This window comes from Dipteris shenzhenensis, chromosome 10 (genome assembly GCF_047967505.1).
Source record: "Dipteris shenzhenensis isolate YYH24624 ecotype China chromosome 10, Dip_SZ_1.0, whole genome shotgun sequence".
In the NCBI taxonomy this organism is placed as follows: Eukaryota; Viridiplantae; Streptophyta; class Polypodiopsida; order Gleicheniales; family Dipteridaceae; genus Dipteris; species Dipteris shenzhenensis.
This window is the reverse complement of record NC_141605.1, coordinates 16,890,249-16,962,337: the sequence shown is the minus strand read 5'-3', so window position 1 is coordinate 16,962,337 and position 72,089 is coordinate 16,890,249. Positions and strand designations below refer to the sequence as shown.

The window sequence follows — 72,089 nt, the reverse complement described above, 5'->3', positions numbered from 1 at the left end:
TTAGACTTCATCTTGCAGAGTCAGTTTATTTCACAGTAGTAAATGAGCAGACTACGGAAGATTTGTGGAAGAAACTGTGTGCCACTTATGAGAAGGAAACTGCCTCTAATAAATTTTACCTCATGAAGAGGTTGTTTGAGCTGCAAATGAAGGAAGGGGTCTCCATTGCTTCTCACTTGAATGAATTCAATATTATTTTCAGCCAGCTTTAGGCTCAGAAGATGAATTTTGATGCAGAGACTAAGGCAATATTTCTCTTATGTTCATTGCCATCCTCATGGGATACCTTCCGTACAGCTGTCAGTAACTCTACACCTGGTGGAGTACTAAAATTTGATGATGTTGTGGGTAGCTTGTTGGCCGAGGAGATGAGATGGAAATCTATGGAAGGCAACAAGCAAGATGCAGCCTTAAATGTGCAAAGGGGCAGATCACAGTTCAGGGGGAAGTCTCGTAGCAAATCCAGGGCACGAAACATTGAGTATTATCACTATGGCAAGAAGGGCCATATGAAAAAGGATTGCTACAATCTGAAAAGAGAGCAAAAGGATAAGAAAAGAATGCAAATTGGGGTGCAAATCAGAAGGAAGAGAGTCCAAGGGAGGACAAAGGAAAAGTGAAGATCGAGGAGATCAATGCAGTCACACATGATAGTGACAATGACATTCTCTTCATGTCTAGTTTATCTGCAGAGTTGCTTACCACTTCAGATGATGCATATTCCTAGCATTGGATTTTGGATTCTGGTGCTTCATTCCATGTTACTCCCCATAGGGAATGGTTCTCCACTTATGACAGTGGAAAGACAGGTTGTGTGCATCTTGGAAATGACTATGCATGTGACATAGTGGGAGTAGGTGACATAAAGTTTTCTTTCGCAAATGGGTCTACATTTATTTTAAAAAATGTGAGACATGTGCCTAAGCTAACCAAGAGTCTGATTTCAACGGGTCAGCTAGATGATGCTGGTTTTCAAAACAACTTTGGTTTTGGGAGTTGGAAAATTCAAAAGGGCTCTATGCTTTTGGCCAAGGGTGCCAAGGGTGCCAAGTGTGGGACTTTGTATCCGTTACATGTATCAAGGGTATTTAATCATGTTGTTGCAATAACCGAGCAGCCAAGCACTTCTTTATGGCATTGCCGGTTGGGCCATATGAGCCAAAATGGCATGAAACTCTTATGCCATTTGGGTTATGTACCGCATTTGAGTTTCTCTGATTTTGAATTTTGTGAGCATTGTCTCTATGGGAAGCAGACTAAATCAGCCCATAAAAGAAGGGGAAAGAAAGAGTTTGAAAAGCTTGATTTGGTGCATACAAACGTATGTGGTCCCATGCCTACACGATCATTAGGCGGGGCTGAATACTATGTAGCATTCATTGATGATGCAACTAGGAAAGTGTGGGCTTATGCTATAGCTCAGAAGAGTGATGTGTTCCAGGTATTTCAGAAATGGCTGGCCTTGGTTAAGAATCAGTTAGGTAGAACGCTTAAATGCCTACGGACCAACAATGGTGGAGAGTATCTCTCTCATGACTTTCAGCATTTCTGTGATACACATGGGATTAAGAGGGAGCTCACATCCCCTCGTACTCTAGAGCAAAATCAAGTTGTAGAAAAGATGAACCATACCATTCAAGAAAGGTTGCAATGCATGCTTTCCAATGCAAGTCTTTCTGGTGGTTTTTAGGCTGAGGCAATGAAATTCTACAGTGCACGTGATCAATAGATCACCTAGTAAGAGTTTGGATGGTGGTATTCCTGAAGAGGCATGGAGTGGCAAGAAGCCCTCTTACTCTCATTTGCGTATATTTGGGTGTGAGGCATATGCACATGTGCCAAAAGAGCTTTGAAAGAAGCTAGATCCTAAGTCTAGGAAATGCATCTTTCTGGGTTATGGTGAAAGTGGAGAGATGGGCTATCGTCTCTGGGATCTAGACGCAAAGAAGATCATACGCAGCCATGATGTAGTCTTCAATGAGAAGAAGATGCATAAGGCACCCATGAGGGATGTGGAAATGAGGGGAATCACTTTCCAAGACGTGAATCCCCCTGCATATGTTGATAGACAGAAAGCTGTCCATGCACGAAATGTGCAAGAAATGGTACCACCAAGTACTCCCATAGGTATACAATCAAGGGTAGATGATGGATCATTTATTGGTGGAAATGATGAGCCAAATGTGGCTGATATGCAGGTGGGACAGCAAGCTGAAATCCCTTGAGAATATCATCTAGAGTGTCTAGACCGCCTGATAGGTTTGTTCCAAGGGTAGACTATGTGATGCTTACTGATTGTGGGGAGCCTTCTTGCTACAGAGAGGCTATGATGCGCGAGGATCAACACAAGTGAGAGTATGCTATGCAATCAGAGATGAGTTCACTTATGAAGAATAAGACTTGGGACTTGGTTTCTTTGCCACATGGAAAGAAAACATTGCTATGTAAATGGGTCTACAAAATGAAGGTCACAGGTGATGATGTGCCTAGGTACAAGGCCCGTTTGGTCACTAAAGGGTTCAAGCAAGAGAAGGGTGTGGACTTTGATGAGATATTCTCTCCGGTTGTGAAGATGATCATACTTAGATGCATGCTTGGACTAGTGGCAGCAGAAGATATGGAGCTTATGCAGATGGATGTCAAGAAAGCTTTCTTGCATGGGGATCTGCATGAAGAAATTTACATGGTGCAGCCGGAAGGCTTTGAAGAAAAGGGCAAAGAGAATTTAGTTTGCAAGCTGAAGAAGAGTCTCTATGGTCTTAAGCAAGCACCTAGAGAATGGTATCAGAAGTTTGATGCTTTCATTCGGTCCCAGGGTTTTAGAAGGAGTGAAATTGATCACTGCCTCTACACTAAAAGGTCTAAGGATAATAGCCTGATAATCTTGGAACTTATGTGGATGATATGCATTAAAGGCCAAGTTGCATGAGGCCTTTGATATGAAGGATTAGGGACTTGCAAGTCATATTCTTGGTATGCGCATCATGCATGATCGGAGTAGGAAACTCCTTTGGCTTTCACAAAAGGAGTATGTTACAAAAGTATTGCAGCATTTCAATATGGAGGGGGGGAAGGCAGTGAGTACTCCATTGCCTCCATATGTGAAACTAAGTCATACAGATAGTCCCAAATCAGATGAGGAGAGGGCCATGATGGCCAAGGTTCCTTATGCTTATGTATGCTATGATAGCTACTAGACGAGACATTGCATTTGCAGTGGGAGTTGTTAGCCGGTATATGGCTAATCCAGGAAAGAGGCATTGGGAGGCAATTAAAGTGCATCATGAGGTACATGAAGGATACCAAGGAGATGCACATCTGCTTTGGTAGAGGAGACATGCGTGTAGTTGGGTACATAGATTCAAACTATGCAGGGCATGTGGATAGTAGGAGATCCACTTCTGGTTATGTGTTCACCTTTGCAGGTGGTGCAGTGTCGTGGATGTCTCGTGCACAGAAATGCATTGCTTTGTCTACCACAGAGGCTGAGTATGTTGCAGCCACAAAGGGTTGCAAGGATGTTATATGGCTTGATCTGCTAGTGGGAGATTTGGGGATTCATACAGGTGTACCGACATTGCATAGTGATTCTATGAGTGCTATTCAGCTAGCACAGAATCTGGTCTTTCATGCAAAGACCAAACACATTGAGGTCAGGTACCATTTCATCAGGGAGGTACTTGAGGACAAGCGCATAGAGCTTGTCAAGGTTCATACAGATGATAACCCTGCAAATATGCTGACGAAGAGTCTACCTAGTCATCAGCGGTTTGAATATTGTCATGTATTGATGGGCATAGGATAGTATGCTCACTGGTTGTTCTCCCTTAAAGACACATTGTCCTTTAAGTGGGAGGTTGTGGGGGTTAAAGGTCACTGTGCCTTTACCCCAGTTATGTACAATACTCAAACACATATATAAATGAATGAAAAAGAAGATTAGGGTGTTTTGCACCCACCAAAACTTGTGTGGCTCTCTGTTTCTCTCTCTCCCTCTTCCGTTCTTGCTTCCGTTGAGAGCACTCTCAATATGTGTCTACCTCTAATGGTTAAGAAGCACCATTCGAATCTACTTATACTAAGCTCAAACTATTGTTTCTGTTATAAGGGGTAGGTAGAGTGTAACTAAGGCAAGTTGGATGAAAGTGAGGAGATGCATTCCTTTTTACTGTATTTATGCTCCTCCTACATGGCAATTACAAGTTGAAGTCTCCAAGAAGACCAAAAGAAAAGGGGTTTCAAAGGCTAGAACAAAGGCAAAAGTGAATTTGAAAACTTTTGCTATTGCTAAGGAAAAAGTTGTGCAAGCCATGGAATTGGATTTGTGATCCAAAGTTTCTCATGCTCAAAAAAGTTCAATGAAAGTTTTCAATGCTACTTAATGGAAAATGGAGAGTGCCTCAGCCAAAAAAAACAGAGGCCAGTGGATGGCATGCTGATGGAGAGGAAGCCATTTGCAATGGGTTAGTTTGTAGTGATTGAATCCATGGCTTGCAAAGGAGATTTAAGTGCATCCTGTGAGAATGGAGGGAAAGCATTGGATTCATGGCTTGCAAATCAGATTTGTGCATCTTGCAAGGAAGGAGGGGATGCAAGGAGGAGGTTGGAAGAGAGCAAGAGGAGAAGAAGAAGTTTAAGAGCAAAGGGAGCTATGGAGAGAGCTGGAGAAACTGTGGGACCCTAACTCACTTCTAGGTTATTTCTGCTATTCTTCATTAAGACATTTTGCAACATTTGCCTAGGTCTTTGTTGTCACCGTTTTGCTATATCTGGTCCTATTGCTTGTAGGTCATTGATAGGCTATTGCTTTGATGCTGTGCCCATACAAATTGGAAAGAGTTTATGGTAGCTATGGAGCGGAGGAATTGGAAGGGAGTATAAAATGTGGAAGCGTGATAGTGGTGAGGGGAGAGTTGGAACAAAGAGTGTGAGCTAAGTGCCAGAAACAAAGATTTTAGAGCTACTTTAGGTTTATTTCACTCCTCCTCCATATCATTGGCACCCACTTTGCTCTTTGCATCCCACCCAAATATGAAACTTTTCCCATCAAATGGTTTAATGTGCCCAAAAGATATCTCTTTTGTCAATATTTAGACTTCAAAATTGCCATGTGAATATTCCCAAGGGAGAAAGATGGAAAAGGGTAGAGGAGTGAACTACAACTAAAGTGCTCAAAAGGAACCTCCTCAAAATCACCTCCTAAGATGGAGAAAGAGCCAGTCAACTTGTAGTTGACTTGTAATGAGAACTTTAGGAAGAAATAAGGTAAGAGGGGGCCAAAAATTAACTGTCACATTTTGTGGAATCAATGATTTGGAGAAAGTCAGTGCGACATAGAGAATTTGTCACATTCATTTGTAATGTCAAATTGATCCAAGCAGGAGAGAAATAACGCTTGCAAGGATAATTGTTGCAAACAAAGTTAATAGCCAAATCTTGCAGCCATAAACATGCTTTCAGTTGAACTAACAATGGAATCAACAAAGAAAGGTGCAAGGTCCTTGAAAAGCAACAAGAAGCTATGAACCTTCTTTTGAGTGCCAAAGCTATTGATACATGCCCCAAAAAAATATGCGTAGCAATTGACGACTATGGAGCAACAATAATGTTCAATGAGAGTGTGTGTGACTCCTCACATTCCAGAATGACAACTAGCTCCAACTAGCAACTTCTTGATGATGAAAGCCTTTCTACAAAGAATCGGCTAAGAAACCGATGGTTTTGGTCACAAGAAAACAAAAAATAGAGTCATGTTATCGCACAACAAGCAAAGAATCCTAAAAAGAATGATCACAGACAACCAAAACTATCGCAAGATTGGTCATAGTGAAGCCACGAAGGTAAAGAACGTGACAACAAGTCTTGCTCTCTAGGACACTAGGATCTGGGAGCACTAAATGAACCAAGAGATGCAGCCATGCAGCCTTCACAACATCCCTTTAAGAAACAGAGATGCCTAGAAGAGTGAAATGCTTCCTTATGACAAAGCAACAATAGAAAATGCAACCTTCACAATAAAAACCTTCTTCAACTGCTATGAGAAACACATTTTTCAATATCAACAGCCTTCACAAAGCCTCTTGAAGACATGTGGAGTAGAGAACCAGGAGAGGAGCTACCATGGATCTGATACAATGTTACCAAACATGGACTGGAATGCTCAACGGAGAGGAAAGATGGTGGAAGCTCAAGAAGCTCTCAAGAAGAAACATGGGAGAAAGACAAGAGACAAGAGCTTATTCAACTCCACAGTTTGGACTTAATTCCACACAACACATTTCACTTGTGTGTGTTTGTATACAAAGATTAGGATTAGGGTCCTCATCCCCAATCCACAAGCCTACATCTCATTGGCTTGCTAAAACCCATGCACTCTCTTACTTCCACTAGGAACGAATTTCCAACACAAATACCTCGTACAAAAATGCATGTTATGAAGGGGGATGTTTAAGTAATGCAATGTATAATAGGGATGCATATTGTTGCTGAAGTACAAAATAAAGAAACAACTTGCTCATTGATGTATAGGATATGCAAATACTTGAATCCATAGGCTCCTTTGGTAATGCACGAGACTGTGTGACTAAAATTATTAGGCTCAAGAATGTTGTGATAGTCTCTAGAGGATATGATGGAGACTGAGGACAACGGCAATGGAGACAAAGGTGGAGCTTTTGCAAGGTGACGTCCAGTCTGGTCACCCTCACTCCTCAACTCCCATCAATCCTCTAGACATCCCTTTCCATTTGCATGCATCGCCTGACTTCTTGACTGAACTCCCACGAGCTTTTGTGGATTGTGTGCCTTTTTGACTAACAGAGGAAATAGATTTTGTTGACCAAACTCCGCTTTCCTGCCTTGTTGCCAAGCCTTTTGGAGGAACATTTTTCCCCCCACCAAGATATGGAGCTCTTACCAGCACCCACGGAGTTCGAGGAGGAAGAGGAGCTGTGCACCCCTCTTATGCGCATGCAGCTTAGAAGCCATGGGGGGGCTTCTCTAGTTTTCCCCAGGATTGCATTTTGCTCCTAGTACTTCTGGTGTAGATGGGCTTGTGGCTGCATGAGAGTTACTCAAACCCTCCGCAGCTTCTTCTCCCCAGCACAAATATGAGAGTGGAAGAACTAGTGAAGACCGAGAGCCCTTGGAAGGACAGCTACTCTACATGCAGCCGAGCAGTGCATGGAAGCAAGGAGAGACTTTGTTGAACCCGCTTCAACTAGTGGAGGAGGAAAAAAACTTGGAGATAAAGTTGGAGCCCTTGAAGGACATGCAGACTCAAATAGAACCAAACCTCCCATAGTCAGCGGAGATATGCCAAGAAAAGATGAACGAGCAAATCACTTCTATTTTGAGCAGACTTTGCAAGAGCCGGCACTCTCCATGCCCATCAAGGAGAAAGCTGAATGTGTCATGCCACCGACAATCTCGTAACACGAACATGCTACAATAGCTTGATGGAGAGGGTCAAGTAACTGGAACATGTAAAACAGTAATGGCCTTCCTGGACAACGCATTGCTGCATGATTTTGTGCTATGGTTGTGCACACATGCTCAAGTCAGTTTTTTGCCTGGAATCAGACCCACTTTAGCCTTTATTAAGTCCTAGATTAGAACAAACTGGGTTAGAAATGTATGAATGTCCTAAATGTGAGGCTCTTAAAGAAGGGCTTCTTTGTCTCTCTTTTTAAGAAGCTTGAGATGATTGCTAGAGCTATGCAACATGGTATGTGGACCATTAGAAATCAACCTCTATATATAGAGTGGTTTACTAAGGAATTCTCTCCTGATGCCCCTAGATCTACTAGAATCCTTGTGTGGGTGGAACTCTCTAACCTACCCTTGTATCTATGCAATCAACTTCCCTTTCTTTGTTGAGGCTTGGGAGAAGTGTTGGGAGTAGAACAGGAAAATTTCAGTAATCCCAGATGTAGCCCTCATATTTGCATTAAGATGGATATGAGGAGATGCCCAAGACTCTTACCATTCTTAATAGAAATGGTAGCATATATAGGGAGCAACCTTTAACATATAAGATCCTTCCCCATTCTTGTTTTTTGTGTGGTCTTTCCACTCATGTGGTCAAAAATTATCCCTTGAAGAGGTGCAAGGCCAAAGAGACTGAACCCCCTATGGTCAAGCAAGCTGCCCCTACTGAAAGGTGGGTTCCTAAAGCTCAAATCCCTCCAGTGAGTAAATCAACATGAAGATGAGGTTGTCATAAAAAATAGTGGGAAAGACAAGGGTTCTAGTGTTCCAAAATCAGCAAAAAGAAAAATCCTTTTGAACCTCTCAGAGATAAAGAAGACACCATAGAAAATAGCAACAAAATCAGTCAAGAGGACAATATGGTGATAGAAGCTCAGTGGTCAAAATAATTTGAAGAGAATGTCAACAAAGAGAATGCCATGGAAGAAGATCAAGTGAAGGGTACTCTTGTCAGCTCAGTTAATGAAGATGACTCTAGCCAAGGTAAGGCCTTCACTCTGTGGTCCAACACAAGAGGAGGCAATCCAAAGCTACCACAGTCCAATATAGCCCCAACCCTAGGGCTAAAAAGGGGCAAAAAAAGAATGCCAGATAAATTTTTTATCTTCTTGACTCTTGATGTTATAGGGCTAATGGACCCTGGTAGGAGTGAGGAATTAGCTTTCTAGTTGAGAGCTAACTCTTTATCACCTCTCTTTCTAGCATTACAAGATGTCAAGGCTTGTAGGGATACCCTAGAAATTAGACTGAACTCTATAGATAAAAGAAGAGTATGGTTTAATACTTCACATGAGGAGGGTAAAGGTGGTATAGCCATTGGAGTCTTATCTCACTACAAGGATGGTATCACACAAGTCATTTTAGATGACCACAACAAATGGGTAATGTCCCATTAAGGAAATTAATTTCTCAATCATTTCCCTAATTCAGCCAGTAGAAAGAAAAGGATTATGGGAATCTTTACGATGTGCAGATGGTGACTTTTCCAAGTGCACTTCTGCCTCAGAAGCTTGGGCTTTGGCTATCCATGATACTCAAATCATTCTAAAAATAGCTAAAAAGATCAGGGCTCAGAGAATGGATATAATATAGAATAATGTCAAAGTCCTAGAATAGAAAGCCAGAATTGGAGATGTAGATGCCCAAAAAGACTTGGTTAGTGCTAAAAAGGATCTCAGGAGGTAGGAGCAGATCGGATTAAATGACTCCAAGATTTACTTTAGAGATTGGTGGGCAGGGAGGATAGACAGACCCACTAAGGAAACCTTTAAACTAATTAGAAGAAAGAGAGTACAGGAGGAGATCCGTCTTTTTAAAGGAGCATATGGCTCTTGTTTTGCAACTATAGAAGAGAATATAGAGTTCATTCAACAACATTTTCAGAATTTACTGGCTACTATAGTTACTCCAAATGAGGACACCTAGAGAGCTAGACAATGATGCCAAATTATAAGGGAGAAAGCTATCAAACACTTTGATATACCTATCTGGAGAGGCCTTTTACATTAGAGGAGTTGAAGGAAGCAATTTCAGTTATGGCAGATGGTAAGACACCTGGTGAGAATGGGCTGTCTATTGAGTTTTATAAGACTTTTTGGGAACTAGTTGGCCCTTATCTTTTACTACTGTGGCAAGAAAGTTTGGGGAAAGGGGCTCTCCCCCTTCATATCAATGGGGACATTATTAAACTTATCCCAAAAGAGGGCCCCAAGGATGAGCTTAAAAACTGGAGACCTTTAACAACTAAACTGCATTTACAAGATTTTTGCAAAACCTCTTGCTCTTAGATTACAAAGTAAGATGAAAGAACGGATTCTCTCTAAACAAAAGGGGTTCATTAAAGGACATCACCTTCTTGAAGCCATAATTAACATCTAGGAAGGGTGTGAGTATGCTAAAGAAACTAGGCAGGATATATGCTTTCTTAAGATTGACTTTGATAAGGCATATGATATAGAATGGGATTTCTTAATCCAATCTTTACAAGACATGGGTCTGGCTCCTTCCTTTGTTTCAAATGTCAAGCTCCTCCTCACCAATGCTTCAGCTAAGGTTAATGTCAATGGGAAGATGAGTGATCCTATCTTTTTGAGAAGATCAATCAGACAAGGATGCTCCTTTCCTACCTGCTATAGTAGCAGATGCTCTTGGCTAGCTCCTTAGAAGCCAAATCCAAGAGGTAAGTCTCTAAGGGATTGAGCTTATGAATGGTAAACAGCTTGTCTGTCAATAGTTTGCAAATGACACTACATTTACCCCTAGAAATACTGAGCAGGATGTCAATTGTGTGATGGATTGCCTTGATGTTTTCTGTAAAGCTTCAAGATCTTCAATTAACCATTCCAAAATAGGGTATGATACTCTCAGTGGAGGTAAGGAACAAGGGGTTATTCAGCAGAGCTGGGATGTATTAAAACTCAAAAGGGCACAATCTTTAGACTTTTGGGCATTCCAATGGGATTTGATGTCACAATGAAGCAAAGGTGGGATTGGGTCTTTGAAAGATTTCAAAAAAAGTTGGATAAGTGGAGAAGTTTCTAGGCAAACTTGGATGGAAGGAGATTGGTACTCAACCATTGTCTTTACCCCATAGCTATATTTTATCTTTCTTGTTGAGGACTTGATAGATTCGTTAGATTGTGTAGATCAATTTTGTGGGGGGGAAATAACAAAATCTCTAAGGTAAGATGGAGTTAATGTATTAAGCCCAAGAAAGAAGGGGGCAAGGTGTGATAGATATTTTAGCTGCTGCCAAAACAGTTTCAGCTACTTGAATAATCAAAGCTCTACTACATCCAAAAGATGATTGGGCTCAGCTCTTATTGAGAAATATGAGACTCATCAGACCCTGTAGGGCTCCCAAATGGAGAATTTCTTTGAAGTATAAACCTTATGCTTTGGGGTATGAAGGATTGGCGATTGTCATATTTTTCCCTTGCATATTTGAAACTTTGTAGGAAATCCATGCATATTAGATATGGACCTTGTCCCCCTACACCCTAGATTTTGGACGAGGGTAGTAACATAATACATATTAAGTTGGCACACTAGGAAGACAGGGACACAGTAGCATAAGACTTGAGTAGACAAAAAAAATGATTTAAAGATGTGATTATTTTGCATTGAGTGGCGATGGCTTTATTTTCTTTCAAAAGAAGGATGGTTGTTCCAAGCAACCTTTCCACATTATGATCTATTCAAGGTCATGATATCCTCCTAATATCCTCCAGGGCTGCTCCATGATTTGTCAAAGCTTTATTTAATGGATTGCTTTGATTCTTTATGTCAAGAGGATAAGGATTTGCCATTCTTTTGTATCAAGGCCTTGGACCACAACATTTACACTTTATCAACATCCTTTGCATGGTAGACACTACTGTCCACTCTTTCCCATTTTGTAAAACAAGGGTGTTGAATATTGCTTTGGAGAATCACTCCGAAGAATATCAATTGCCAATTTTTTTAAAGCAAATGCTTACATAGCTAGGATAGGTATGCATGAGAGAGAAGAATTGTTATAATCCTATTATTGAAGAAAGCCACAAGCACGAACTACATCAAAGGTTGGATCTCATCAAGCAACTCTATCTCAGAATCCCCTACAACATTGACAAATCCATAGCAAGCTAAGGCAAACAAGGTGGCTGAACAACCGCCTGGCTTCTACAATAAAAGACGCAAATCTTAACAGCCAAGATAACTAGCTATACAAGCACCAATAGCTCTAACATCTTTGCAAAGCCTCAATGGGCTAAATGGCTTGGCTCTATTTATGGCTATGGTGACATATCACAACAATGATCTAGAACTAAGGCAAGTAATGCCTATCCACTTCAGCCACCTCCAACAACAAAGCTCTGACCTTATAATGAGCTTGCAGTAACAAACAGCCTCAACACACTGCTCACCGCTCAGCAAACATAAGCGACCTCTCCAACCCATTAGCCAACTGAAGCTTCACCAACATACTTTAGTGGCCTGGCTCCCCGAACTCACTAAAGCAATAGCCTTATCCAATGAGGCTGCAACACAACTTCTACAATAGCTACAATGGCCATGGTGCCCAAGCCTCTAGAAGCATCGCACTTTCTCTGCCCATCTACAATGTAATGTCCCACAACTGTGACTCCATTTGAGCACACAAAGTTACACCATACTCTACACTCAACTGGCTGAGCACCAACACCAACCAACCGAAAACTCATGCTAAGGCAACTCCCTTCATCGATGATGTCTCCTACAAACAGCCAAATGGTAGCCCACAACAAAGCTCACAGAATCAACGATCTCCTACGATGAGCTTCCACAATTGGTAGCACTCCATACAAATGGACGGCTTCTATCACTAGCGCCAAGCACTGAGCACATGGGTTCATGATAGTGCTAGCTTCAACTCAGCCAGCTAGCTACTACGAGCTCCAAACATCACACCAAGGCTCACATCAACTACAGTGTTGAGCTCCAAAGCACAATGGATGTCTGACAACACATGATGGAATTTTCTTCCACCGATGGAATCTTAAAAGGTCCTAATAAAATCTTTGAGATTTTGGTGAATCCTATCCTCTCAAGTGTCATCATTCAACCAACATGTGGCACCACACAGTTTTGCCACATCAGCAACATCTCTTTAGTGCTACATAATCAAACCTCCACGTCACCAACCTTACCCTCAAGAGGCTAGGATAACAACTTTCCACATGTCACACCACATCATCGCACCACATGGCTTCTCATCCTAGTACTGCCATGTCATCAGGTGGTCCTATCCTACCATGTCATCTTAGCCATTTGTCATGTCACCTTGTCATGACACATCAGCATTGCTAGCTATCACAACCATGTCATTAGACCAGTCAGCACTGACGCCACAATTGCCACATCAACAAGCCCGTGTCAACATACATGTCATCAAGTGCCACATCATCTTTGACTAGTCAACTACCACATGGCACAACTACCACATGGCACAATCTCTACTAGGCATAGTCTCTCTAGGCAGAGTCACAACATGTGAACACAGTGGTCGCATCATAGTGCCACATCATCATCTTATCCTTTTTGCCCCTCCACCTAGATCAAGCCATATTTCTTGATCCAGGAAGAATTTGAGGGTGCTCCAAAATGGAAAAATGCTTGATTTTTCATGCTCTATATGCTCATCACATCACACACACATTTCGGTGCATGTGTCACACACATTTTAGCCTCTACATCAAATCCAATTCTTGTATGTACATAAGCCTCTACTTCGATGCATCTGACCAGCACCTAAAACAAACAAAGGAAAAGAAATTATTTGTTACTTTTTCATCGCTCGACGGTTGGCCTAGATCTAGATTAGATTAGACTAGATCATCCATAGAGGAGAGAACTATTTGAGATCACAGGTGGTGGGTCTCATAGGGTTGAGGCTCCCAATCAGGCAAGAGGAGGAGCTCCTTGACTATAATCGAAGCCATGTCCAAAAATTCCTGAATAGTTCCTACTCGGATTCAGTCTCTGCGCTCACATGCAGTTTCACATCATCACATGTCTTGAAACCCAACCTTCCATAGTTTCATGAGCAGACTTTAAAGTTTTCAAGAGGCATTGGTCAATTGATCAATGGGTGAATTGCTCATGATTTGATTTTACACTCATATGCCACCATTGTAAAGCCTATTGGCTATTTTCTGGCATTGTGATTGGACGGGGGTAAAACCTATTTATAAAAGAAATAGTCACACACAGAGAATCATAGATTTTTGGTTTGACATTTAATACAATAACTAAAGACATATAATGATGATATTTGAAGAGAGCTTCGCGTTGATATAAGTTTCGTTCAAATTGGACCATCGAGCGAAAAGTTATGAGCAAAATACTAACAGGGGGTCAAACTGTCATGAAAAACACCTACTCCTACTAGTGCCAACTTGGGAGAAAACTGCCTCCATGCTTAGACTTCATCAACGATCCAAGTCCCATAGAGGTCGCTTAGGAGGGAAGGAAGAGCCCCCTTTGTGGCTTGGGAAATACATAAACCATGTATGCGCAATGAGCAAAATACTGACAGGGGGTCAAACTGTCATGAAAAACATCTACTCCTTCTACTAGTGCCAACTTGGGAGAATACTACCTCCATGCTTAGACCATCAACTCCAAGTCCCATAGAGGTTGCGTAGGAGGGAAGGAAGAGCCCCTTTGTGGCTTGGGAAATAAATAAACCATGTATGCACAATGAGTGGCAAATAAACCATGTATGCACAATGAGCGGCCGAATAGACAACACTTCTGATCACTTTGGAAGAGAAAGCAATGGAAAAAGGGAAGAGACACTCAAGACAGAGAACCTGAAGTGACATTCATTACAATAGAGTGAGACTCCACCCTAATGCAACTTAAAATACTACAAACACAAGGGAGAAGAAGAGGTTTCATACATACAAGAGGAAGCGAAAGCTCCAAGACTACTCATAGAGAGAGAATAAACTAGAGAGAGATGGTTTCAAGAGTCTACATAAGAGAATATCTACAAGAGGGAGAGAAGGCTCATGCAAGAGGCTTGAGGAGACTAGAGCTACAGCAACATGAGGCCTAATGGTGGAAGAGATGATGAACAAGGGAGAGGAGGGCTCCTTTTATAGACATTTTATCACCCTCCTTCACCCATTTACAATTGCTGCCTGTAGATTCTTTTTCCCATCAATCACATAAGTCCATATGTCACCATCCATGTACTTTTTAGCTACTCTTGCCATGTGTCCCATCAAAAGATGCTCAAGACTCTTAAAATATTAAGAAAGTCAAGAGTCTCCCCACATGGAGCCCATAGGGACCCTCTCTTTTCCATATGTCCACATCCTTCTTATTCCACATGGGAATTCTAGAAGGATTCCTCTTGACTCCACACTCCTCCACATGCCTTCCACATGCTTGGCATGTGGCCTCTCTTATATTATTGGAACACATGGACATGATCCCATCTCTTTATATGACTCACTCTTCCTATTTTCAAAAAACCCCATAATATCCCATACACAAATAACTCTCACCCCATACCAAGGTATTTATCATTCATACACATGGTATTTATAATGGTCCATTCCACTCATCTTCTCAATTCCATACAATATCTTAGAAAACAGAGATAAGTGAGAGCCGCTAGGCTATCACTTGATACTTAAACTCTTATCAAACATAGAGAAAAACAATACCAATGCCAAATAAAAAATATCAAATTTTGGCATCACATCTTTCCCCCCCCCCAGCAGATCCTCTCTAGTAATGGCGAGGGTCTGCTAGCCCTCAAGGTGGTCGAGCATAGAAGAATTTAAGGTGATACTCATTGGTACGTCCGAGTATCACCATGCCATCAACATCCTCAAGCTGATAGGTTCAATTCGTGAACTTCTTTTTGACTCGATATGGTCCCTCCCATCAGCTGATAAAATTTTTGTCTAGCCGCTTGTCCAGATGGCTATCAAATCTCATGATGAAATCTCCTTCTGCAGTATCTTTATTTTTGCATAATTTGGTGTCAAAATGGGCCTTGCACCTTTTTTGAGAAGCTTATTGAATCTTTGAATATCGTTTCATTTGCTGCACACAAGGATGATATTCTAGAAAGCAACAATCTCATGTCTGTTAATATCTTTTCTCTCTAAGAAACAAGTACTACACAATCAACAATTTCTCTTTTGCAAAACTTCACTGTGCTATCTTCGTTTGGCAATCATGGACTTTGACTTCTATACAAATCGACACAACATCTAATGAGTAGTGTAATAGTAGCAAATGCTGGTGTTTAGTAATATGTGCCAACTTCGAGCATGTAATCTGCATTCATCCAAGGCTTCTAGCTGTACCAAGCATTGAGCATAGGCATCCTCCTGTCCTTCTTTTCTTGCACAGTAGTGCGAAGACTATGTATCTCCCATTCAATGGGCAAAATGGCTTCTATTCCATACACTAGTTGGAATGGTGTAAACCCAATAGCTAGCTTATGTGTGGTTCTGTAAGCCCATAAAACTTATGCCAAGTGCCTATCCCTATGCCTTTTCTTAGTGTCTACAAGCTTTCCCATTGAATTGCACAACAATCCATTTGTTTTCTCAGCCAAGCCATTACATTAGGGATAGTATGGTGTGGACATGCTATGATTTATCTTTAGCTTATGCACCACATCTTCAATTAGTTGATTTCTAAAAGAGGTTCCTCCATCAGTGAGAATTTCCAAAGGACAACCAAAGCGTGAACAAATTCGATCAAAGAGAAATTTTGCAACTGTGCTTACCTTGCTATTGATTGTGGCCTTGGCCTCTACCCATTGAGTCGCATAATCTGTGGCCACCGATAAATAATGCTTGCCTTGAGATGAGCGATGGAGTGGTCCCACAAATTCCAAACCCCACCTCTCAAATGGTCCATATGCTAGAATAGGCTTCAAGGGCCCAAGAATCAGCTGTTGCCTTCCAAACTTTTGGTATACTTTACAAATTCGACACCATTCATATACATCCTTATGGAGGCATGGCCAAAAGTAACCTGCATTAAGAATTCCCCTAGCTGTGCTCACTGAAGCAAAATGACCGAAGCATTCATGACACATTTCTAGGATTCTCCTAGTCTCCATGGGATGGACCACCCGACAGACCAATAGTATAGGGACAAGCCTTCCTTACCAATCTTTGCTTTTGTTGTGAAGTTAACCCTCGAGAAAACATGCCTTCTTCCACATATTGCTGAACATTTTGTAGTTCTGGCCATTTAGTGTCTACCAAAGAAACCACCCCCCGGTCTTGTACTTCAATGGCTTGAGTAGCTAACTCATCTACCCTTTGATTTTATTTTCTATTTATATGAACGACATAGTGCCATAGCCTTTTGATTAAGTTCCTTCAAATGAGGACTTCTTGTCTTGTAATGCCCTTGCATTTGCTTTATAATAAGCTGAGCATCTCCTCTTACTTCCAATTCTTTAACTTGACTTTGAAGACAACCCTCCAAACCAAGAATCAAAGCATCATACTCAGCTGCATTGTTAGTTTTGATACCTGGAAGCTCTGGTCCTCTTGCCCACACCTCTTGACCTTTAGAATTCATCAAGACTATCCCCCTGGCTCCTTGTTGGCATGAAGGACTAAAAGCCCCATCAAAATACAAGACAAAAGCTATTGGTGGTGTCTCCCTTTCATCATTAATGTCATCCTTATATTTCTTTTCTTCTCTTAGATCCTGCTGTCCTATGAGCAAATCTACCATAGTGGACCTAGTGGTATTTTCAGTGACAAAAGAGAAAGAGAACTCTTGAAGCTTTGACAACCATTTTGCGAATCTCCCCCCAGGATTAGGCTTGCAAACTAGATATGCTAATACAGACTGAGAGGTAAGGAAGAAAAATGGCCAAGGTAATAAATAGGAGCAAAACTTTTTGACTGTTGAAAACACCAAAGAGAGGGCTTGTAGCTCCATTTCTTCATACCTTGTTTCCACCTCTGTAAGCTATCGACTAGCATAATAGATGGGTTGCATTCTACCCACCTCTCCTTTTTATAGCAATACAACACCAACTGAATGCAAAGATACACTTGGATTTACATAAAAGTCTTAAGACCAATCAGGGGGCTTCAATATTGGGCCCTTACTCATGGCCTCCTTAAGTTTCTAAAAAGACTCTTGTTGCTCCACACCCCATTGGAAAGAAACTCCTTTTCTTGTCAACAAGTTCATGGGATGCACTATCTCTGTGAAATCATCATAAAAGCATTGATAATACTTGCTCTTTCCTAGAATTCTATGAACACCAGTGACACTCTTAGGACTTGGCAATGTCATGATTGCTTGAACCTTGTCAGGATCCATTTACAGGCCTTCTTTAGACACAATATGCCCCAACAAAACTACTTTTGTTTGAGCCAAATGACACTTGCTAGGATTAGACACCCTTTTGCTTCATAAATCCTAGCTAAGGCTATCTTTATCTTCTCCATGTGATCTATGTGCGGAGATCATCCAAAAACACCCTTATGAACTTTCCCAAGTAAGGCTCAAGCACTTGACTCATAAACCCAAAAGGCATCACTCTGTAAGCAAAAACTCCCCAAGGTGTGACAAATGATGTTTTGTTTTTATCTTCCTCCCAAACATGAATTTGAAAGTACCCAGAATACCCATTATAATAGAATACATCTCATGCCCTGGTACTTGGTCTAGTATTTCATCTTGGAATGGCAAAGGAAAACGATCCCTCTTAGTGCATGCATTCAAAGGACGAAAGTCCACACAAACCTACCACTTATTTCCTTTCTTTGGTATGACAACTACAGGAGATATCCATTCTGAATCATCAACATGAAAGATGAATCCCACCTCAAGTAGTTGTGTTACCTCTTTCTTTAGTGCCTCAGCTTGGATCACCCCCAATCGCCTTAAGCGTTGCACAACTGGCTTGATTTCTGGCTTCAACTCAATCTTGTGCTCCACAAGAGAGACTGGTCAAACCTGTGAATAGCTTATTTGCAAAGAGACATGGAAAATCATCCAACATATCCAAGTACTGGAGCTTCTCACTACCTGATAGAGAATCATCAAGAAGCTCTTCATTGCGTTGGTGTTGTTTAGTGTGCTCCACATCCTCCACATGAAGTGTCTCCACAGGATCTTGTTGTACCACCACCTTGTTTCCTCCTGACTCATCCTGATTAGCACCAAGACAAAGACCAAAGACCACTCCTTCCACCTCACCCTCTGAGCTGGACTCTCGGAGCTACATGCTATCTCTTCTTCTTCATCGGTTAAGTCAAAGCTCGAACTCTCTGATGTTGAAGACTCCTCCTGGACAACTTTCTTTTTGTGACTTCTGATGTCGTAGCGCACCCATTCTCTAGTATCCCACTTTTGAATAGCCTTCACCTTGCATAGCCAAGGCCTTCAATGGATAGGCACATGCATCTGGCTTGGTAGGGATCACGTGAAAAGTACTCGGCATAGAAATTCCACATACATCCACTTCTAGATTCTTCACAACTCCCAAGGTGTTTACCCTATTGTTGTCAGCCAATTTGATGCAATAACGAGAGGTAGTACTAGAGTATTTTAAATCAACATCTATCATGGTCTTCTCACTCATGACATTAATCGATGCACCTCCATTAATGTAAACATTGGAAATCACTTGACCATCAATGATCACATCAACCACAGATACATCATCATGAACCTCTATATCTACCTTTTGAATAATAGGAATGGTACTTTTCTTCTTTTTTATCTCTAACACTCTTGTGCTTGCTAGCTTTCCCCATTCCTTCCATAGTTTTAGAGACAAAGCAAGTAATTGACCAAAGGTGATATGAGCTTCCTTTTTTTTAAGGTTGGACAACAAGTCATAGCTTCCATGCCCTTGTTTAGCCATCATTACCTCTCTTTCCTCATCCCTTGAAGAAGCTTCTAACAAGGATACTTGTTTTTCTTCTTTCTTTACCACGCCCTTGTTTAGCCATCATTACCTCTCTTTCCTCATCCCCTGAAGAAGCTTCTAACAAGGATACTTGTTTTTCTTCTTTCTTTCTCAATCTAGGACACTCGGGGTGATAGTGACCTTTTTCATTACATTCATAGCAAATGACCCCACTCTTACCTCGAGGCTTATCCTCACTCTTTGGTGCTCTAGGTTGTAGTGCATTAACCAAAATGCAATTTCAAATCAGCAAACTCTGCCATCAATTGGGAGATATTATGATCTAACTCAGAGGACTTTGGTACCTGAGGAGTGCCCATTACCTCCACCTTAGAAGTTAAAGCTGTTGAAGACACAAAAGAGGATTCGATCTTTAGAGAAGATTCTTTCTTGGTCACAATGCGAAGTGCCTCCACATATGTTGTTGGATCTTTACTCATTACTTTTGAGCAAAGACGAGGCTCCAAAGCCATAATAAATTTGCTCATCTTTAAGTGCTCCATCCCTACGAGACTTTGAGGGGCCAATGATGTAGATGCCATAGGTCGCAAAGCTGCCCTTTCATACTTTGTCCATAAAGTTTCATATCGGATTGCCAATGCAAAGACCATCTCACCCTCTCCTTGATAGAACTGGTCCAACTGCAACATCAAAGCACTTGGCGACTCCACTGCCCTAAATCTCTGCTTCATTACAACCACCACTTAGTCCCAATCCTCCTTGGTAGAGTCTGGCAAGGCCTCATGCCAACTCAAGGCTACACCTTCAAGAAAATCGGGCAAAGTCTCCGCCCAATCCTTCATGGACCATCTAGAAAGTGGGCATCCTCAAACAAATCCCAAAGATAAGACTCCGGGTCTTCTCCTTGGGTCCCTTGAAACACTAGAATCTTCACCATGATAAAACATAGAAAGGAAACACCAAGATCCAAATAATATCCCAAACAAGATCCCACACAGCCCTAGTATACCAAGACCAACTTATTATGCATAACTACTTGTTGAAAACCCTCCACAATGTGATCCTCAACAAAATCTTCAAAAATAAGTGACCAACCAGCACCATGAAAACATTGTGTATACATGCATTCAAGAATCACCCTTGTCACAATTGGAAGTGCACATAATAGCTTCAAGATATTGTACTCTTCATCATTTGTATAGCAAAAGAAGTTGAAAGCATTGAAAATCACCACTCCACTGTTATAGTCAAAAACTACCCGAAGACTCAACTCTTCTTCACACCAAGCTGCCAGTGCATGAAACAATCCCCAATCTATCATTGCGCTTGCTGCCAGTGTTGTCGATTCACCAACATATTCAAGAGTGCAAACATAAAGGATATGATCATGATGACTATGTGAATAGCTTGAGCATCACCTTCACAATCTTCTAGTTCTCTTAAACGGGCTGCAATCTCTTCTAACAGAGTTCTTCCAGGCATCTTCTTTATCACATCCAAAAACACATGCCTATACTAGACATAACATGCATTCAAATAAACCCAAGACCGTTTAGTAAGGTGGGATGAATCCAATACCAAACGTACCTGGCGTCTCCACCAAAAAGATGTGACATGAAGTTAGGGGTAATAAACTTCATGCACCTCTTCACTTCCTACTACTTTCGAACTGAGTGATAGAGATTTTCATCATTGGGAAGGGGACAATAAAAAGAAGCTTTTATACCAAGAGACCACACCATACTATCCTCCCTTAGATGAGAATGAAGATGGTAACATCCCAAGTGATGTTGTACTCAAGCATAGGGAGAAGGAAAGGATTAGCAGAGGCTATAATCTCAGTAAGCTGGTCTGTGCCAAAGAGAAGAGTGATAAGTTGTTGAAAGAAGATCTTACAGCTCAACATGACATGAACTGATATATATATCAAGGAGTTTGAAGGGGTTGATTGGGTCGGATGGGTAGGTTCTGAGGAAACATTGCACCTCCTTCATACACCTTTACACTTAGCTCAAAACACTCTCCAAACTGTCATAAGACATAGAGACCCATAACTTTCAACGGAGACATGATATAAAATATTCAAACACATATTGAGATGTGCCTTGTGTGGGCGTTAAAGGTCACTGTGCCTTTACCCCAATTATGTACAATACTCAACACATATATAAATGAATGTAAAAGAAGATTAGGGTATTCTACACCCACCAAAAACTTGTGTAGCTCTCTGTTTCTCTCTCTCCCTCTTCTGTTCTGCTTTCATTAAGAGCACTCTCAACTGGTATCAGAGCCCAGGTGATCTAGCTGAGCATGCGTGAATGCCTGGAAGCTCAACAGCTCTTGTTGAGAGTTCACGCTCAACATCATGTGATCATGTGTGCATAGCACCATCACGTGATCATATGTGCATAGCACTAACCTTATAGAGTGCTATAAAGGAAAGGGTTAGATCCCCTAACCCTAACCCTAAATGGGTTTGTATATATTCTATTTTTTCAACTAAATCTAGTGTACAGTTAGTCATTTGTAGTGTGCTCTCTAGTTGTGTCCTCTCTCCTCATCTCCACTCTTCTCCTCTCCCCTCTTCATATTTTGTCATGGTATCAGAGCTCCCTTGCCTCCCGCTAAGGCATTGCAATTCTTGAGAGAGTGAGAGTGATTGAGAGATTGAGAGATCGAGTGTTCTCTTTTGTTGAGAGAACTTCTTCTTCTTTCACTTCCATTGAGTGATAGAGAAATTTTCGTCCATGAGAGATTTTTGTTAATCTCCTTCCATTTGATTCATTGTTTGTGAGAAAGAAAAAGTTTCATTTCATAGTGTTTGAGCGAGAGAGATTTAGATTGTGAGAAGTTTGAGTGATAGTTTCTAAGTTTGTGAGGATTCTCTATAAGGTCTCTTAGTGACAGGTTCGAGTTTTGAGTCCAAAAGCCTCTTCAAAGTGAATTCTCCAAGAGGCTCCTATCTACACGTTCTGCAGCTCCTACAAGCTAAAACTACGAGTTACAACTTTCTACAATGACTTGACATACTTGGCCCTGCTCGCCATCAACAGCCCTACTCCTGCTTTGATCGACTACTCCAACTAGCACTTCTAAGGCTCTAAGCCTACGGCTTCCAATGCTCGACAATGGTGCAACAATAACCTCTTGCAAGGCTCCTTTGAGCAAGACTCCTTCAACTCCTCAGTAGAATGCAAGAGCGGAAAGGAAGAATGGGACTTTAGCAGATAGTGCTAGAGCAATGCTTAGTGAAAAGCATCTTCCGAATCAGTATTGGGCAGAAGCAATAGCTACAACTAACTACTTGCTTAATTGGCTTCCTACCGAACCGATACAAGGTATGACTCCTTTGAAGCATTCACTGGACACAAGCCACACATTGGGCATCTCCACATATTTGGTTGCATAGCATATGCCCACATACATAATGATCATCGTAGGAAATTGGATGCGAAGTCACGCAAATGCATCATGGTTGGCTATAGTGAAGAAAGCAAAGCATACAAATTGTATGATCCCATCAACCACAAAGTCATTATCTCTAGAGATGTAATCTTTGATGAGGAATCAGAATGGAAAACCTCACCTATACAGGAGATAGAAGCATTGACTTCACAGTCATCTACAGAACAGGTTGATGAAGAAGAGCAAGAATTGCCAGCAACACCCCAAGTAGAGCCACAGTAGCTCAGATGGTCTACTAGGGAAAGCAGACCTCCAGCCAGATTGACATATGCTCAAAAAGGCAAAGCAATTCAGGTGGAAACCACCAACTATGCTCTTATGACTACCATCATGGCTATAGAAGAGCCAGTGTACTTCGAAGACGCAGTAGACAAGCCAGAATGGCAAATTTCTATGAATGAAGAAATGGATGCTTTGTATAAGAATAATACTTGGGAATTATGCGACCTTCCACCAGGAAAGAAGGCCATAGCAAACAAATGGGTATACAAAGTGAAGTACAATCTAGATGGAAGTATTCAGAGATACAAAGCCAGACTAGTTGCAAAAGGATTTGCACAACAATATGGTCAAGACTATGATGAGACTTATTCTCCAGTAGCAAAGATGGATTCCATACGGTTCTTGATATCTTTAGCAACACTCAGCAGATGGAATGTGTATCAGCTCGATGTCAAGAATGCATTTCTCAATGGTTACCTAGACGAGGAAGTCTACATGCAACAACCAGCACGTTATATTGAACCAGGAAAGAAGAATTAGGTTTGCCATCTCAAGAAAAGTCTCTATGGCTTAAAGCAAGCACCCAGAAGTTGGTACAACAGAATCGACAAGTATTTTGCTGATCTAGGATACATGAAGTCCAATGCAGATCATACTCTCTACTACAAAGTTCAAGGGGAAGACATTACTATTGCACTTTTGTACATAGATGATCTGATTGTGACAGGAAGCAAGGATAGCTTCATAAAAAAACTGAAATGAGACTTATCTGCAAAGTTCGACATGAAAGATCTTGGACTTATGCACTATTGTCTTGGAATTGAGTTCTAGAGAGATTCAGATAACACATTCATGAGTCAGCTCAAGTATGTTGGCAGTCTCCTGAAGAAGTTTCATATGGCAGATTGCAAGATTGCAGCCACTCCCATGGAACAAAGTTTGAAACTTACTAAAGATTCAAAAAAGCCTACAGTCAATGACAGATACTATAGGCATCTCATCGGATCTTTTATATATCTGACAATCACACGACCTAATATTTGTTATGCAGTAAGCTCACTAGCACAGTTTATGGCAAATCAAAAACAGTCTCACTGGAATGCAGCCAAAAGAGTCTTGAGATACATCAGAGGTACAAGACAGTTTGGGATAGAATATAGAGGAAGTCATCCATGGTTGCATCGATACTGTGACAGTGACTATGCCGGAGATCATGAGACTAGGAGATCGACAAAGGGATATGCATTTTTCCTTGGTTAAGGTGCTATATCATGGTTATCAAACAAACAGCCAACTGTTTCTTTGTCTTCGACTGAAGCAAAATATAGAGCACTCACTACAGGTGCATGTGAGGCTATATGGCTCAGAACACTATTGTTAGAAACAGATTACTTTGATGATTCAAAGCCAACAACAATATATTGTGATAATCAATTGGCTCAAGCATTGGCTAAGAATCCAGTATATCACTCCAGGACAAAGCACATTGATGTCAGAGAGCACTTCATCAAAGAAAGAGTGTTACTTGGTGACATCACACTGCAGCATTATGATAGCAAAGAGAATGTTGCAGACATCTTTACCAAACCACTCGGTAAAGAGTTATTCGAGAAACACCGATTAGCTCTTGGTTTGGCTCTTGGTTTGATGTAGAGGAAGGACATTCCCATTAAAGGCGTGTGATGGAATGTAATACTAAGTCCTTCGATTCCCCAGAATCATCATCTTGAGGGAAGGCCTACTTCATGATGTAGATCTTGAGGGAAGGTGTTGAGAGTTCACGCTCAATATCATGTGATCATGTGTGCATAGCACCATCATGTGATCATATGTGCATAGCACTAACCTTATAGAGTGCTATAAAGGAAAGGGTTAGATCCCCTAACCCTAACCCTAACCCTAAATGGGTTTGTATATATTCTATTTTTCAACTAAATCTCGTGTACAATTAGTCATTTGTGGCGTGTTCTCTAGCTGTGCCCTCTCTCCTCATCTCCACTCTTCTCCTCTCCCCTCTTCATATTTTGTTAGCTTTGTGGGAGGAAGGAGAAGCTCTTTGGGAAGCTTTGTGGGTAATTTTACTTGCATCTGAGTGTGTAGAGACCTTGAAGGAACCTTTGGAAAAGTCACTTTGGTTTTGCAAAGTGGTTTTGAGAGCCTGTATAAGTGTTTTCAAAGAAAAAGTCATTTTTAAAGCTTTTCCCTATTCCGTTCGATGACAGAGACTCCGTATCGACTTGTAGAGGCAACTATTGCTTGCTTTTGGTGTCCATTTCACTTTAGGAGCTTGGAAACACCTTCATTCTTGAATTTGGGATCATTTCATTGGATTTCTGACTCACTATGTCAGTTTCTACGTTTTTTTGCCCGGGTGTTGGAACTCAAGTTTGGAGCAACCATTTGCAGATCTGTCAGTTCCGGTGGACTCAGGAGGTTCTAAAACTTTTATGTTGCTCATCATTCGCACTCCGGTGGAGTTTAAGAACAGTTCTGTTTCCAAAAACGTTTTTCGGTCCGTGTGTTGGACCCAGTGATTGAGACCATGATTTCTAAAACCGTCTGTCCCATTGTGTTTCAGACACCTAAAAATCCCTACCTGTCAGTTCTTGCACGATTCGGTGGAGTATTTTCAGAGTTATAGATCTCTATGTATTGGATTTCATCTCTTTGTTATGCATTTTTCATTCTAAGGTTTTGAAACCTTAGATTTATGCCACATGGCAGTGGATAAGTGTTGACTCCCATTTCTCACTCATCGGTTGGGATTTTGGAGTTCTAGTAGAAGAGAGATATTTGTAGAGTTTCTTGCTGAGTCCGATTATGCAATGGTGCCCATGTTTTGAGGCATCTCAGGTTCTATTTTTAGTAGCAATCATTACCGTGAGACCATGATTTCTTGAGCATACCTTATGCAGATCACTCTGGTTGCAGTTTGAGTCGTGTGCGCTCATTCGTGCTATGCATTGGGTTGTAGTGGATGATTTATAGGCCATTTGGATGCATTCCAATCCTTATTGGATGCGTTGATAGGCCAAGATTGCCTTGTGGGATGCTATTTTTATGGACGCTTTGCACATGGATGCTATTTTATGTTGAGGGACAGCTTTGACACATTGCAGGTGATGCATTGATAGTGTTATGCTCTCTTGGATGAGATATTGGTAATGCATATGCCCATGGACGGTGTTTATGCTTGAGCCATTTGGCAGTTATTGGCATTTTGGATTGCCATTGCAGTTGGCATTTTCTTTTTGGGCCAGATTTGCTCATATGGAGGCATAGTACATGCACTTGAGTCAGATGCATCTTTTGATGCTTTGAGCTTTGAGTTTTGGTGATATTTCACTCTATTGTGGCATACACATTTGGGTGCACCTGGTATTTGGTGTGATTTCTCTTTTGCAGGTACTAGCATTTGGGATTTTGCTTCATTTGCATCATGGCATGCTCTTCCATGTCTGAAAAGGAGTTTTTCAGCATTGAAAAGTTTGATGGGACAAACTTTTCTTTGTGGAAAGAACAGATAAGGGATGTGCTTATTCAAAAGAAGCAAATTAAACCCTTGGTAGGTATTGAAGCTAAGCCTGCAGATATGTCTGAGGATGATTGGAATAAGTTGGATGCATTAGCAAAGTCTACTAATAGACTTCATCTTGCAGAGTTAGTTTATTTCACAGTAGTAAATGAGCAAACTACATAAGAAATGTGGAAGAAACTGTGTGCCACTTATGAGAAGGAACTGTGTCTAATAAAGTTTACCTCATGAAGAGGTTGTTTGAGCTGCAGATGAAGGAAGGGGTCTCCATTGCTTCTCACTTGAATGAAATCAATATTATTTTTAGCCAGTTTTAGGCTCAAAAGATGAATTTGGATGCTGAGACTAAGGCAATATTTTTCTTATGTTCATTGCCATCCTCATGGGATACCTTCCGTACACCTGTCAGGAACTCTACACCTAGTGGAGTACTGAAGTTTGATGATGTTGTGGGTAGTTTGTTGGCCGAGGAGATTAGATAGAAGTCTATGGATGGCAACAAGCAGGATGCAACCTTAAATGTGCAAAGGGGCAGATCACAGTTCAAGGGGAAGTCCCAACAAAGAGGGAAGTCTCGTAGCAAATCCAGGGCACAGAACATTGAGTGTTACCACTATGGCAAGAAGGGCCATATGAAAAAAGATTGCTACAAGCTGAAAAGAGAGCAAAAGGATAAGAAAAATAATGCAAATTCGGGTGCAAATAAGAAGGAAAAGAGTCCAAGGGAGGACAAAGGAAAAGTGAAGATTGAGGAGATCAATGCAGTCACACATGATAGTGACAATGACATTCTCTTCATGTGTAGTTTATCTGCAGAGTTGCTTACCACTTCAGATGATGCATATTCCCAGGATTGGATTTTGGATTCTAGTGCTTCATTCCATGTTACTCCCCATAGGGAATGGTTCTCCACTTATGACAGTGGAAAGACAGGTTGTGTGCATCTTGGAAATGACTATGCATGTGACATAGTGGGAGCAAGTGACATAAAGTTTTCTTTCGCAAATGGGTCTGCATTTATTTTGAAACATATGACATGTGCCTAAGTTGACCAAGAGTCTTATTTCAATGGGTCAGCTAGATGATGCTGGTTTTCACACCACTTTTGGCTTTCAGAGTTGGAAAATTCAGAAGGGCTCTATGCTTTTGGCCAGGGGTGCCAAGTGTGGGACTTTGTATCCCTTACATGTATCCCTTACATGTATCACGGGTGTTTGATCATGTTGTTGCAATAACCGAGCAGCCAAGCACTTCTTTATGGCATTGCCGGTTGGGCCATATGAGCCAAAATGGGATGAAACTCTTATGCCATCTGGGTTATGTACCGCATTTGAGTTTCTCTGATTTTGAATTTTGTGAGCACTGTCTCTATGGGAAACAGACTAAATCAGCCCATAAAAGAAGGGGAAAGAAAGAGTTTGAAAAGCTTGATTTGGTGCATTCAGATGTATGTGGTCCCATGCCTACACGATCATTAGGCGGGGCTGAATACTATGTGACATTCATTGATGATGCAACTAGGAAAGTGTGGGCTTATGCTATAGCTCGAAGGAGTGATGTGTTCCAGGTATTTTAGAAATGGCTGGCCTTGGTTGAGAATCTCAGCCAGGTAGAACGCTTAAATGCCTACGGACTGACAATGGTGGAGAGTATCTCTCTCATGACTTTCAGCATTTATGTGATACACGTGGGATTAAGAGGGAGCTCACATCCCCTTGTACTCCAGAGCAAAATCCACTTGCAGAAAAGATGAACCATACCATTCAAGAAAGGTTGCAACGCATGCTTTCCAATGCAAGTCTTTCTGGTGGTTTTTGGGCTAAGGCAATGAAGATTCAGTGCATGTGATCAATAGATCACCTAGTAAGAGTTTGGATGGTGGTATTCTTGAAGAGGCATGGAGTGGCAAGAAGCCCTCTTACTCTCATTTGCATATATTTGGGTGTGAGGCATATGCACATGTGCCAAAAGAGCTTTGAAAGAAGCTAGATCCTAAGTCTAGGAAATACATCTTTCTGGGTTATGGTGAAAGTGGAGAGATGGGCTATTGTCTCTGGGATCCCAAAGCAAAGAAGATCATATGCAGCCATGATGTAGTCTTCAATGAGAAGAAGATGCATAAGGCACCCATGAGGGATGTGGAAATGAGGAGAATCACTTTTGAGGATGTGAATCCACTTGCATATGTTGATAGACAGCAAGCTGTCCATGCACTAAATGTGCAAGAAATGGTACCACCAAGTACTCCCATAGGTATACAATCAAGGGTAGATGATAGATCATCTATTGGTGGAAATGATGAGCCAAATGTGGCTGATATGTAGGTGGGACAGCAAGCTAAAATGCCCCTAAGAAGATCATCTAGAGTGTCTAGACCGCCTGATAGGTTTGTTCCAAGGTAGACTATGTGATGCTTACTGATTACAGCGAGCCTTCTTGCTACAGAGAGGCTATGATGCGCGAGGATCAATGCAAGTGGGAGTATGCTATGCAATCAGAGATGAGTTCACTTATGAAGAATAAGACTTGAGACCTAGTTTGTTTGCCACATGGAAAGAAAGCATTGCCATGTAAATGGTTCTACAAGATGAAAGTCACAGGTGATGATTTGCTTAGGTACAAGGCCTGTTTAGTCGCTAAAGGGGTCAAGCAAGAGAAGGTGTGGACTTTGATGAGATATTCTCTCCAGTTGTGAAGATGACCACACTTAGATGCATGCTTGGACTAGTGGTAGCAGAAGGTATGGAGCTTATGCAGATGAATGTCAAGACAGCTTTCTTGGATGGGGATTTGCATGAGGAAATTTACATGGTGCACTCGGAAGGCTTTGAAGAAAAGGGCAAAGAGCATTTAGTTTGCAAGCTGAAGAAGAGTCTCTATGGTCTTAAGCAAGTGCCTAGAGAATGGTATCAAAAGTTTGATGCTTTCATTCGGTCCCAGGGTTTTAGAAGGAGTGAAATTGATCACTGCCTCTACACTAAAAGGGGTAAGGATAATTGCGTGATAATCCTGGCACTATATGTAGATGATATGATATTGACTAACAAGAATACTTATGAGGTAGATGCATTAAAGGCCAAGTTGCATGAGGCCTTTGATATGAAGGATTTGGGACTTGCAGGTCATATTCTTGGTATGCACATCACACGTGATCGGAGTAGGAAACTCCTTTGGCTTTCACAGGAGTATTGCAGTGTTTCAATATGGAGGGGGGGAAGGCAGTGAGTATTCCATTGCCTTCATATGTGAAACTGAGTCATATAGATAGTCCCAAATTAGATGATGAGAGGGCCATGATGGACAAGGTTCCTTATGCATCAGCGGTTGGGAGTCTTATGTATGGTATGATAGCTACTAGACCAGACATTGCATTTGCAGTGGGAGTTGTTAGCCAGTATATGACTAATCCAGGAAAGAGGCATTGGGGAGGTAGTTAAGTGCATCATGAGGTACATGAAGGGTACCAAGGAGATGTGCATCTGCTTTGGTAGAGGAGACATGTGTGTACTTGGGTACACAGATTCAGACTATGCAGGGCATGTGGATAGTAGGAGATCCACTTCTAGTTATGTGTTCACCTTTACAGGTGGTGCAGTGTCCTGGATGTCTCATGCACAGAAGTGCATTGCTTTGTCTACCACAGAGGCTGAGTATGTTGCAGCCACAGAGGGTTGCAAGGAGGCTATATGGCTTGATCGGCTAGTGGGAGATTTGGGGATTCATACAGGTGTACCGACATTGCATAGTGATTCCATGAGTGCTATTCAGCTAGCACGAAATCCGGTTTTTCATGCAAGGACCAAACATATTGGGCTCAGGTACCATTTCATCAGGGAGGTATTCGAGGACAAGCGCATAGAGCTTGTTAAGGTTCATACAAATGATAACCCTGCAGATATGCTGACGAAGAGTCTACCTAGTCAGCGGTTTGAGTATTGTCATGTATTGATGGGTATTGGATAGTATGCTCACTGGTTGTTTTCCCTTAAAGGCACATTTTCCTTTAAGTGGGAGGTTGTGGGGCTTAAAGCTCAGTGTGCCTTTACCCCGGTTATGTACAATACTCAAACACATATATAAATGAATGTAAAAGAAGATTAGGGTGTTCTGTACCAACTAAAAACTTGTGTGGCTTTCTGTTTCTCTCTCTCCCTCTTCTATCCCGCTTCCATTGAGAGCACTCTCACCTTGAAATGGGCTTCACTCTTATATAAGTTTCATAAGAGATAGAGAAGCAGTCGGAAAGATATGGGAAGTTTACTGGACGGGGGTAAAAATTGTATGAAAAAGAAACATTCACACACACAGTTAGAGATTTTTGGTTTGACATCTAATACAATAACTGAAGACATAGGATGATGCTCCTTGAAGAGAGCTTCGCATTGATATAGGTTTATCCAAATCAGACCATTGAGCAAAAATTTATGAGCAAAATATTGACAGGGGGTCAAATTGTCATGAAAAACACCTACTCCTTCTATTGGTGCCGACTTGGGAGAATACTACCTCCATGCTTAGACTTCATCAATGATCCAAGTCCCAGAGGTCACCTAAGAGGGAATTAAGAGCCCCCTTTATGGCTTGGGAAATAGATAAACCATGTATGCGCAATGAGCAGCCGAATAGACAACACTTCTGATCACTTTGGAAGAGAGAGCAATGGAAAAAGGGAAGAGACACTCAAGAGAGAGAACCTGAAGTGACATTCATTACCAATAGAGTGAGACTCCACTCTAATGAAACTCAAAATACTACAAACACAAGGGAGAAGAAGAGGTTTCATATGTACAAGAGGGAGCGGAAGCTCCAAGACTACTCATAGAGAGAGAATGAACTAGAGAGAGATGGACTCAAGAGTCTACATAAGAGAATATCTACAAGAGGAGAGAAGGCTCATGGAAGAGGCTTGAGGAGACCAGAGCTACAACAACATGAGGCCTAATGGTGGAAGAGATGACGAACAAGGGAGAGGACGGCTCCTTTTATAGACATTTTGTCACCCTCCTTCACCCATTTACAATTGCTGCCTGTAGATTCTTTTCCCCATCAATCACATAAGCCCATATGTCACCATCCATGTCCTTTTTGGCTACTCTTGCCATGTGTCCCATCAAAAGATGCTCAAGACTCTTAAAATATTGAGAAAGTCAAGAGTCTCCCCACATGGAGCCCATAGGGACCCTCTCTTTTCCATATGTCCACATCCTCCTTATTCCACATGGGAATTCTAGAAGGATTCCTCTTGACTCCACACTCCTCGACATGCCTTCCACATGCTTGGCATGTGGCCTCTCTTATATTATTGGAACACATGGACATGAGCCCACCTCTTTATATGACTCTCTTCCTATTTTCTAAAAACCCCATAATATCCCATACATAAATAACTCTCACCCCATACCAAGGTATTTATCATTCATAGACATGGTATTTACAATGATCCATTCCACTCATCCTCTCAATCCCATACAATATCTTAGAAAATAGAGAAGTGAGAGCCGCTAGGCTATCACTTGATACTCAAACTCATATCAAACATAGAGAAAAACAATACCAATGCCAAATAAAAAATATCAATTTTTGGCGTCACAACACTCTCACCGATACATGGGTAAGCCTCTTGCATAAAGCACTAAACCACCTCCAGCATGGAGTTATCCATATCACACCATTGATGATACATCAGTGATGACTCTGGATGAGATCCGTGAGTGGAAAGAGAATCTTCTTTAACCATTTATGGCCACAAGGTATGTTCCAGCCGACCCGAGTCTTATTGGTCTTGAGCAATCACACACGGATGCTTTAGATGTTAGCATGGATCAACCTGTAATTTTTGATCATGTACATTTCTTGGAAAGCACTCAACATGAGGCACACTTCTCAGTAAGCCCTCAGTGCAAGGCATATTCATGAGTAGTAAGCCCTCAGCATGAGGCAAATTCAATAGTAAGTCCTCAGTACGAGGCAGTCTCATCTACCTTAGCACAGCCTGACTCTAGTGATGTTCAACCATCACCTTCATGTATGGATCCAACTCCATATTTTTCCACAGATGTAGATCCCCAGTAGGAGTTCACCATTGATCATGCAGTCTTATAGTAGGTAAGACCTTAGTACGAGGCACTCACATATTATGCCGCATGTAGAGATTTATGCATCAGTGCATTCCGCTCCTCAGGTGATTATATTCCAGCATCTATCATTGATGCTTTCACCTCTGAGATGGAGCTTATCACATCTATGGAAATGATTCCTACCGGCAATTCAGATGAACACATCAGTCTTCAAGACATTCCAACATTCGCTCAGTCATGCTGCATTGCACAACACTTGGATCCAATTATCTACCACCTTATATTAGCAGATCATTCCTCAGCATGAGGATACCTATGCATCAGTATGGTCCTTCCCCAGTGCAATAGACATCATCAGGTTCAGCCATAGCACAACCTGAGGAGACTCAATGTTTTAGCATGCACTTATGGTTGTCGTATACACTCCATACTTGATGCATATTAGTGGTTGAATCCATGACTTCCTATCGGTCCCTTCTATAGCATTCAGAACCTTCTATGCCTCAGGGACATCTTATGCATTCTCAGTGATATTCCAGGCTTCTAGGCCTTTATATTGTTAGCTCCCACCTTGAGCCTATGACAGATGCTACATCCCATGCTAATGGATGTTTAGCCATGCACACATCGAATGAATTTCAGCTCAAGGGAGTTGAGCATACAAGTTGGACAAGTTCCTATACCTTGTCAGTTCTACGGGCTTCTTCTTCAGTAGAGCAGTGTATCATACCTGCACGTTCGGCCCCAACTTTTATGCAGCCCTTGGATTGCTCTGTCCACACTGACTATGTGGTATTCTTTGATCCCACATCATTCAACAGCATACCTTTGACATTACTACCAGTTCTTTTAGGTTAGTGACACCCTTGTATGTGATAACCTACTAGATTCTTTCTTCATTGCTACATCGACTAGTCTCACATCCGGTTGCCTCTTCTTTAGAGTAGCTACACAGTCCATGATGATTTATGATATGCTCAGCTTTGACATTTCAGCACGCAGCCATACGCATAGTCATTCATGCATTAATCTTTTGATTGACCAGTTTTTGATCTAGGTGGACTTTGCTTTCTGCATATTTCCTTCCTCTTATGCTTGGCATATTTCCTTCCTCTTACGCTTGGCCTATCTTATGGGTTTTATATCCAAAGGCAAAGGATGACCCACAACTTAAGAGGGGGAAATGCACATCTTGTACAGGACCACATAAGTTGTACTCATTGTACACACATACTACTCTGATTTCTTTTCAATTTTGGATGCTATCATATGCTATCATACCTAGTGCAATTTAAGAGGGGGTGTTGAGGATCATGTAAGTTGCACCATCTACATAGGGCATAGGGGCAAACCCTAACGCTAAGGGTCCACATGTATATCTTAATATTCATGTTCAATACACTTAGTGTACAGGTAGTTATATCATGTGCACTCCTCTCTCTCTCTCCCTCTCTCATTTTTGCTATCACGTGCTATATTGAATTTTTTCAAAGTGATTGTCCTAGGTGTGCACATTAATAATCAAAAAATAAATATCCTTCTCATTTAATTTTTTGAGGAATACATGTCCTATACTAATTGAAATGCAGCCATTTGATCTTTAAGAAATCAATAGAGCATGCACAATGCCACTTCTCCAGCGATGGATAATATTTTTTATCTAAGGGTGCATGAATTGCACCATCTCTTATCGATTCGGTCTTATGTAGATCTAATGTGATTAGGATGTACTTGCCACTACTCAAGAGTCACCACTATTCCCATTAAATTGCATTGGCCACATGGTTGGAAGTGTAGCCCACGGACCTTGCAGCTCACAATGGCCATTAGATCATATATGACCTAATGCATTAAACGCCCCTTTTATTATGTGGCTTGATTGGCATGGGACCAATTCTTTCCACCAATGAGGAGGAAGAATAAATCCTCCATATTCTTAATGCTTGAGCCTCCTCATTGGCCTAGAGCCTAAAACACATTTAATCCCGTGATAAACTTCATAACCCAAGAGGCCCTTTTTGAGTCCAAATCTCCACTAATGACTTAGTATTTATTTTTTAAATATTACATGACCTTCAAATGTTTTTTATTAGATGAATCACGAGGTAGGCATTCTAACAATAGTTTTGTAGCAATTGGCACCCCTCCAAGCATTCAAAAAAAAATTTCAAGGAGAAATTGACCGTCACTACCCATATCACCATGGAAAATTTCAAGGAGAACTTGACCATGTCACGACCCATAATCACCATAGCACATTTCATGGAGAGCTTGACCATGTCATGATAATCACCATAGCAAAATAAATATGATCAAATACATTATCCAACGAGAAAGTGCTAATGAATTCTCATCTAGGAAACAATGCTGAACCCAAGGAAATCAATGTGCAACTAAAAGAGTAATAGGGAGGATTCATGTGGAATAGCTCTAGTCCAGTAACTTTTTTTCAAGGTAGACAACTCCATAGAATGTGAACCAAACAATAATATAGAGCAAGATATCATTCAATTGTAGGTTGTAGATTGTAGCTTGTCAAATACTTCTAAGTCTATCATAGACGGAGGCACTCAGCACTATTTTAGAACTTGATGTGACTATTCCATGACTTCAAGCTAAGAGCAAATCAAATAATCAACAACTAGACACTAGTAGTGACTGAGGCTTTGAGGGACTACATTTCATAGTGTATGCAAGAGCAACTAAGCATCCATAGTAGTAAAGAGTTTTCAAGAGGAACTGAAAAATAGTATCAAAGAGAAAAAAGTATGCTATATCATCATTATCCGTGTACTCGTGCACCATATTAGATGCTCAGACCAGATGCTCAGCGGTCGGTGGAGTATATACTACTAGAGTGTGATAGTAGATGCTTGACTACCAATAGAGTGTATACTGCTAAGTGTGTAATACTAGAGAACACTAGAGAAGATATGAGTAGACATGCATCCGATAGAGATTCTATCAGAAGAACAAGAAGCTACCCTTATATTAAAAAGGAGGGCACAAGCTATAATAAGCACTAAATAGCCTAGACTTTGGAGAAAGGATGCTATAGATCATTTTTGGTAGAGAAGCTACTATATCCACCCAAGAGCAATGTCAGGTGAACATGTACCACTAGAAAAATAATAGTACTGTAAAAGAGAGATTCAAAGTGGACATTTCTTTGATACCATATTAGAAAAATGTTAATCATAATGCAAAATGATAAAATCTTGACATGGCTAGGAGTGAGACAGCAAGTCAATATACAAAAGCAATATAGTTTATTCCAATGAAGGTCCTCTTAAATAGGACAACAATTAAAAAATTCGGTTCTTGTAGGGTTTGACAAGTCCCTTTACCAAGGCTACTTTGAGTCCTTTGTATTCATGGGTTACAATGCCAATGTGTAAATTTTGATAAGCTTGTATGATGTGTCTATTAGAGCTACATATGTTGCCAAAAATCCTTAGGTTGCTAGTTCGAATCCAGCGGGTCGGAGCAACATATAACATATACCGTATATCATGGGACTTCCTATGTTGATTCCATCAGATCTCAATTGCTTTCCATAGAGGTTGTATTTTGATCATTATTACTGTCTCTTAACTTTAATCTCGAGCAAAGAAATGCATCTAGTATGGGCTCCTGTAAAAGAATTTAATGAGAAATCTAAAGGTGAAATAGAAGACTTAAAATATTTTATTACATACAAAGAGGAAATGCTTCATAGATTTCCTAATTGGAAGCCCTCTTGGAGGGAACACACTACTATTGTAATTAAGAAGATCTATCAATTGATAAAGGACCTTGAGAAAATGCGAGCAGATGATGCTAACAAAATCAAAAGATATGGGCGCACATATTTGTTGAGCCGCATTAGCTTTTCTTTTGCAAAGTCAACATATCTCTTTTGCCATAGAGCATACGATGCGTTGCTTAAGTTTTATAATCAGGCATGTAAGCTAAGAGATTCCCAAGGTTTGGGGGATGAGGTAGAAAGAGGTGCCTGGCTATAAAAATATTACTTGAGGATGAGCAATGGATGAAAGGTGATAGAAAGCCACCCACAAGTTGGGTGATGAGAAATACTTAAGCTTTTGGCTAAGCAGTCCCCTAAAGCTAGGCAACGGAGATAAAAATAGATCAGCCTATGAAACAAAAATCATGACTATCCAGTAGATAACAACCTCCAACACATGGCTCAACAACTCCTAGAACAAGGCAATTGTAGAGGGAGATGATGGCTAGTTGGAATAAGCAAAAGGCGCTTGAGAAATTTTGATGCTTCTAAGCAAACAGGGAAACAAATCTCTAAGTGGAATTCTCTGCTATATTTCAACTCATGCATCAAAAATTAGGACTCATATGCCTCAATCTATGTTCCATCTATACATCAACAGTCTAAAGCTCAAAATATCCACTCGTTCAAAACTACAGACACAGCAAAACATAGTCATGTTTGCACTTAAATATCTTGGAATATACCCGGTCTACAAACTTACATGGCCCGATTTGACAAAAAGCACACACATGATAAAAGGGAGCCAGTTTTGACATGAAGGTGTAGAGTTAAGAAGTTGTCTTATATATTTGTGCAACATCAGACTAGACATTCTATTTGGTGTTTCCCAGCCTAACAAGTTTATGCATATTCCATGTAGAAAGTATTGGCAAGTAATGTGAATCTTTTTCTGTCCTTATGATTCCCTAGATCTTGGTTTGCTCTATCCCAAGGAGGGTAGCTTGAAGCTTTATATTTACACCGATCTTAACATCATGATAGTACTAATGGTAAATACTTTTCCTTGGAAGCTCATGCATATCTTGGTTGAGTAACAAGCGACCATGTCTTGGGGGACCACTCAAAATTTCTATAAGATAGCATGTGAGTTCAAAAAAAAGGGGTTTTTTATTTTGTGGATTTACAAAAACTATACATGCATAAGTGGTTTTTAAAGTTGAAATGTTAAAAATACAAAAGGGGTGTTTTGAATTATGAAAATGGGTATATAAGGTGTAGAAATACCCCTTGAACACAAGTGCGCGATCATTTTCATATACTAACACCCTTGATCTTGTTGATGCCACCTCTATCTATCAAGCTGAATGGGCTAAAATACAAGGTATGTTTCACTGTTACGGTAGAACGTGTATGGATGAAGAGATTGTTGGCTGAAGTTCATGAGTGTAAGTAGACACCCACTACTATTCTCGCTAATAGTCTGATCCTATGGTAATTGCATGAAATCTACTAGTCTTTTATGCCTAAACCAAGAATATTGAGACACATTATCATTATATGAGGGAGAGATTTCATGCTAGGGAGATCAATTTATCTTATTTCCCTAAACTCAATAATGTTGTGGATCATGGAGCTTTTCTTAAAGCGTTAGGCTTACATCCTTGTAGAGAGTGATTTGCTATCTTCTACAAGTTCACACTATCACTACAAGGGGGTTTTGAATGTATATGCATACACATGTATACTCTTCAAGGGTCACTCATCATATGTAAATATAGCATGTGTGTTCAATAAATAGGGGTTTCTGGATAGCAAAATTCACCAAAAAATTAATAATACCCTTAGAACTCACATGATATATAGGGTTTTCAACTAGTGAACCCCACATCAATTAGCTCCATATCAACTTTCTCAAACCTCTGAAGGAAATCAAATAGTTTTCTCTTGAAGATTTTTATGACCTTGGATCAAATGCCTCAAGCAAAGACAATAGTTGTAATTTCCCTCTTTTCCTTCATTATTATTATTTTATCCTATCTAGAACTATGCACACCAATAATCAAAGAAATTGATTTATGTAGATTCAACTCAAGATCTCTGTTGACCATCCAAATATTTTCATGTTATAACAAGTCCTTGTTTCTTTAGCCTAGCTATTAGCTATAGAGTCTAGTCATGTGTTGTAGGGTCATGTCAAGTGTTGAGTCAGTTGTGTTTGTAGTGCAAGTCATGCATTGTCAACCAAGGTCCAACAAGAGTACTTATGCAAGTGAAACAACATCTTCTTGGTTGTACATTGTCCTAGTTCTTGTATCTAACTTCTAAACATGTGCAAGTGGTGATTGACAAAAGCCATGAATCTTTGTTGCAATGCAACTGCTACTACTTTTATGAAAAAAATTGTGGGGTGTTTTTGTCACGTAGTGACATAAAGTATGTTGCTATGCAATGCACCTTATGCCCCCATTACTTATGTTACTATCTCCTATCGCTATACCCCACGCCTCTTATAGTGTAATTAACTAATTGTTTGTTTTTCATGGGAAGTTTGATTCCGTGTATGTTACTTGTTTTCATTTAAATTTTTACCAAGCACCTAGGGCATCCACAAAATTTGAGAAGAGAAGAGGAGAGAGGGCTCCCACCTTTGTCTTGTACAGCAAGTTAGCTTACCCCTTCTATAATGACACCATTCATATCACCTACGTAGTTGATCCTCTAAGGACCACTGAGATAAAGGGGTCCCCAAAACCTATGCCTCTTAGGATAAAATCCCATTCCTTCCTATCATAAGCTTTATCATGGATTCTACTACTAGTTCTAGTGTTTCTTTCTTAAGTACCAAGGAGAGTTTTTTGTCTAATTGGGGCGTTCCCATTTTTTATTTTGTTTTGACCTCAGTCATTTTCTTTTTTGCCAAGATGTTCTTCAAGTATACTTTTATGTAATCTTTGTTTTTCTTGGGGGATTATCTTTCTAGTTGTTTTGCTCTTGAGAATCGAATACTTCCTTGGTTAGCCTCTTGACTTTTCCACACAACCATTCTCTTAATCACTGCACTTTCTCTTTTTTGCACTCTTTAGCTTCATACACTCTTTGTTTTTCTCTAAGATTCACATATTCCTAAAGAGAGTTGTCATCTCCTCTATTAATCTATTTTTAAATATCAAACAATTTGTTCTCCAATTCTCTAATCCATCTTTGGGTCCCTTTGACCTCCTTCCATATATATTCAATGAGTTTCTTCTATGGCCCACATTCAAAAGTCAAAAGTTGAGAGGAACTCTTCTCCAACTCAACTCCATATACTTGGGTAGTGGAACAATTCGGTTTCCATTTGAATCTCTTCCTAGGGCATCACACTTAAAGGTATACAACTAGGTATTGCCAATTCTATAAAATTCATGCGTTCTCTTTGTTTAGATAATAAAATTATATTTTCAAATTGATAATTTAATGCTTAAATCATGTATTATGCATTATGTCAACTACAATAGTTAGAAAATCACCCAATTGGAGTTTAAATACAAAAGTTACTGCTTCTAAAGTTTCTTGTTGTCAAGCACACAACACCACTGTCACAAAATAGAACTTTCGATATAGGCATGATAACTTGCCATAAAATTGCCACATCAATTGGTATTACAATTTTCTTTTCATGATGCATGTGTTATAATCACAAAAGCATTTATAAAAACACCTACTTACAATTTCTTTTGTTTTTAAAGACAGAAACACCCCCCCAACCCACTTACATAAATTTGAGGTTTAGATATATCGCTTATGTACTTTTCAAAATTAAAACACCCCACTTTGCAAATTAGAAAACACATTATGCATGTACATTTTCTACAAACCCCCTTTATTGCATTGAGGTGCTCTCTTACTTAATATTTAAGTGACTTCCCCGAGCAACTATAGCACAATGTTTGTATTAATGTAGTGTGAAGCACGTGTGATTATCATATTCACATTACAAAAATGTGACAATGAAGCAATGCAATTTGTGTAGTGCAAGTGATTGATGATCACAAACAACTGATAGAAATACTATTACAAAACAATATTTTCTTTGTAGTAAAATCTTGTAATGAGATGGGTTCTATGTGACAATGAATTGATGCAATTTGTGCAGTGCAAGAACATGCTTTTTGTCCAATATGGATGATGTCACAAATTGATCTATGATAGAAATGCTATGACAAAACAATATTTTCAATAGTAGTAAAATCTTGTAATTACATGGGTTCTACATGGTCTAGTTGTGGCAAGTGCATTATGGAGAGATTTCTGAACAATGGGCACCGCAAAGACTTGGTCCCTAACAATATGGTTCGTAGCTGTATAGTATGGTCATACTTTGGACACGAGATGGAAAGGGCAATAGCTCAAAATCCCTTAAGGACCTGACAACTAGGACTCACCTTCAGGAGTTGCAATGGAATTAGCAATACCTACCTTCTCAATTGTCCTATCATATCCTCTCAATTGTGACTTTTAAGAGGATGCTCTCTCTTCAAATGTCCCATCATATCAAGACTAGACTCTCATAAGATATTGTATTATACACAACTTTTGCAACTGTCATAGAACCTACACACAGCATCTAAAGAGTATTTATCCTACAGGTGAACTTTTTCTCACGTAATAATTCACATCAACAATAAAGAGCATTTATACTTTCCTATATACAAAGATAGCCAACAATATGTAAACGTGAATGACGACATGTCATCATACAACAGAACACATCTTCACGCTAATGTAATTGACACAATATCTTCATCTACAAACTCAGCACACCACCCAATGCATGATGCATCTTCCCCATAAGATTTATTTACTCCACAATAGAATCTCAATTCGCACATGTACATTCAAGAGTCCTCTACAAACCTTGATTGCAAAGTATCAGTACGCAATCACTCAGACGGATTGAATTTTTCCCTAATGTGGGCTAAGTTTTTTCAGCTCATGTTGTCTTGAAGGACAAGGGACTATCTCCCATGGTTTGCTCATGACAGTTTCAGCTATAACTAACTTCAAACGGGCCATTACTTGATGCCTGCTAGCAGCTACCAATATAACTCATCATAAATTATCAGAATACTTAAAAAATAAAATGGGAAGTTCAGTCAGCACATTTCTCAATCAAAACCACAGTTAGTAGCAGGAAGTGTCAAGACTCTGAAACTGATAAAAAATGCCAGAAAAAGATTGGGCATAGTCAGAGGAAGAATATGATACAGAACACTAAAATTTGCTGTAATATTGACCAAGTCATGAGTATGAGCTGCTGCTAGAAATAACCACTTCAAGCAGACCACAAATTTTCCTGCTCATCCAGGAGCTACCAGAACAAATATCAACAAAACCATTGTTAAACAAGCAGATTTTCCTCGGGTTGCCTTGGACTATCTTGTTGTCATAAAGCACACCCATTATAGCAGAACCATGAGAACGATCTTTTTCAGATGCAATTATACATTGGCAGATAGTAGATCGGGACATGGACATTCTTCAGTTGGATCCTTTATACAATGAGAACGAATACTGTGACCTTGATTAAGAAACATGCAGAGACTCATTTCAGTGGTCAGCTTAGGTTCTGCAACTAACATGTATTCAAACCAGTCTCCAGAGCGCAAGCACTGGGGATCAATACTTAATCCACAAAGTATGCACCGATTCTTAATAGCATAAAAGCCTGCACTCTACGATACCCTTGAATAGAAACTTTAAAGTTCCACAGCAGGTCTGGGCAAACGAGTACTGTTCTTGCTCTTTGGAAGAGGTGGATGTACCACCCAAAAAAACATACCATAACCCATATTCAAACATAAGAGCCTTGTAAATTTATTTTACCATGCTATTTAAACTTAAAAAAAAGTAATTTAATAACAATTTATAATTAATAAGTAGATTATTGAAAAGAGACTAATTTTCTTTGTATTTGTTCCTATAGGTCAGGCGGTTGTGTTTGTGATTTGAGCATGTATATTGATCAATGATTTTGATTACATCAATTTCAAATATGGAGAAAACCTAGGATTCCTTCTAAGGAAATTTCCTCCTCATCTTCCTCACATTTAGCTATCATGATGATGCCCTCTGCTTGTAGTGGCTGAACTTGTAAACAAAAAAATGAGAAATAAACTTCTACCTTTGTTTAAACACAGAATGTTGAATAAAGAGAACAGTTAGGCAAGTCTAGGTGAACTTCAGCTCAATCTCTCAAGACTAGTAAAACAAATTACCCACATCAGGGTTCAGTGCTCTTGATAGCAAGGAAATACAGTTTTGAGATGCCCAATCTACACAAAACCATTATAAGAATCACCATCTTTGAGAACTACACTAAAAGGGTATGCACTTACATTTCTTGACAAAAATTTCACACCTCCGTCAAGGTTCAATGCAAATTCTGTATAAACAAAGGTCAATCAGGAAAAAACCAAAATCCTTGCTAGAAGAGCCCAGATATCCATTCACCCATACTGGACCATGCTCAGACTTCACAATAAATCTACTAGATCCTTGCAGCAGAAATTTTTCTGACAGAATGACTCTCAGTTCAAACAGGAAATTATAGTAGTTTGTAGAAGTTGCCATGGCTACTGGAATTAGCTTCATCAGAAAACTAATACATATCAAGGACGTGCTCTCTTGTTGCTGGTGCATGAAGGGCACTTGTATTGTTTGATGTGCTCAGCCCTTGCTTCAGTAATCTTTACACACTTTCCATGGTACCAGTGTTCACAGACGTCACAACCAATCCAAAACTCATCAGGTGTGTAAGGTGCTTCACAAACACCACAGAAAGTAGCTTCGTGCTCTTCCTCGTCTTCCTCCAGAGTCTCTTCTTCTTCTTTAGTAGATGGAGGGGCTTGCTTTGAAGGCCTCTCTTGCTTTAAAATGATACAAAACAGAGGGCAAGAAACAAAAGAAAACTCAGGTCAATACATTCAAACTAAAATTACAGGTGAATAGAAAACTATGAGTAAAGAGGTCAAAAGAAATCCATAAGTAGATTACATGTTACTAGGCATTCAAACAAGCTACAGTAAGGTAATGAGTAGGTTACATGTCACTAATATTTAAACTAAACTAACCCATCAGAATATCATCTTCTGAGCTTGAGACTCTTCTCTAACACGAGTTCACATTAGACAGGTTGTGTTTACCCTAGGTGTACCAAGATCCCTATCCAATGGTTAGGATGCATGACTTAGGTGAGCCGAAATATGGACATGACAACATATGTACAAAACAAGATTATTTAATATTCATAAGATTATACAAATAGATATGCCAAATTGTTATCAATCCTCTTAAAGTAAGCATGGTAGTGAATGATTAGGATAGGGTTTTTGTCACGAGGAAATGGATGCTTGATTTGTTATTATGAGAAAGTGCAGCATGAGTGGAGATCGCATGTACTCCTCATGGCTTGCTTGCTTGTCTGTCGACTCGTCTTTTAAAGGGCCTGAGGCATTGAATTAGAGATAGCTATTTAGAGATGAGTAGTCTACTTACAATTTCAAGGGCTGACTTTGTGATTCAGGAATGCAGCAGTTTACTTTGAATAGGCGAATTACCCAATGGCGAGCAGATGACTCATGAGCTGGTCCATCACAGGTACGGGGGCTGAATTTCTGGCGAATTGAAGTGCTAGTCTGTGACAGCTTGTGAGCTGTTGAGTCAGATAGACCTAGAGAATAGGTGCAGGTCTCCTTGGCTCTATTTTGGGGCAGAGACAACGCTGGTATGACAACCTGGTTCTCCTTCTTGATTTCATGGCACGAGAAGCTGTGCTGGCTTGACTCCAATGGCTGATGCCTTGTGAGACATGCATTAAGTTGTGACTGCTAGAAACCACTAGTGCATGCCATTACATGCGTGGAAAAGGTGTGCAAGTGCATGAAAAGTTGTCATGCAGAGATATCTAAGAGTTGCATGTGAGTTAGAAAGGTTTGCTTGTGGCTACATGCAGGTGTGCATGTAAGAGGACTAATGAGCATGAATGCATGCAAGGTCGCATGTGAGTCATGCATGCACAAGTACACCCACTACTATTGGTACCTTTGTCCTCACTTTAGTAACAGCCGACTTCGTCCAAATGACACATTTTGGTGCACCTCGCATAAAATCTACTTCACATGTAGTATAGATTTTTTAAAAATGTGTTTTGTCACATCAAAACACGATGAAACTCTACCAGAAACATTTCTATGTAACGTGCCACTTTCCAGACGAAACTTTTTTTCACTCAGCGCATGCATGCGTGCGCACGCCTGATTATGCCCGCTCTTCGTTAAGCAAGTTGGAGTCACATTTTTCCATTACTAACTATCCTGACCTTGTGGAATAGAAGAGCTGCTCCTAGAGCCAGAAGAGTTTGACAATTTAGGAAATCTCCAAGCCCTGAATAAGGGTGGGAAGCCCATGTATTCCTTTATTCAGGAATGTAGGGAGATTACGGCTAAAATCCCTGAGTTGAGCCTCCATCTTTTCATCATTAGTGGTCTTCTAAAGGACTATCAAAATGAGATAAAGAGAAACAAAATAAAGGCACTACATTAGACGGTTTACTTTGCAAAGGTCTATGATAGTACACAGAAGCAAGACCTTCAATGGCTGGAAATAAAAATGGAAAGCCTAAGAAAATCTAACCAGCAAGAACTGCCAATCTGACAATACCAAGCATGAAAAGTTTGATTCAACGAAGCAGACGTCAAGGCCTCTTGCGAAGAAGCCTCATATTGACTCTCCAGTCTGGGCTGATGCTCAAGTGAAAGGACTTTGCTAGAAATGCAAAAAGCTTGGACTCTGCTGAAATCTCAATGGGTGCAGCCACACCTCCCCCTTTGCCATCCAAGTTTGTTCATGCCTGAGCACGCTCAACCGGGGATTTCTACAGCCATCCAAACACAAAAACCTTAAGGTGATGCATGTCCTTCTGTCCATCCAATTTACGTCTCTTACTAAGGCTAGCATTCAAACTGGTTCTCTCTAGAAATGTGGATTGTATTTTCAATACTCCCCCTCAAGTTCAAAACAGTAATTGATTCTCTCTAGAATTGTGGATTGTATTTCCAATAGTCTTTTCTTTTTATACTAGTAGTAAGCATTGACATTTCAATGTTAAAGTGTTTGGATCCCATGATTTGATCTGCATGGTAGGTTGAATTAACGGACATCCACTCGTTGCTCTATTTGATGATGGTAGTTACTTATAGCTTTATTAATGCTTCTCCAATGCAAGGGCTATGCATTCCTATGGTTCCCAATAGCCACTGCCATGTTGCCAATCTCGCTCATGGTACTTCAGAGTCCTCAGAGGAGATGGCTCCAAGTCTTTGTATGGAGACCAGACTACTTTGAGGAGCTGTCTTTTCATATTGTGAGCTTAGAGAGGGTAGACATTTTGCTCAAAATGGAGTGGTTCCTTATAGACTATTTGAATTAAATAGTTCAATTTCAACAAATAGAAAGCTCTTTGCTCTTCGTGGAGATCTTTTTGGGCCTACTGTTAAAATGGGGTCACATATTCATTAGAATTCATGTATTCCAAATTAGAACATCAATTAGTTCAGGTCAGTGTAGAGATTTGAGCGCATGTCTTGATCCACAAGAAGAGCACAAGAAAACTGCCAGGAGGGAACAGAAAGCATAGCTCAACCCTAAGCAGCTACTAAAGCCTATCAGAGAGGCAGGCAGCAGTTTGGAAGAGACCTGAGAGTGCAGTGTACGAAGCCTTAGGTGGTATCCTACATCAGGCAGAACTTGTTGCAGGTGTAGGTACGCCTATCTGAGAACGATCATTGGCTGTACATCTGCATATTCTCTTTCTCAAATTCTGAAAGTGTCTCATCTATCTCTTCTTCTACGTGCAGTCTGAAGTGAGATATATAAGTGTTGTACTCCGGCAAATATCTTCCGCATTTAGATGTCTTGTTTTCTCATTGGGGACAGCAAGGACATTCATTCATCTACACATTACATTAGCTTTGCTATATTCCATAAAATTGTAGGTGTGTTTGCCAATACGGTATTAGAGACAAGGTGGTAAACATCCTTCGTGGGAAAGCCAAGACACATGCTCAAGAATCTGCTTTAGGAAGACAACTAAAGATGGAGGCCTTTGCTCTAAGAAGGAAAGGTGACTTCAATTCAAAGGGTGTACAGTGACACAGAGAAGAGGCAAAATGGATCAAAAGACTTCAAGTCATCTACACCCCATGGGTAGTCATCTAGTGGTGAGGGAAATCTGGAGGGTGATGGAAGGAAAGAGCCTAAACCTGTTGACGTGAAGCCAGGGAGCTGGGAGTGCCACTAGAACAATTGGAGGAATCCGTCATGTGATACTCCATCGCTAAAGACCATCACAGGTTTTCGAAGAATCCCCCTCTTGGAAGGAACCGCCTCAGCAAAATCACTAGAAACCCTATACTATTGCTCCCATGCCACTGGTGCTAGATACACTCCTCTAGTCCGGTATTGGTACTCATTTGGTACAACAATCCAACTGCAAGTTCTGGTACATCACTCCAACTTTGACATGTGGGATGTTGCCAAATGAATGAGCTTGAAGCTCTTGTAAAACTATTCACGTTTGGATTTCTTGTAAGACAGCTCCACGCTGAACTCTGTATTCAGATTATCTCTCATGAATAAAGATCTTCGATGGGGTCCAGCCCGACATGTTGTCCTGGGCCCTAAAATGCTTTGCAGAGTGAGAGAGAGAGAGGGTGAGAGAGAGGTAGTTGTTTGACATGATTTCAATAAAGACTGTTTCGTTTTGCATTGGTATCAAAGCAGAGGCTCATAGACTCCTCAGGTTGTGATGATCCAAAGAAAGAGAATCGAAATTTTTGATGAGCCGTGTAAGAGCATACTGAAGCATTAGCATGACATGACTGGAACGGGGTGCTTCCCGTTGCAGACCATTAGCTAGCCTGGCATAGTGGTAGATGCCTATGCCCAGGCAGAGTTACGTCGACGAGACGTTGGTCAAACGCTGGTGATTTTTCTTTTGCAGATCTGCATGTGCAGATCTGCATGGCGTGCAGCAGTCAAAGGACCATATTTGCAAATGGATGGCTCTGTGAGCGTTGTGGAGGGGAAAGACTCCACAATCATGCTTCTGGCGCTTGTCGTTGAGAACGGAAGCTCCTCGATAAATTGTGTCGAAGAGATAAGCTTACGTCGTACGTGCGACAAAATAGATTGTTGATAGGCGTCGCGAATTGCAAAACGCAGGTTCTTCCATCGACATGTTCCGTCGTGTAAATAGGCGGACCTCATCACAACCATGTGCCATCGCCACAGCCACACACAGCTTGAGCTTGCCTTTGCCATAGCCACACTCATTGCCATCACCACACAGCCCAGGCTCGCCATCGCCTGTCGTGGCGCCCAGGATACCAAGACCCGTTTGGTGTTGCTTGAACTTCTGGAAGACGACATGGAATATGGTCCTGTACAGACGATGACGTGGCAGATCTGACACGTGGCACACGTGTGAGTGACCTGACGTGGCAGTGACACGTGTCAGTTGATGTGGCAAGTGGCGAGGTATATGCTGACTCAACAGCTTGCTGATGTGTCAGTTGTGGTGGCTGACCTGTGGTTAGTGTGACCCTGGTCAAGTTAACTGCAGTTAGTTGACCCTAGTTAGTTGACCTTGGTTAGTTGAACCAGTCAGTTTTACTTGGTTCAGTTAGCCTGGCCTAACCATACCAACCATACTCAGACTGTGACTAGTCCAGTTACTCTGGTTAGAGTCCAGTTACAGACTAACCAAACCAGAGCCAGTTAGTCTGGTTAGTGTAACCAGCCAATTAGACACCCTAAGGACATGTAACCAGCCGATTACTCATCCAGTTACTGACCCCAAAAAAAAAAAAAAAGTCAGTTGCAGAGGCAGTTTTTGCCATCAGTTTCCACCTTCTTGTCAATCATTTTCTTGTCAGAAAAATCAGCAGGAAACAGAGAAAAAATCAGAGATTTGCTTAGTCAAGAAAGATGCATACCTTTGCACAGCAAAAGAGGAAAACAGATGCATTCTAGGTACTTTTTGCAATAGCCAGAAAAGGGGTTTGTACTTTTTGGTTTATGCTTTGAGTTGACAGCCTATTACTGGCACAAGTTGTGAATGCAATACACCTCTTGTTGAGGTATTTTTCTCAGGCTGAGTGTATTGGTTGCATATACTCTGTGAAAGAGTTAGCAAAATCTCAAATAAGTTGCAGTAATGGCTTCACAGCAGCATGCCCAATCATCCCATGAGGGAATGGCAGAGTCTGATCAGGTTCAGCAGGCAGAGGCTATGCAGATAAACAAAGAGAATGCCTACAGATGTCAAAGTCAGTTGGGAGAGGCAAGAAGCGACCCTTTGTTTCGTAGGAGGGTACAACCTCTCTTTAAGGAAGAGCCAGAGAAGCCTCCCTCTGGAGCAAATCAGGAAGTGGTGGGAAAAAGAGATCCTTGAGTCCTACTCCTCTTTCCACAGATGAGGTATCGAGAAAGAGTAAGAAGTCTCGCCATAAGGACAGCAAAAAGAGGAAAAGAGAAGGTCATCTTCCCAAGAAAAAAAGGCGACGCATCATCATAGTTCATCTAGTTCGTCTTCTTCTTCTAGCTCTACCTCTTTATCCTCGACATCATCTTCTTCTTCTGGATCCTCGGAGCAAAAGCACAAGAAGAAGAAGAAGAAGAAGAAGAAGTCTGGCAAGAAAGCAGAGACTAAAGAGTTCAAAGATGTGGGAAGTCAGTGAGATTTGCCACTTACAATGGCCACTATGGGCAAGCTGAAAAGGCAATGCAGTTCATAAGGCAATTTGATGCTGCCTTCAGCCTGGAAAATTTCAGTGAGTCTTCGAAACTTCGTATGGTTGGTTTGCACTTGACTGGTACAGCCAGTGCATGGTGGCTAGCTAAAACTGCTAACTATACAGCTCCCAAGTAATGGAAAGGTTTCAAGAAAGCTTTCTATAAACAGTTTATTCCCAAGCAGTTTCGGGACCATGTCCTCCTTGGTTGGGAGAGTATGCATATGGAAGCACAAGATGCAATTGAGTCTTATAATCAGAAATCTTGGGACTCATAATTGCAGGTTTCACCTTTCAAGAAAGCCTTACACAAGACTCAACTTAGGAAGTATCGGGCATGACTCACTCCAAAGATACAGGCCCAAGTGAACACTAAGATATCAAAGATAGTTCAGATCTTATGCATTCAGCCAATGTGGCTAATCTTATATATATGCAAGATCCTACTACTTTGCCTTCACTACAAGCAAGGATACCGGGGGATAAAAAGTCATCGACCCCCAAGTCTGAAACAAGAGAGTTTCCCAAGGCTCAGAAGAGAGGATTTCAGCCTCAGAAGCCGAGGGGAAACCAAGTACAAAGGCCCTATAAGGGAAGACCACAGTTTACCCTTGAAAAGATTGAAACTTTCAGGAAAGAGGGTAAATGCTTCAAATGCAGCAAAGAGGGGCATGTGGCTGCCCAGTGCCCAGAAAAGCCTTCAACTCTGGAGGAAAAAGAGGCAGAGAAGCCATGGGGACCGCACAAACCAGTGGCAGGAGGAATTCCTGATATATTGGGCCATGTTTCAAACCCATAGGATCGAGAATTGGTGCTATCATGGGGCAAAGTCAAAGATCAGCAAGCGCTGATTTTATTTGATCCAGGCCTGGTGACATCCCCTCGGCTTCTATTCAGTTAACTAAAAAGCTTCCTTGTAAACATCCAAAAGCTGTGGATGATTAGACAACATGTCCTCATCCATCCACTTATCATCCAATGCCGAATAATTCTTGAACTTTACAAGGTATCTGTAAAATTCCTTGCCCTGAGGGCCTTTGCGTATAGTATGGTACACAATCTGCTTTGGCTGAAGGACCTTCTCTAGCTCATCCACTTCTGGTGGATCCTTTGTTACTGGCTCTGTAGGCTCTGGCCCCTGAAATTTCTTTAGAAGACTCACATGAAAAGCATTGTGAAGCCTCCAATGCTCTGGCAATGCCAACCTGTATGCAACCTCATTTATTTCTTCTGTAACCCTGAAAGGGTCATAGTATCTGGGAGATAACTTTGCATACACCTTTTGCTTGCTCTTTAGCTTGCGGAGCCTAGCTTTCTTGAACTTCAAAAGCACTGGGTCTTCCTTGAGATCTAAGTGTCTCCTATGCTTATCTGCAGCTCTTGCTTTTCTTGAGACCTTTCAATTGCCGTCTAGACTAGACTGAAAGCTGTCTGGAGGTCTCTGACGAGCTGATCAGCTGCAAATATTTCATCTTTGGTCCTCAGTATAGGTGCCAGAATCAACTTCCCATAAATGACCGGAAAAGGGGCTTTCCTTGTGGAGCTGTGAATTGTATTATTGTAAGCAAACTCCACCAATGGTACTTTTCCTAGTCTGAACCTTGGTCACCCACGTAGCACTTCAGCATATCCAACGCTGTAGAATTTGCTACCTCACTTTGACCATGTGTCTAGGGATGGAAGGAAGAAGAAAAATTCAGATTCGTCCCCATATTATCAAATAAAGCTCTCTAGAATAGACTGGTCATTCCAGGATCTCAATCACTGAGAATGGACTTAGGCATACCATGGTGCTTAAAGATCTGTGCCATGAAAAGCTTAGCCATATGATCCGCCTTTATGGTTTTGCGAACCGGAATGAAATGAGCTTGCTTGTTGAATCTATCAATGATAGTCCAAATCCCATCATTCCTTGACTTTGATCTTGGCAAATAAAAAATGAAGTCCATTGCAATACTTTCCCACGGTGCCTGATGTTGGGATATCTCAAGGTGTATGCCTCAGGCACACCTTGGTTTCTATGTGTGAGTGCTAGAGGCACAGTTAGGTGCCCACAAGCACAGTTAGGTGGTGGAAAGCCACATAGGATGATTGAGAGAATCTAGGAGTAGATTGAGGAGATGATTGTGGAGCTCTGAAGTCATCAGTGATGTCAGTGAGCATGTATGAGGTGCCTACTTAAGGACCTCACTCTTCTTCATTCCATAATGCAAATAATGCAAGTATTCTGAGTTTGTGTCCACTCTTTGCTTTCCTTTCAGCTTACCAACATGGTATCAGAGCCCTTTGATCCCCCTTGAGCCCATTTTTGCCACATCATCATCATCATCATCTTCTTCTTCTTCTCCATTTTCCTCCTCCTTCCCAAAATCTTTGAGAGCTTGGTTCTCCGCCTACAAACGACCATTGCCCAAACCCTCTGAGCTGGAAACTCCTTTAGTATGGGCAAACTTCCACCTGCAAGCAATTGAGAAAAAAACGTCTCTGTTGGCTGCCATTCTCCAAACAGCGAATTTCTTCTATTGCTCAATACTCCCTGCCTGCTCCGCCATTGCCTGAGCCCTCTTAGGAGTAGATGGGCGACCTCAAGACCAAGATTTTGAGCCATTTTTCAGCTCATTTGGTTCAGTAACGAGGGAGAAATCGTCAAAACTCAGGTTCAGCCTGTAGCAACTCCCCTGGGCAAAAGTGCGCACCATTTCATCCAGCCTCTGTGCTGGACCCTCTCTGGTATATGAGCTTTCTTTTGCTTCAGAAAGCCCTCTTTTCCTTGCTTTGAAGAGTGAGCTACAAGCCCTCCAAGTTCAGCCTTTTAGTTTTGACAGTTTTGGACAAGTTTTTGAAGATGATGCTACATAAAATGCTACTCTAGCATTTCTGGTTTTTTGAAACTTTCAATAACTTCAGTACAAGTGTGGCTTCAGTTTTGTTTTGAATTGCTAGACCTGGTTTTGATTGGAAAGTACTCATTTTAGCCACTTCTATGAAGCATGTAAGAAGAAGCATCATTGATTGAATATTGGTCACTAGTCTTTGCTACATCAAGTGCTCATATTTTGGAAGTCTTTCAGTTATTTTTTGCCTTGTAAGAGAGATAGACATTGCCCAATATCTGGGTTAGACCCTCTCATGGCTACCCTATTGAATCTAGAGAAGTGGTGTATGCCTCAGGCACACCTTGGTTTCTATGTGTGAGTGCTAGAGGCACAGTTAGGTGCCCACAAGCACAGTTAGGTGGTGGAAAGCCACATAGGATGATTGAGAGAATCTAGGAGTAGATTGAGGAGATGATTGTGGAGCTCTGAAGTCATCAGTGATGTCAGTGAGCATGTATGAGGTGCCTACTTAAGGACCTCACTCTTCTTCATTCCATAATGCAAATAATGCAAGTATTCTGAGTTTGTGTCCTACTCTTTGCTTTCCTTTCAGCTTACCAACACCTGAGGCACGTGAAGAGGGATAAGTAGGCCAGGTGCCTTCCGTCTATCATGTTTCACTTTCTGACAGGTAAGGCATTCTGTGACAAACTGATGTAAATCTTGTCGCATCCCTGGCCAAAAGAAATACCTCTCTAGCACTTGAGTTGTTGCTGTGATTCCTCTATACCCAACATAGGGACGTGCATGGCATTGCTCCAAAATCTTTTTCCTCATCTCCTCGTTGATGCATAGGCAGTCATCTTTCATCAAATACTCGTCTTTCAGGGAATAGTGATTGGTAGACTGCCTCTCTTGCACTTGCTGTAAAATCTCACCAAAATTTGCATCATTAGCATATTGCTCCCTAATGTCTTCCAGATCCCGATGATAAGCAATTGTCACATTGTTCACCTGGGGTCTTCGAGACAAGGCATCTGCCACTCTGTTCCTAACTCCCAGCGTATGGACAATCTGAAAATGATACATTGATAGCATGTTTACCCATTTCATATGCTTCTCGGAGAGTTTTGTCTAAGTCAAAAAGTATCTCAAACTTTGGTGATGTGTTTTAACTGTAAAATCTGCACCCAAAAGATAATGCTTCCATGTATGGATGGCATTAATTACAACCAGCAACTCTTTCTCATAGATTCTCAGATATCTCTCTGCATCTCGGAGTCTCCTACTCTCATAGGCTACTACATGACCATTCCGATGCAATGCAGTCCCAACACATTCCCCACAAGCATCACAATCCACATCGAATGGCTGATACAAACTTGGAACTATCAAGATTGGCTCCGTTGTCAGTCTCTCTTTGAGTGCGGTGAATGCTGTCTTTTGTGGAATTTCCCATCTGAAAGTTGCATTTTTCTTAGCAAGGTCGTAAATAATCCAAAGTCAAAGCAAAAGTTGACCATTTATTGATCATAATTATATGTTCAAAGAGTTACTTTCATTTGGTCAAAGTCTTGACTCCGGTCAAAGATACTTAACCTCGGTTAAATCTTGATTAGTAAGATCTGGCTTCAGCCAAGATGATTAACCACGGTTAACCAAGCAACTAAAGTGCTAACTTCGGTCAGAGACTGCTAGCTTCGGTCAACGAGACTTGGCTCACGCCAAGAGGGTTAACCTCGTTAACCAAGGTGCACCAACTTCGGTCGGAGAGACTTGGCTAGGCGCTCTGACTGATGGTCAAGCCCCTTAATTGTCTACGGATCATTATTTGCATGCAAGGCGCTACCCTTTAATGGGTGCCATGGTTGTGCACTTTAGTTTATTAATTGCAAGTACCAAGCGGGGTTGAGAACCCAAGCGCTTTGGAGGTCTGCGCGCAGCCAAGACGTGTCTGTGTGACCAAGGGGCTACGAAGACCCTAGAGTTTTTCCCTTTGTGGCATGTAACTAAAACCTAGTTGATTATTTTGACAAGTGGCATGTTGCCAAATGAATGAGCTTGAAGCTCTTGTAAAACTATTCACGTTTGGATTTCTTGTAACACAGCTCCACGCTGAACTCTGTATTCAGATTATCTCTAATGAATAAAGACCTTCGGGGGGGTCCAGCCCGACATGTTGTCCTGGGCCCTAAAATGCTTTGTAGCGTGAGAGAGGGAGGGTGAGAGAGAGGTAGTTGTTTGATATGATTTCAATAGAGAGCTGTTTCGTTTTGCAACCAGCCCATAGTGTCCATGACGTCAACTGTGAGCCAATGATATCAAGGTAAGAGGAACACGAGGTGCGGGGGACTCTGCTCCAGCAAGGCCTCAGTGGTGAGGGGGTGGTGAAGAAGAAATACTCCTATCCCGCAAATAGTGACCTCCTAGATGTGGTCACACTCTAGGGCCACTCGCCTAGATCTAATCATGAACCTGGCTCCTTGTAGGCCAGCAATACAGCCCATCAAGGGACAGGACGGCATTCTTCACTTCTTGTTTGTCCTCCATGGAAGAACACCCGTGGGAGTTGAGGGAGCTGCCAAGTGAGCCCCTCTTGCCAGACAAGGCGGTCAACACCAAGATTTCAGCCCCTGGAATCAAGAAAACACGTGCTATCCCTGCTAGGAGGAGGAGGGAAGGACAAGGAGGCCGAGGGACCAAAGGAAAAAAGAGGGGGAAAATGAGAGGTTTTGCAGAAGAACAGCCCCCCAAAATGCTCAACCAAGGGGTGCTTAGACAACCAACACCCTGAACAGCCCCGAACCCCGACGAAACAGCAGCCTCTTTTCGAGGCTTGCTGGCAGGCAGATGGAGCAGAGAAACCCCCGCAATGTGGCTGTGAAGCGTGTGAAGCTACCAGGCCAGGGGTGCAGCTGCTCAAAAAGCGACTAGAATCAGCAGCAAAGGGGGCGGTGCAAAATGCGCCAAGAGGGGAGGCGGAGCGAAGGAGAGGCAGGAGGAATGGCAGGTAGGAGGTGGCACAGCAGACAGGGAAGGGGATGCAGATCAGTGGGTGGGAAAGCGGGACAGTGGAGGCGGAGAAGAGGGGGCTGGACAGAGGCGAAGTGGGGGCAGAAAATTGGGAGGAGAGAGTTGGAGGCGGGGGAAGGGCGGGCTGTAGGGGTTAGCTAGCAGGGGAGAGGAGCACGAGCAAGAGGAGTTAGACTTTAAGAATCATTGATATTCTTTATGATCACATATAAACTGCAGAATTAAGTCATGCTACTATTCTTTGCTTGCTATAACATTTCTCACGTATCTTGCAAAAAATGCACAGCCCTATCACATTCTTCAAGCTAGACACTATGGGTGATCTCACCTCATACCCACACATAAGCATAAAACCTTGTGGCTAAATTCTTATACACAATCTCAACAACTGGAAGATACCTTCCCCATTTTGATGGTCCTGTGGAAACACATGCCCAAAGCATATCTTCCATAGTTTGATTGGTTTGCTCAGTTTGACCATCCAATGCAAGATTATCTGTTGAGACTATGCTTAAGGTCATCAAGCAGCAAGCTATTGAACGCTGATTGCCAAAACTGTGTAGTGGAAACATGATCATTGAAAATATCCCAAGCATGCCATAAAGCTGGAACAACCCGCCCATAAATACTTGCGCAAGCTTGAATTTTTTTTCATGGAACGTGGCCATCCACAAGTTTATGCATGATGGCTACTACCTCATGCAGAATCCAAGCTAAGATTTGTGGCAAACAAGGCATGCAGAATTTGCTTCAAAAATTGCCAGATTGACAATCTGACACCAAACAAGATTTTGTTGCCCCATCAAGAGCCCAATCTGAAAATCGCAATGAACAAGCAAGGCTGCATGTACCATGGCCCCATCAATTTGCAATCACAGAATTTTTCAAATATAAAACCTGTAATCACAATTTAGAAAAGACCTCAAATCTACAATTGGGCTAGCAAGAGAAAGCATGAAGCAGTATAAGCAAGCAATAGCAAGTCCCAGTAAACAAGTAAACATCATGCAGCACCAAACAGTAGCAAGCACCATTGGTTAGCACGTAGGAGCAAGCACCAAGCAGCAACAACCACCAAGCAGCAACAAGTAGGAGCAAGCACCAGGCAATAGCAATAGCTAAATCCCACATCAACCAAGTAGGAAAGATCAAGCTTCAAGTACATGATCAAATAAATCATTTGGTCCTTTAACCTTGAGGTGACACTTGTACACACCAATTTTGCCAACTCCCAAGTCATGTGTAACTCGCTTCCCAAAAAAAAAGGGATCATTCAATTAGTTTGCACTCCAGCATTTTTCCAAGCCTGAATCTAGCTCACAACACAAGCCACAACACCATGACATACCTAGAGGCTGTCATGCTGCTTCCATATTCCAGTCACTTACATTAAAGAATCCATGGTCCACGATACTAAATGGCCAGATCACCAGAGCCAAAATCCCTCCAGCTATATTTAACAGGGCTTGCATAACCATCATAGCCCTCCCAATAGACATCAATCACCTCAGCCTGTGGCCTTGAAAGTTAAGTACAAGTGATCTACGCATACTGCAAATTTATAACTACATATAATGATATACCTTCATAAGACTACAATATATTCAATCTTACAAATCAAATAAATTTTTAGAACACGTTATATGATTATTTGATATGAGCAGTACTAGTGACAAGTTCAAGTACCAACAAGACACAAATACCACACATAAAGGGTAATTTAGGTTTACGAAGTTCATATTCTACCAATAGTTTGGAACCACCCTCTCTCTTCAAAGTTCAGAACCCCCCCCCCCAAGAGAGAGAGAGAGAGAGAGAGATCAGTAAAAGTTTACCTTTTTGGCACTTGCTTTTGACTTGCTAGCACCATTGTTAGCAGCAGTTTTCTCTTTCACAGATTTTCTCCCACTCACCACTTCAAATACAGTGGGGAGTTCGTTGATCATATTAAATAAGTGTTTCCTGCATCCATCATCATTGGAAATTAGACAACCTGCTTGATACAATGTGAGTTACAAAGAATTTGTCCAATGAGGTAGCCTCACATTTTTAAGGTGGTTCAAAATAAAGCTTTTGAACATGCTCATAATAAGTCATCCCCAATTAGATAAGTGACAAGTCCTTGTAATTACTTGATGAGATGATTCCAAAACAAAATCTAGGCAATCCACGGCATTATCACAAAGACGAGCTGGCAAGATACCAGCTAGATTAAAACAGTATTTGCCTTGAGGCCATCAAGTAAGAAAAAACATGCATAACCTCAAATTGAAAGAGTGTTCGACATTTCGACTTCATTAACAATTCTTGTGAGGCATAGTCATGATGGAAACTTTTTAAAGGAATGAAAAGTGTAGTCTGTATCCAAATACTTTCGAGCCCTGGCTTCCTAGCAACAAATCGATTCTTGACATCCATTTGACTCTTCGAAACCAGTTTCTTTCCTACCCTTACCAACTAGAATCCTTAAACATAAAACTAAAACATTCAACGTTAATCATATAGCCTTGTAGCGAGCCAAAGCATAATTGCAGGCTGCGTAAAGGCCCAAAAGGTTCATTTTCAGATGCCCTACAATTGTTGGAGTCAGGTAAGGTTGCTTGCAAGTGTGCCTAAAAAACAGCAAAAGAAAACATAAGCCACATAGAATAAACCTTTGTCACCCAGCTGGAAAATGTCCTAACACAATCCCCTTTCATTTGGCAGCTCAGTAATTTTTCAAGCTCCAAACAGAAAAAGTCTATCTACATTGTGGAAAGGGCTTTGCAAGCCCTTACTCGCATGGCTTTTTTCAACATGTAAGAAACATATTGTCCAAATTCCTTAAGTTTCTATCATTCGAGATAGGATAAACTAAAGGCCCTTTCATATCATTGGAATGCCCTTTGCGCAAAAATCCAGATATCAAGCTTTAACGCTCATCGAAGTTAAGATTCATGTTCTTGAACTGCACCAAAAGCCCATACAAGGAAGGTCTCCTCTCTCTAGGATATGGGCCTGTAGAGGATGAGATATAGACAATATAACATGAAGACCTAAGATGAAGTACGATAGCCTTACATAAGTTAATTAATGACTTAAGACCGTACTTACTACTAAAATTAGGAAAGGGTCCTAAGGTAGAACATCCAAATTTGGTGTAATTTCTCATGTTCGTTTGGAATTTTTGGTTCTCATCACAATGTCATTCACTGATAAGAATCTAGAAAGGCATGCAATCACCCTAAGAGGTATCCTAGCTTGTGTCCAGGTCTACCATGCAACCCATGCATCAAGAAGACATTTGGAGTCCAAGGGTAGAAGGACAACCTCCACTCCCAGTAAATCTAGTGTGCTGGAAGATCCCTTTCTCGTCTCTATCAAGATAGCATGACAAAGACTTCAATCTGACACAGGAACACTTTATAGCTTCCTCATTTGCACTCTAATTAACTTGTTCTCACAACTTATAAGATTAATCTAATTGCCTGAGTGCTCTTATGATATGGCTTGAAGCAGGATTTCTCGAGTTCTTTCTACTTGTGAATTTTCTTATGTACCTCAGCTCTTTCAGATTTTGTAGTTCGTGACTCCATTTCATGAAATGAATCTTATGCTTAGCTTTTCTCGCCATGACAATGGTGGCTGAAAGGTCTTGAGCTCTAAAAATTCATATTTGTGCGCAGTTGGGACCAAAGATATGTGAGTGTTGGAGTTAAAAAAAGTGATTTATGTAGTTTGTGATACTCTCACGCTTCAAACGGTTGACTTTTTTTCCATAGAATGCTTGTTCTTTTTGTAGTCATCTTGTGTAAAGATGTTACATAAGGTTGCAAAGGGTATCTTCTTCGGTTACAAGAAATTGGTTCCTAATATAGGCATGCTCTATTGAAATGCTTAGCTAGCTACAAGATCAGCTTTGTCTTAACATACATATACCCATACTACATGTCTCCACAAATCACTCAGCCCTTAGAGTTCATACTCAGAAATCTCAAGCTCAGCAACAGATGGCCTTGTCAATATATAAGGCAAAGGTGCAACTCAATTACATGGCAAACGACAAAGAGAAGTCACCTACACTCACAACATTCATATCTAAAAGGAATATAGTAGTACTTCTAAAATCTCTGCCTGATAGCCATGCTTTGTTGCAATGTTTAGCCAACTACACAATCAGCCTTGTCTTCACAAAATGGCTTAGTCCTTAAATTTTATAGTCGGAAATACCAAGCTTGGCACTGGTCTCTATATAAAAGCAAGGCGCTTATATAAAAGCAAGGCCTGGTCTCTATCTAAAAGCAAGACAATTATACAATTCTCTCTGTGTCACAGGGATGTGAATTTCTAAACTTTAGGAATTTACGATGACTGCCCTAGCCTCCAACTCATTAAAATTGTTCAAAGAACACTTCAATGCAATTAATTCCATGGACCAAGGCAAGGGAATAAAGGTTAGAGAGGGGTAAAAATCCCTTTAGCTAAAATAGCTCCAGAAGCCACATTTGGCAAGTTGGCTTGTGGGACAAGGCAAAAAGTCGAAATTTTCTTTCAGGCTTGTTTCTGGACCACAAAAGAAGAGGGAGAGGCAAGTCATAGGCTAGGAAAGTGCTCCAAGGCTATTCTATCACATCGCCTTGCTCATTTTCGACTTCTAGGGCAATCTGTCAGAAGCTCAAAAACGAAATTCATCATATGTTGTTCATGCCTTCCCAGAGGCCCAAATCTGATTCGTACTTCTTACACAAGCCTATCAAAATCGCACTTTTCCGGGCAGTTTGGAGCTTCCTCGATTTGCTTCCAAGCCGGAGGATTTGCCGAGTAGATTTCACAGAGCTTCAAGACCTGATTTCGTTGTTCCAGATCCACTTTAGGGTCACCAGACAATCTTCCGAGGCGCCAGATTGGTACCAAATCCATTTCGCTTACCAAGATTAGACTGCTAGGGGCGAAAGGGTGCCAAAAGGAAATCATTTTTGCTGTTTTTCACCTCTTCCAGGGCTGCTCCTGCTGATTTCGCCTGCCAAAGTGCTTGAGAACTGCTCCAAACAAATTCGCTTTTTTGCTCGTTGCTGTTTCAGGGTTCCCAAAGCCTTCAGATCAGTCGATTGCTTCCCAGAAGCTCTCCTACTGCCTCAGAATCTTCAAACCCTATTGCCTTGTTGCAGTTAGCCTTTCTGTGTGCCAAGAACAGCCAGGGTTGGTTGTTTTGCTGGTCTTTGTCCTGCCAGGACTCCCTTGAAGGGAATTAGAGCTGCCATGACAAACTTGGCTGATTTCTCTCCTACCAGAACTCCCTTGAAGGGTATAAGAGCTGCCAGGTTAGAACTATCAGCCAGAATTGGAAGAAAGGCTGCCATGGGATATTGCACTAGAATGGGGTGCCTTTTTGAGACTGAAACTGATGCATAGCAGGACGAAAGTGCCTGTGAACGGATTATTCAATTGGCTGATTTTCGGGCTGATGCACAACAGTGTTTTTCTTGTATTTGGATGCCTTCTGAGTAAATGATAAAGAAATACCGAAAGGGGCGCTAAGTTTAGGGCCAATCTGGTGTCTGGTGCAGGACAAGGGCAATCAAGCTCGAGTGTTGTGTTTGAAATTATTTTGGTGTGCTATGGAAATTTCTGCTGAAGATTTAATATTTGCTGGTTATTATCTGTTCATTGCCCTTTGGAGTTTCCGAAAGCCAGTTTCATTGGTTCCGTTGCCAGATATCACCAACTTTCTCAAGGGGATGAGACCTGTGGTTGTTGTGGATGATGTGTAGCGAAATTCAGTTGTATTTATTTCCTCTTCGAAGGTCCACTACATTCTCTCCCTCTGATTCTCTCACTCAATCCACAGCATCACTTTTTGTATTGAGTGCATCATCTTGCAATTGCAGTTAGCTGAAACACACACTACAAAACTGGAAGACTAGACTACCTAGAGGAGATGAATCCTCACGAGATCCCTGAAGAGGCTGAGGCCACCCTGCCGCTCTGTTGCGGGGAGGCCTAGGTGCTGCTTCATTCAAGGCTGTAAGGCCTGAGGTGGGATGAAGAATGAGGGCCAAAGCTGCCCTTTGAGTGCATCATCTTGCAATTGCAGTTAGCTGAAACCCTCACTACAAAAGGAAGACTAGACTACCTAGAGGAGATGAATCCTCACGAGATCCCCGATGAGGCTGAGGCCACCCTGCCGCTCTGTTGCGGGGAGGCCTGCTGCTTCATTCAAGGCTGTAAGGTCTGAGGTGAGATGAAGAATGAGGGCCAAAGCTGCCCTTTCATAGCTGTTAGGTCAGCCTGGCCGACTTGGTCAATGCCGACCGTTGACCTTGGTCGGCCGGTGAACTCCGATCGTTGACCAAGTCAGTCAAAAAAGTCAACATTGGCCAAAACATCAACACGTTGACTTTTGACCAAAAAGTCAGATCTGTGTTTTTTACATGTGATGACGTGGCATTGACTGTCTGTTGACTGTGCTGATTGCTGATTGCGTAGGGCTGCTTGAATTGCTGTACGGATGCTTGCGTGACCGTTGACCTGGCTTTTGTTGTGTCAATTCAAATTGAAAAGCCCTACAAAAGCTTAGATAGTGCAATTGTATCCTTGAAGCAAAGTCTATGTTCAACACCATCGAGCACTCTTCAAAAGGCCAACCTTTTTTACAATTATAATGATTTGGTTTGTCATAATGATGCTAAATGTACGCCCCCCCAAAAAAAAGGGACCTGCCAAGACCTAGATGTGACAAGGATAGGAAACATCATTGTATTTTATGAAATTTTAGTTTACAACTATCCACATTTGCAAGGGGAATGAAGTCCTAATGGACCCCATGTATCTCATGATGATTGCTTTGATTTAAACATGTTTTTGAGGGTGCTTATTAATGGCACACGAAATTCATCACATGTTCTAAGTTTCACTCTCTTTTAAATTTAAGAGGCCAATGAAGCTACAATATGCGAGCATTAGGAGAAGTAGTACAATTGTATTAATGGCACGGGAAATCTATCCCATGTTCTAAGATTTGCTCTCTTTTAAACTTAGGAGGCCATGAAGCTAGGAGAATTTGTTGAATTAAGTAGATAACGTCATGTTCTAGCCTCATTTTCTAAGTAATCCCAAGAATATTATTCTTAATCAACTTTGTTAACACATTTTAATTAACATTGCTGAATTTCTATTTTTGGAAGCTTGTGCACATAACAAATAAATAGTAAGCCTTCAAGTATATCTCCCTATTAAACAAAAACGGCTATTAAGCGCATGACTCCCTACTCCCTCCCCCCCAAAAAAAAATCTTTCAATAGCATGGGGTGCCAGAGACTCTCTAGTGCACTGTCTAGTGCTATAGTGGAGGATTGAAACTGTTTGTGAATTTCCACTTGTAATTCTTTTAAAAGTTAATTAAGCTTATTGCCATTTATCCTACGAAATTCACCTTTTAATGGCCCACCTCCCTAAAAAAATCGAGAGGTTTCTCTTTTGCATCTAAAAGCTCATGTTTTTACCACTATACTAGGAGGCAGTGCCCTAGTGCACTTGTGCTTTGGATGTATGGGATCTTTTAACAAGCTGCTGAAGAAGACAATTACGAAACTAGTGCCAGGAGCTTAGCACACCAAGTGGTCAGTCTGCTTGAGAGAAGCAACTAATCTGGCCGCCATGAGGTCCTAAATCCTTTAATCATCTTATTTATGCAAAACAGGCGATCAAGAAGGTCCATCGTCAGGTCTGCGTACGGAAAGGACGACGCGTCGCACCCCTCTGATCTCTAAACCATTGCCGTTTTCAAGCAATTGTTCACAGATTTGCTTCAGAAAGACCAAAATAGCATTTGCGTAAAAGGAGAGGGTTCCGTTCGAAAAAAAGAATTTGTGCGTCGCACGAACCTGTCCTGTTTGTTGAATCGGGCACAGTAGTAGAAAGAAACTGCGTAGAGCCAAGAATCACTGTGAACAGCAACCAACGATAACCAATCCTTGCGTTCCATGCCATCTCTTGCAAAGTTGATGCCTAACGCTGGCTCTGGAAGCTCCGGCGGCACCTCTTCCGCGGGGAAATTCACTTCCCACGTCCCGTTTGGATTCCCGTATAGGCACAAATTCTCCTTCTCTGAACATAAATGCAAAACCGTCACCCATTTGACACCAGCAATAACCACGCGAGCGAATACGTGCAGCCCGGTAAGAACCGGAGCTCTTCCCTAAAATGTGCAACTTTCCATACGCCATAATTTTCATTTAAAAAGAGGGGATTGAATAGAAAACGTCAATGCACTCGTTTTGGAAAACAACAAAGCTTTCGCTGCAAGCCTCTCCCCACAGAGCTAACGTTTTGCTGGGAAAGCGGACGTAACTACGTCGTCAAGAGGACTGCACACACCTGGATCACATTGGTTGTAAAAATCCTCCACCTCTGCAAAAGACACAAAAACGATGTACTCACAACGTTAGCAGATAAGGAACGCGAAGCTCATCCCCACGCACAGAAAAACGCCTGAGAAGCACAAATTCAAAACACGGCTTGAAAAATCGCGCCTTCCAGGCGGGAAAGAAAAGCCAACGAAGAGGAGGCGGGGGGGGCGGGAATCTCGCCTGAGGTGAGGGCTTTGATCATGCCGTCGCGACGACCACGGTAATCTTCGAAGACCTCAGGGACGGTGCTAGGCATAGTGGCAGCAGCGCCTTCAGAAGAGTCCATGGCGAGGGGGGGGGGGGAGGAGGAGGAGGAGGAGGGAAGGGGGGGGGGGAAGCGAAAAGAGCAGGGGAAGGGGGAAAGGAGGGGGAGAATTAAGGCGCGGGAGGCAAGGAGAAGACGGGGTGAAAGGAGAAAGAGGGCAGGGAAGCCATGGAAGCTTGGAGGAGCAGCGGCAGCAGGAAGAATTTCTGAGTCTCTTAGCTGTTGAAGAAGACGATGCATGAAGAAAAAGAACTCTCTGAAAAGCTTCCTCTCTCAAGGTTTTTAAGACATATACTCCATTCCTTTTCGCAAGGTTTTAAGACATATACACCACATGAGGGTTTCTCTTAAACCCCCCCCCCCCCCCCCAATCATCCCCTAATTCGATGTACACTTCTCCCATGGGTCTCTTAATCTGAAAAAATTCATGATCTAGCATTGGATTTGGAGGAGGGATCGCCGGAGGGGAGGAGGAAGGGGGAGCCGCATTAAAAATGGGTATTTGATCTACAAATCTTTGTGTGTTTCCAAGATTCACTCGAAAAATTAATCCTCACAATCAGGTATTTTTCGTTTATTGCTCTCTCTCTCTTGTGATTCGAGTCATTGCTACGGACTCCTATATAATCAGTCAGCTAGCTTCCAACCTCCCATGGGCATTTTCGAAATTGATCACCCTCTAATTTGCCGTGTCAAAGTAGCTCTCCTTCTTGCTTTGCTTGCTAGGTGCTTCACCATTCCGCCTCTTCTTCGCATCAGGCTGCTTCCTTCGAATTGGATGTCGATGCCTTCCCCTCCCCCTTTGGAAGTACAGAATCACTTCTCATGTTCTCTCCTTCATGTCCTGAGACACCATCGCCCGCTTCCCCTTCCGACTCTACAGTTCCCTCCGCCACCTATTTACCATCCTCAGCAATCCCAAGCCCCCCATGAACTATTAACTCCTCCTTCTGTATAGCTTCTTGCGAAGATCCTTCTTTGCTCCTTTCACACTCAAGCTCATCCCTGACCTTGTGTTACTCCAGGGGTCTATTCTGGAACAAAACGAGTGGATTGGAGGATGAACAAGGCAAGAGGTGATCAGAAGCTCGCGAATTGGAGGATGACAAGGATGAGAGGCGAAGTGAGCAGAAGGCTTGAATCGACCCTCTCTTTATATCTATTGCGCAAGATGGTGAAGAAAAATTTGGAACGGGGCACCTAGCAACTTATCCCTCCCCTCCCCCCGTTCCCCCCATCTTTCAATAACTACTTGAATTTTTTCTCTCATAGCCGCCCTATTCATCCACTAATCACCCTTCACCCTCAACCCCAACCCAAGGCTTCTTGCCTTAGTGGTTTTGCACATTCGACTCACTTCTCGTGTTCCACGCATTCAAGCCTTCCTAGCTCGATACGTGTGAAAGAGCCTCTCCCCAACTATGGACCCTGTCACCATCGGTCCAAGATAGTGTGCCCCTCGATATGAACATGTGTGGATGCATGCGGGGTGGGTGCGTTACCAGAAAAAAAAGGTGAGTTTCACACCCATGCGGACGAGTGCACCTAGCCCCCGTGTGGTTAAGCCCCATTCGATCATGTGGTCGGAAACAATTACATTAGATCGTTCATATGACAAATTCTCATACAGGGCTTACAGGCTGCTCGATGAGCAAACCCTACGAAATCTGTTAGGTTCCTTCCTTAGTAGCAGCAGCGAAAAACATTGACTCGTCCAGACTTCGTGTGTAAAGGATCCCCACTCGGATGGGAATAATCACTGCTCCTGTCTGAACAACAGGCCTGAAACGGAACTTACTTTCCTCAGCTCTCGTTAATACGTATGTACTCTCTCCCTCTCGTTAATACTTTCCTCACCTCTCGTTAATACGTATGCACTCTCTCCCCTTGCCACCTCACCACATGAGCTCGCATCCCCTGCTTTACCTCTCGATTGGAGTGACAGTGGTCTAGGATCACTTTTCCAAGAGGGAAGCCATTAGAATGTGATTGGTCTTAAAGCCACGAGCCACTTCTCTAGCAGCTTGGTGGGAAAGTGTGACCGCACCACTTTCCCACAAACGTCAGAGGGAAGGGGTCTCACCATGTGTCAATTACCTTTTGCACCATCTGTCAGTCTATCTGAGGCATACTAGCCGCCATCTACCAGTCTGTCTAATCGTCATTTGCAACCGTCAATGGCTGTGATCATACTATAGATCATGATTAGACCTACAGTCTGATCATGTGGACCATGCCTTGTTTATTGTGCCACTCAAGCTTGATCACTTTTAGTTTTACAAAGTATAAGAGTTGCCATTTGTCAATTGGAAAATATGTCAGCTATTGTTTTCTTATCTATTGAATGCTTGTGTCATTTCTTTATGGATGTGGTTTTCTATTTCATTGTATTGTTCCGTTAACCATACTTTAATTTAGACGTGGTTTGGATCGTATAGATGGGAGGTTGACTCTGAGGTTTGGTTACAAGTTGCTATAGGACTTGTATTAGAAATGGTTTAGTATTTTCACGTGAATTTGTGATAAGCAAAAAATGTCATTAACTCGAGCTATCTCACACTAGTACATATTTTTATTGTTTGTAGTATGTACATGTTAATCATATCAAGCACCACAATTTTGCCCCAACATCACACCTACCTTAGCATGATTGAATCCAAAATCACCTTCTCCGATGACAAGGGTGCATCCATCAAAATTTATGAATGTTATATATATATATGTATATATATGAATGTTGCTTTTGTCTAAAACCCTTGTTCATGCAATTAACCTTATTATCTTAGGTTAAGGGTAGGGCTTAAAATCTTTGCATGACATTGCTCCTAACTTTCCTTTGTTTCATATGCAATTGTTCAGTTCCTCACATAAAGGACAGGATAGAGTAAACCCAAAGGCTATAGCAATCGTGTCCTCTTTGGGCGTTCTCAATCTAGTACCCTCAAGCTACACATAGAAGGGTGCGCTGACTCACTTCCTCCTCTCACTTGTAAGTGCAAGCACTTACAAGTACCCTAATCTAGCAAATTATATAGATGTAAGGTAGACAGTAGCAATGCCCATACTATTTTTGTGATAACCATTAGATGTGCTTCTAATTTCTTGTGCAAGGTAGATTTGCATGACAATGCCCATTATGGGTCAAATCTTTGTTTTATGCTCTTTAATGGAGTGTGTGCACTAATAGAATGTGCACAAGCATAGACAAACATTAAGATATATGAATTTATTTTGGTTCCAACTAATAAATAGCCTTCCCTTTGATGGTGAAATAAAGCTTTTATTAAAATTTGTGTGCATTACCATCTACAAACTCAATGCATTTATAAGACAGAGAGATTGCAATAATACAAACCAGGGACACAAGATAGAAGGTGAGGGAGGCATGCTTACAATCTTATGAAGTGACAAAACAAAGGAATAGTGAAAAAGCATGATGTACACATGTCTGGATAAGAAGGCGATACTCATGAGCATTCAATCAAATGAAAGTGACACAACTTTTGATAATCTACAGCAATCCCTTGGCAAATGAGATGCAAGCTTCAAATATCCCTACTCCAAGTGCTAAAATCTCCATTTGAAGCTTGCAGAGTTAGAAAATATATTATTCAAAATTGTCAAAGAAAGCCAAACTTGGAGATTAGGAGGTCATACATATCTCTACTCCTCCATTTGAGTTTGCACATTGAGAATATTATTCTTTAAAAATTTCAAAGGAAGACAAACTTGAAGATTAGCAAGAGTACATTGTACAACATTTATGGATTAAAAAATGGTGTTTCCTTGAATGATTGAAATACCACGAAGAGAAACTTTGAGGTTCGGCATTGTTGGAGATTACAAAAAAAAAACCCTCCCTTAAAAAAAAAGTGATTTGGTAGAGGGGAAGGGAAGTAAGAGTAACATAAAGTGAAATAAGAATAAAGCCCTTTAGAAAGCTAAGCAAGAGGCCCAAGTTCACATTAAATTCTTCTTTCCTTTCTATAAAAGTACCTACGACCAAATGTATTTTATATGCATTTTCTTCTAGCCCCTAAAATTTTACTATACCTTAAAAGTAACTTCGCTTTGAAGTCTATTGGAATGTAGTGTACTATGCCAATGTATGAAAATGCACTTTACAAGGCAAAGAATACCATGTGATGTAATTTGACTTGTCCTGAAGGTCTCTCTTACACAGGAGTAAGGAAGGCAATGAACTTTCTAAGAGTGAAACATGTGATAGGCCCCTAATAGATGGTATGGCATGAGAGCAAATTTACAATGTACACCTTTGTTTAAGACTATTACAGCGACATTTATGATACACTATGTTGCTTGATAACAAGATCCTTGAATTAAATATTGCAAAGAATTGGCTACTTGTTCCATTCTAGTTTTCCCTATGAAGTCATTTGATATATATGGCGGCTCCTACACATATTTCAATTGGTACATGCTCCAATTCTCTCATGCTTTGCAATGGATCATGCGATGCAATAATTTTTCTTTCCCAAAAGACTAAGAAATAACATATTTTCCTGTTCTACTCAATCAACATGGTATAGAGTTGACCAATCCAATATATAATCATTTTTAAGCCTAGTTTAAAACATTATAAAATGTGAATACCTATCATGTGATACATGTTTGAGATCATTAAGTGTCTTCATGAGTTCAAACACAAGACACTCTATGTCGTGTTTCAATCCCATCTACTTGTATATTGTACACTTCCTCTTTAACTACATCGTTAAAATGCCTAATTGAAATCTATTTGATGCGGTTTTCACAAGATAATGAATGGTTAAGTCCTAGAGCCTTTACAGTTATTCATTTGACAATTGGAGAATATGTATCATCGTTATCATCGATTCCTTGTTATTATTGAGAGCCACTTGTGGCTAGCTTTCATCTACCTTATAAATTATACTAACATTTGTCGATCCTCTATTAGCATGTTATGGGTTATTTCCCTTGTGAAAGCTCCATTGTATGCCATGTATCGATTTTCATTATCTTTTTATATTTTCAAATTGCCTTTTTTGCCTTATGGATCTTCTCAATTCATCCTCCTTGATGGATCAAGCATCTTAACTCTAGAATATGTAAATATATAGTAAATCCATTTAGGTTTCTTTGAGGTTTTATATTTTGTTTCTTATATTTTCTTGTAGGAGAACTAGGGTGAGAGGGAGAACATGTAGAGCAAATAAGATTAACACAAGACAACAACACCAATTCCTTACAAATGTAAATCTATTGAAAACTAGAAAGCATACATGTAAGCACATATGGGGTGCCATATAGGACTTTGTTCAGGATTCATATTTGGGGTACTTATAGATTTTCTCCATCACTTTTCGATGATGCTCACCTAAATTTTACATAAACTGCCTAATTACGCATACCACATAACTGATGCTTAATCAAAATTTCAACTGTTTGTCAATACAATGTAGGATCTTGAAACTACTCACTCTCAATCTCAAAGGTGTTGTGACCTATATCAATTGGACTACTGACACATTTGCATTCTATCATATCAAACTATTTGAGCATCTCATCAATGTATATTCTCCGATTGAGATATATATATTCTATCATGTTTTCCCAAAAAGTAGTGCAATTTCATCTAGATTTATCATGTAAAAGAGCTTACATAAGTTTTATTGTTGTGATCTGTCATCTCAATCATATTGCCTACTATGATTAGACTATCAATGTAGACTACAATGATTGTCAAATAACCCATTCTCTTGAGTACATAACACACAATCATCTTTGCATCCAATTGATTCTTTTTTACTTGAATCATACCAAAGCTTTTAGAGTCTATTAGACCATAAAGTGCTTTCTCGAGTTTGCATATAATATTCTTCCTTCATTCTACCTCAAAACCTAGTGCTTAGTTCATGTACGTTCTTCCCAAAAAATTCCATTGAGAAAAGCCAACTGGACATCCATCCAAGGGTTTCATTAATGTTCTCACATTTTGATGAATGCATCATTCATGACCTCATTTTTTATCCGAAATAGCATGAGAATAACATCAATATGTTGCTAACCTAGAAAAAATAACTTGTAACTAGATAGCTAAAATCAAAATTACCAATGGTAATGATAGGACAATTGGCAATAATATACTAGTGGGTTGTTTAACTATTATGGTAAAAATATTTTGGTATATTGATATTACTAAAGATACCATGGCTTTTATCGATGACAATAGTTCCTAGTTTGGTACCAAATTCCTACTTACAAAAGGCTTGTGAGAGCCACAAGCACACTTCATTTGGCAAGATTGTAGTCATAACTTCTGTACTTATAGGATGTTGGGATAAGGTGGATCACAATTGAGTCATGAAAGGACCATTGGTGAAGGAGAGTGTTCGTATTGGTTACAAAAGTAGGCGAGTGCTACAATATCTAGCGTACAGGGGTAAGGGTTTACCACAAGTGCAAGCCAATGAATACGATAGGGATTATGAGAGGAGAATGAGGTAATGATATTTCCAATAAGTTATTCTTTCCTTTTTTCTTATATGTGAATCTTGGTGCACCTTGCACACAATACACTTCACATTCGGGTAAGGTGTCAATAGTATCTAGAGAGATTAAATTTATATGTGTCTATGCTTTTGGGTTGTTTGTTTGAAAAGATCTAAGTATGGAGACAAGAAATAGACACTTAGATACCAGGAGTACAACAAGAAAACCATGAGTAGTCATAAGAAGTATTATACAAGTAATGGAATAGGGCTCCAATAGGATGAGGAACAAATTCCTAGAAGATTGAGGTGAGAAGTTTGTGTATATTTGTTGCAAACATCAATTTTTAGATACCTTAGGAGATGTGGGATATGAGAAGCAAGCTCCAAAAGAGCTCCAAAATGGACATTTGATGTTGTTCTTGATTGCACCTATACAAAGACGCCCCACAATCATTGTAATTGGCATTGCAATCCAAAAAAATGAGAAGGAGTTCAAGGTAGAAGGTGATACTACCGATGAGACGATAAGGAAGAGGATGACCTTATTAGCCTTCCACACCACAATGATGATGAGCAAGTGAGAGCCCATATGACTTTTAAAGTGGAGTAAATTTTTGAACTCTTTTGATAAACGAGATAGATGCTTTGAAATTGGAATTTGCTTTAGGATTTGTTGGCTGTTTATTTCTAAAAGAAATATTTACTTTTCAAAAAATAGTTTTTGTTGAATTCAATAGTTACAGAGATAGGTGTTTTAATGTAGCATGTTATCTTATACCGAATTGATCATGTTGCATAAAAATCACTAGAGACAACTTTGTCACTTGCAAATAGTATTTGAAAGAGTCAATTGGCAATCTTGAAGTTGATATTTTCAAGGTACAAGGGTTGCTCTGTGTACTAGATCAATGTTAGGTTTATGTGCTTGTACGCATTGAGTGTGCATTGCTTTGGTGTGTATGTGTTAATGGTTGTCTCCCAATGTCCACATGTTTGCTTTTGGGTTGCTTCAATGAGTTTGCAACAACCTCTGTATCTCTCAACTCATTTTGTTGATGGTGTCATATGCAAGACTCTTCGTTTAAGACGTGTTTGTGAGCTCAATGGAGACATATAGACAAAGATTCTTGAGAGGGTCTGAGATGGGGAGCAATTGGAGAGTGCATAGATGCCACAGCCGATTGCTTTGCTCTTCTTCTACAATGAGTTCTAGCATTCCAATCTGCTTCTACGTCTTTGTGTGTAGTGATTGCTTGAGGCACAATTGACTCTTATTTGAGATCAAATGCTTCCCTCACATCTACAAAACTCTTCTTCCATCAATCAAACTTAGCATCGGATTAGAGACACATCGTTGATAGTTGTATGGAAGCTACCAAGAACCACATTCTGGCAATCCATTTCTCTTTCTCCGTGGTTGATTTCATTAATCTTGTGATGACAAATCCAAAATTCTCCTATAGACAATGAACATCAATCAATTGTGGCATTTAGAGGGCAATGGCACTCAACGCCATTTCAACACCAGATCTTGAAGGTGGCAACCATTTTGCAAGAACCACTTATGCATAATCAATGAGCTTTGAATGCTACAACAATCTTCTTCCATTATACAACTTTTGAAAAATAGGTTGGTCTCTTCTTCGAAGTGCTGAATGTTTGAACCCATCGCAAGATCGCCAGAGTTAATGCTGAAACATAGCGCCCTAACAAATGAAGATGAAGAGAGAATAAGGAACATTGCTCATAAGTTGAACATAGCATTCCCTTCATTTCATCAGACGTGCAATACAAGAATGAATCCCCTACATGACGGAAGGGGAGGTGAGGAGTTGGAACCACCAAAGTCCACACCCC

General features: G+C 41.0%; 1 protein-coding gene across 1 annotated transcript; it reads right to left on the bottom strand.

Moving 5' to 3' along the window:
- Nucleotides 1-42,775: 42,775 nt before the first annotated feature.
- On the bottom strand, nucleotides 42,776-64,014 carry LOC147897479 (PHD finger protein ALFIN-LIKE 1-like). The gene is made up of 5 exons (XM_087379988.1): nucleotides 63,672-64,014; nucleotides 63,460-63,492; nucleotides 62,967-63,189; nucleotides 56,940-57,066; nucleotides 42,776-43,330 (listed from the first exon to the last, which is right to left on the bottom strand). The coding sequence occupies exons 1-5, from the start codon at nucleotides 63,994-63,996 to the stop codon at nucleotides 43,073-43,075; spliced, it is 966 nt and encodes a 321-aa protein (XP_087236114.1). The 5' UTR covers nucleotides 63,997-64,014; the 3' UTR covers nucleotides 42,776-43,072.
- Nucleotides 64,015-72,089: the final 8,075 nt, after the last annotated feature.

What these genes read in the sequence shown, in the direction of transcription:
- LOC147897479 (XM_087379988.1), bottom strand. Translation starts at nt 63,996, where the DNA reads ATGCATCGTCTTCTTCAACAGCTAAGAGACTCAGAAATTCTTCCTGCT. An exon ending in TTACAACCAATGTGATCCAG is followed by an intron (nt 63,190 to 63,459) that starts GTGTGTGCAGTC and finishes ATTTATGTTCAG; the next exon opens with AGAAGGAGAATTTGTGCCTA. An exon ending in CGATTCAACAAACAGGACAG is followed by an intron (nt 57,067 to 62,966) that starts GTTCGTGCGACG and finishes TGATGGATGCAG; the next exon opens with GAAACACTTATTTAATATGA.